Consider the following 63,186-nt stretch of genomic DNA (forward strand, 5'->3'; position numbering starts at 1 on the left):
GGAAACAAGCTTAATTTCTGTATCTATTAATGACATATTTAGAAAGAATGCATTGGTCAAATGAGCCAGTTTAGTGTTTTAACTGGCGGTTTTCAAACACTTTCTCTAAGCAAAAATAAAATCGCTGTTAGATAGATAGATAGATAGATAGATAGATAGATAGATAGATAGATAGATAGATAGATAGATAGAACATAAACTAATGTCCAATGTAATTCATTGAAAGGAAGACGCATGCGCACGCTCGAGCGCTTGCTGCTCCAAGACACCCAAACCTCCATAAACCTCAATATAGCATATTGTGCATATAACGTGCAAGTAATAAACAGTCGGGATCTGCTTGAGAAAAACCTTCTTATGCACATACATACAGGGCCGTGCAGAGACCTTTAAAGGGGCAGGTGCTCAAAGTATAAAAAGGGCATCTGAAAGAAGGCATTAAAGAGCCCCTCGGGTCCATCACCTAGGCATCCAGTTACTTATGTAACAAGTAACAATGTCATTAATAAGACAAATTATGCATTATTTGAAGTTTTAATTGCGTTTCAGGACTCAAACAACAGAATCAGTACTATTTTTTTCACTATAAAAGGGGCTCCATAAATAGGGCTGTGCTCAAAACATCAGTACTGCAATACTGTACTGTATATTGTGACACATTCCTTGCTGATATGTGACCATAGACCACAAAACCAGTCATAAGTGTATTTTTTTCAAAATTGAGTAAATAAGCTTTTCATTGATGTATGGTTTGTTATAGGACAATGTTTGTCTGTGATACAACTATTTGAAAACCTGGAAGCTGAGGGTGCAAAACAATCTAAATATTGAGAAAATCGCCTTAAAAGTTGTCCAAATGAAGTTCTCAGCAATACATATTACTAGTTTATGGTATATTTATGGTAGGAAATTTAAAAAAAATATATCTTCATGGAACATGATCTTTACTTAATATCCTAATGATTTTTTGGCATAAAAGAAAAATATATAATTTTGACCCATACAATGTATTTTTGGCTATTGCTACAAATATTCCTGTGCTACTTAAGACTGGTTTTGTGGACCAGGGTCACATAAATGTATTATTACAGTGGCCTCTAGCAGCCAATGCTGTGAAGCAGTTTTGAGAAAAAAACGGAACATAAAAGACCATTTTAATGTTTAAAAGATAAAAAATATTTTCCTTGTACCTATTCATTTTGATTAGAAATTGTTGTGTATTAAATTGTCAAATCTAAAGATTTTCTTCTCTCTGTTAAACACAATAATAAATATATTATATTAAACTCTGAGTGGTCACTATTTAAACTATATGTGGCCCCTGATGTATTGTATTGTAAGATTGTAGACAACAGGCTTTACTGCAGAGTATAGAAATAAAACAAACATATTAAGGAAGGAAATTTATTTCATTATTTTAAATATTTTAAATATCAATTTAAGGCAATTTGTGACCCTTTTTAAGAGCCGCAGAAGTAAAATGAACAGTATGAGTAGGATTTGACAATGTACGGTAGAATATTAAAATGGCATGATTTATAATTCAGATACAGCTTCACACAAAACAAAACAAAATATCTTATACAATGGAATTTCAGCCTTTATACCATTACAAGGGATAAATCGAGTATATCATTTATTATATTTATTTAAAACATAAATATTACTGTCTTATTTGTTTAGATTTTTAGAAGGCACATTAACTTCTTTCACACAACTCTGTGTTTGTTGCATAACAAAGTAGGTCGATAATTGCAATAATTATTTTTTGACCATAAAGAGCTGAAAAAATGTGGAAAAGAAAAAGTCATTCTCTGTCACAAGGGGGCGCTTTAAGAGCGCTGAAGTATTAAGGTTTCCCTAGTAATGGCTGTATACAAATCAGCATTAATGCTGTTTTATCAGGCAATAAATGAAAATGACAACGACATGTTTCTGAGGACAGTCGGTTCCCTTCAGAAACATTCATATAAAGACATCAGTTGTTTATTCATTTGTATGGAACATCATTAAGCAATAGAAAGTGAAACACCAAACTCGCGACACGGGTTCAAATCCAGTTTTGCCGAGCTATTAATAATCATTTAGCTACACATTAATCCATCTTGTTAACGTTGGCTACTGAAATGGTTTCCATCAATATGGGCGCCCGCACTGCACGGCAGCGCAATCATATGGCTGAAAGCAGCATCAGATGGTATAATAACGTTTTAACTGATTATTATAGGCTATACTATGACATAGTTGAGAAAAAGTAAGAAAAGAATAAGATTGAATAAAGTTGTGTGGGGCTATAGGTGGTGCTTGCTTATATTCGGTTTTTATTGGCAGTTTTCAACACTTTCTCTAAGCAACAATATAAACGCCAAATATAGCGTGAACACAAAAAGAATGTAACAATTCCACAGGAACGAACACAAGTCCTTCCTTGGAACGAGGACGCGCGCGCGCTCTAAGCGCACGGCAGCGGTGTCGAGACCTTTGTCATTTTATAATTTTAGACACGCTAACCTCCATAAACCTCAACTATAAACGAATATATAATAAGAACGAAGCCATAGCCGTTGCTAACGTTTAGCTAATGGGGCTCATCTGCTTTACTGTATATGCAATACATTTTATTAATTTATTATAAAATTAATTTATTAATTAATACAATTTATGTTATTGTTTAATTCAATAATAATCTAATGAATTTACTTTGATTTCTGCGTCTATTCTGCTTGTCTGTAGAGTGTGCGTACGCACCGCAAACGTACTGTAGTCGGCTTAAGTCCCCCCCTCAACCGGCAATAATGGTACAGCCCACAGCGCAAAGCGCAAGAAAAAGAAGAAAGTATATAAATCGCTTGGAATTCATTTATTCATTTATCATTTAAAAAGTCACAGTTTAGCAAAAGTAAAGTTGAAAAAAAGAAGAGAAAATTTGAATAATCGATCCTTCATGTAACTGCAAAAATTGAAAAATGGGCGTTTGGTTTCATTTTTCTGTTTTTCCATTTTTTTATTGAAAATTGAAAATTGAATTGTGAAGCGTTACACGGACCATTTTGTGTAGCAATTGGCTGGTTCCACAGTTACATCAGGATTCACTTTTAACCTTTCCTTTTACATTTACATTTACTTCTTTTTTGTTTACAAGTTACTGAAAATTTAACATTTCATTTCATTTCATTTCAGAGTTAAGTGAAGAAAACCAGGACAATGAAAAACTGAATGAAGAGGAGGAGAAACACCAAAAATCATATCAAATATTCTAAATTGTAACAAAAATTGTGAGCGTGACTAGTGCCGGAACAGAACAGACCTTACCATTACAACATTACAATTAATCTGTAAATTTGTTCTGTTTCATTTATATTTAAGGTTTGAACTTCTTTAATATAGTCTAGTCGTTTTTGCAAGTGGGTCATCTTCTGATCCATCATTTTTTGAAGTCTGACGCCGCATCCTCTTTAATAAAATAATACATCCACCAATAAAATATATATTGTGTATTAATCGGTCATAATCAGCCAAAACATGGGGCAGAACAAAAAAAAAAAAAACATATAAAAAAACAAACTGTCTATATAGATCAGTTTTACCCTTGTTTCTTGTGTTTTATAGATGCTTTGTCGCTATTTTGATAATCCGCTGTTGAGCTCGCGGTAATGACGTCACCCCTCGCGCGCGCTCCCTTCTGTCCCAAGTTTTCTGAGGTGAGTTTATTTAGAGAATTGTACCCTTTTATACATTGTTTTTGTCATCGAGTTTCATTAATAACTTGCCCTTCTCTTTTAATTGCCATGGGAACTCTTTTTTTATCTAAAGGTGCACTTTTACACTGTTCTTGTTTTACTAACAAATAGCACTTGCAGTTTGCTGACGTAGACGTTATGTTGCTTGTCAAAAAATCCTTTAGGAACGGTTCCAAAATATGATATGAATTCTAATTGGAATCTTGTAGAGGATTCCTATTGGAATCCTTTAGGATTTTCTTGACAAGGGATAAATGTCTTCAAAGTTTTGATTCATGCCACTTATCTTTTTAAATGCATTATTACATTATTTTGCATTATTTTGTTTTACGCTTATTATTTTGCGATCTGTGACCATTGTTTGCTATTCTAAAATCTTTGCTTTCGTTTAAAAATTTTGTGAAATATATTTTTACTTTTATGCAATATATTTCTTTTACTTTTGTGCAATATATTTTTTTTATTTTTGCTTTTCCAAAGATACCGTTCTGTGCGTTTTTACTTAGAGCCTATTATTCACCATTAGAGCTCTTCCTTCTGGCTGAATTACTCAAAGACACAAAACTTCTGCCAGTAGCGCGTCTGCATTGAATAAGCAATTATGAATACGACATTTACTAAGGTTAAGGTTAATCACAAGCTACGACCCAGGAAATTAATGGCCAGGAGCTACTACTGCATTTATATATTTCAAAAAAAATAATATCTATGAGGTTTTTATCTGCTTATTCTATTCATCAGAACAATTACAGAAGAAACCGAGTCTTCCTTATTTCATTTCTGGATAAAAAAAAAAAAAAAGTTTAATAAATGGACGCAGAAGGTTTCATTTCAATACACATAATACCACTTTTTTTCAGTCTGAGTAGGCGGGGCGCAGGAGCTCTCGTCTGTCAGTGCTTTGTTTTGGATTTCGATGTCTGTGTTTAAATGGCGTCAGGTAAGAGTAAAATTGGATATATGTGTTTCCACGTTTCCTCAATGAGTTTTTTAAAGCATTCATGAAGTATTAGCCAACAGAAGACAGTTGTTTACTTCGTTTGGTTCATTAAACGATATTTCACTGTGCTCTTACATTTATGTTCACTCGTGCCATTAAACACCAGGAATAAACTAAACTTCTGCGTTAAGGTTTTGTTATTAGTCTGCGATTCTTTACTTATTCTTGTTGATTTGTGGCAGTAGGCTGTTTATTAATATGTATATATGCTATACGCCATTGCTGCAAGTATGCATTTTGACACAGTAGATTAAAAAAAAAATCTCTCTCATTCTCTCTGTGTTTGTGTGATTTCTTTCTCTAGCAACAGCAGGGAGACATAGTCCAAACTTTGTTCGTCCTGACAGTAAGTACATTAAAGCACTTCCAGTGATATGATGTCAAACATTTATGTGTTGTAATATTACATTGTAACAGTTGTCACTCAAAAATTAAAATAAAAATTAGTCCCAATATTTTGAGGTTTAAATTTTAATTTATGTTGGGCAGTAACTAGTTACAGTAATATTACTTTTTGCAGTAACTAGTAGTGTAATTAATTACTAATAAGATTTCAGCAATAATATTACTGATTTCTAAGTTTTGGCATTACATGGCTTGCCAACCCACATACCTCTGATCTCGGTAGAAATTGTATAAAATGTTTTTAGAGAATAAAACATTTTCTTTTGAACTTGTATGATTTCTTTTGATAAAATACATCATGGAATATAATCACTTTAAGCTACACATGACATATGCAATTACAACTTATGTGGGGTTTGAACAAAATAAATTTGACCATGAAAATGATTACAGAACAGATTATTTAAAGCTATTTTGTGTTACATGACAAAGTATTTTTGTAGCTTTGGAAAGAAATGTTATTTGATATAACACAACATTGAGAGATTTGGAGGAAGACATCAGTTTATTGACCTGAACACACAAGTGTCTGTGTTGATGGAGAAACTGGAGCAGATGGTGGAGGAAAATATGCTTGTGATGAAGATAAGCTCACCAGCTCACCGTTGATATATATATATATATATATATATACTGGCATTAAACGGGTATCCACAGAATACAAAGGGGTTTGGGGTTTGCTTGAGGCAATGCAGTAGCACTCTTGCATTGACTTAGTAAACAAGTAATGTCTTTGGGTATGGCCTCGGCTTACATAGGCTTTCTGGACCATACCCTTCATAGGAAAGTATAACATTTAACATACACACAAGTTGTCTGCAACCAACTTCTGCAGCATGTTCTTGAGAGATTGGTTAAATCTCTCCACCAGATTGTCCGTCTGTCCATCTGGTAGGGAGTTGTTCAGGTGGCTGTGATGCCCAGTTGCTTGTTCAGCTGCCCCATTAGCCATGACGTGAAGTTCTCTGGTCTGTGAGTATCTCCTCGGGTATGCCTAATCTGCAGAAGTGATGAACCAGGGCATGGATAATCTTGAGAGTTGTGATAGAATGGAGAGGGAAAGCCTCAGGATACCTTGTGGCCTAGTCACTGACTACCAGGATGTAGCGATGTCCAGCACTGCTCTTTTCCAACGGCGCCACAATGTCCATGGTGATTCACCTAAAAGGTTCAGAGATAACAGAGAGAGGATGCAGGGGTGCCCTGCCCCACTGGGACCCAGCATTTGTCTTGATGGCAGATGGCACATGTGTTGCAGTGTGTTTGTACATCAGTGTAGAGTGTGGGCCAGTAAAATTGTGAGCTAATGCATACATATGTTTTCAGTTGGCCCAGTTGGCCAACCCATGGAACAGTGTGTGCAAGGTGCAGGACAAGAGGACGACAACATGATGGAACAATTAAACGCATAACATTATTAGTTTGGGGAGTCTCTGGGAGGACTCATGGCTCCCTCTGTCGTCTCAACAGAATTCCAGGCTGCCTCCTCCTCAGACACTGCCTGAAATTGGGATTGTGCTTGGGACCTTTCAGCGCTGTCTTGCTAAAGAGAAAATAAACCAGAAAATAATCCACCAACAATATATACTGGCAATAAACAGGTAGTTACAGTGTACAAAGGGGTTATGGGTTTGCTTGAGGCACTGCAGAAGCACTCTTGTGTCGACTTGGTAAACAAGTAATGTCTTTGGGTTTGTCTTTGGCATATATAGGCCAAACCCCACCTCTTTCTGAACCATAAGCTTCATCATAGGTAAGTATAACATTTAACATACACAGAGGTAACATCTGTTATAATTATCACAGAAACAAAATGACACAACAAGTGCAGTGTATGTGTATGAAGTAACCCGGAAATGGATTTGGACAGGGGAGAGTGCTGAAACGGGAGAATGTCCATGTGCCTTCATCAAACCCAGAACTAATCAAACCATTTGTGCCAGCCTGGATGGCAAAAACCAGGCTGGCACAAAACAAAATAAAGACTTTGTAAAAGAGCATAATAGGACCCCTTTAAAAATAATATTACAGGTTTGACAGAACTGGCTGGAAGACCTGCCAAAAGAGCAATGAACAATGAGGTGTGAAGCATATTCAGAAAGAAAGGGCCTGATCTTCCTGATGTTGAATAAAGCAAATCTGCAGGACTGGGAAGTTTCAGCAACGTGGTCTGAGAAAGTCAGCTGATCATCAATCACAACTCCAAGGTTTCTGGCTGTTTTAAAGGAGTTATGGTTGATGTGCCTAACTGGATGGTGACGAAGTGATGGGTTTGCTGAAATCACAAGCAGTTCTGTCTTGGCAAGGTTGAGTTGAAGATGATGGTCCTTCATCCAACAAGAAATGTTTGTTAGACAAGCTGAGATGCGAGCAGATATTGTCGGATCATCAGGATGGAATGAGAGGTAGAGTGTCATCAGCATAGCAGTGATATGAAAAGCCATGTGTCTGAATGACCGAACCTAGTGATGCCATATAGACAGAGAAGAGGTCCAAGAACTGAGCCCTGAGGTACTCCAGTAGCTAGATGTTGTGTCTTCGATACCTCACCTCTCTAAGATACCTTGAAGGACCTAAGAGGTAAGACTCAAACCACTGGAGTCCGGTTCCTTAGAAAACCTTTGCCAAAAGGGTTAACAGGAGGATCTGGTGGTTAAACCGGTCTGTAGTTAAGGGTGGGTTTCTTTAGTAGTGGGGTTATACAAGCTTGTTTAAATGTAGAGGGTAAAACACCTGTGTGCAGGTATAACTGCAGTAGAAATAGCTTGAAGGAGGTGAGATGAAAGAGAATCAAGTGGACTAGTAGTAGGATGATTAGAAAGGAGATTATAGACTTCTGTTTCAGAGAGTGAAGAAAAGAATGTGAACGAGTGTATGTTTGCAGGTAACATGTGCTTGGTAGATTGTGGTATGGAAAATTGTATGCTGATGGTTTTGTTTTAGTTATTGAAGAACGTGGCAAAGTCGTCAGCTGTTACAATATTTGTCAGAGTTAAGCCGAGTTCAGACTGCACGATTTTCAAAGCAATCGCGTCACAGATGTTTTCACACTGCATGACTATCTGGGGTAGCATTCTGTCGCTGCTGTGTTCACACTGCACAATGGATCGGCGACAGGGTGTTTCACACTGCATGACTTTACAATAGGAAGAATCGCCGACAACTTTGTCCAGGTCAGCAAACTACGTCTCACAACCAATCACACGCGAGAAGTGACATGGAAACAACGCGAGGTCAGGATGTGCAAGTTCTCACATGAGACTGGTATTATTATAAAACAGAAGCTTGTCATACAAATAGCATGTGCACTCATTTGCAGCGAAAAGAAAAGAAGCCGAAGCTATTCTTGTTGATACTGTGGTCTATACCTTCGTAACTCCTCCCCTAACTTCCCGCTGGCCTGGATGTTGCTGTCTCATTGGCTGTAGGTAATCGCCGATGTGATTTTCAGTCAGATCACCTTTCACACGGCATGATTTTGAATCGCCGACAGGTCCAGATATTTAGCATGCCAAATATCTCACGGGTGTCGGCGACACGTCGGCGATTCTCTCAGATCGCGTCTTTGATAGTTCACACTGTGTGATTGTCACTCACGTGAACGAGCACCGATTTGCCTGTGATTTCGGGCATTTGTCGGCGATTTCTCAAAACCTGTCGGCGAGTCAAAATCGGGGCTAAAATCATGCAGTCTGAACTAGGCTTTACATATTTGTATTTTTGGCACCCTCAGATTCCAGATTTTCAAATAGTTGTATCCCACCCAAATATCCTAACAAACCACACATCAATGGAAAGCTTATTTATTCGGCTTTCAGTTGATGTACAAATCTCAATTTCAGAAAATTTACCCTTATGACTGGTTTTGTCGTCCAGGGTTATACACACACACACACACACACTTATTAATATATATTAAATTTTTCTGCCTAGAAATCGTGCTTCATTAATTTACTGTATCAACGAATTTGATGGCATGATGCCAGACTGTGTCTAAGGCTATATTTCTGCAAAGCTTTGACATAATGACACCAAACTTTGTGTATGCCATTGTCACCTCACCCTGACTGCACCACCATCAATTTGGTACCAGCGCCACTGTCACACACTTGCAGGGGCGAGGATCCAGAGAGACACAAAGACAGGAGTACACAAAATAACATGGATTTATTAAATAAACAAAGAACAGAAATCCAGGGACGTAGAGACATTAATACCAGACAATGGGAAATGGGAACAATGGACTATTTAAACATACTCAAAGCGGAGTGGTCAATAAACAAGACAGGTGTACACAATCTAGGATAACGAGGGGGAAATCAAAATAAGGGCAAGGCTAAATCAAATAAACACTGAACCAAAGGCGGAGACAAAGGAACAAACCAAATCAATGGGAACACAGGGGGGAAAACACTAGGAAAACACTACAAAACAGACCACAATACTGACAGCCACTTATTGGTCAAATTTGATTCAGGTTCTGTTTCAAGTTCAGGTTACTTTTATTGATACCCTTAAGTAAATTAGGTTGCTGTGAACAAGTTCAGAACTGAATCTTCTAGTGTATGATTTTCCATAATCTTACCAGTCTTTCAATGATTTTCATGAAATCATATGTAAAAGCAACCGGTCTGAAGTCATTTAAAGTTTTGGGGCAGCTAGGTTTCAGAACAGGTACAATCGGGGACTCTTCGGTACATGCTGTACCTGTAGAGAAAAAAATTATATGAAAATATAATGAATTACATGACTCAATTGTTTTGCAGTTCTTTAAGTAAATGTCCACGGATGTTGTCAAGTCATTAAATTCAGATTTAAGATTCAAATTATGTCATTGAATTGATGGAACAATAAATAATGATTAGTAACTGATTATAATCATTCAAAAGAATAATTCAACTCCTTTACAGGGAAGACATTTATCCCTTTTTTGGGGGAAAGCAAGAGACCCGGATAATGAATGGGGGCTCTGGCCAAAAAAAGGTTGAGAAATGCATATTAACAGATTATAGTTACCTGCACAATTTACATTTGACATGAATAAAAGACTTGTCTTCACATTATGTTTGAAATGTTTATCTCTGCAAATTACAAGTGTATTTTTTTTATTTTTTTTTTTTGCTAGTACTAGTGTATATTTAAGATCATAATTATGAGCCATCTTGGTAAATATTAACAAAAAAGTATATTGTAAATGCTGTATAATGAATGGGAGTTTTATATCAGGTTTGAGTTGAACACTTGATGCTCAGTGTCAAATTTAATCAATTATTGCTAATCTGTTAACTCCATTATTTGTCATTTTCAGGTGATGAAGATTCCTTATCAGATTCAGGATGTTTGAGAATCTTGCTGTTTGGAAGGACAGGAAGTGGAAAGTCTGCCACAGGAAACACTATTTTTGGAAACTATGAGTTTCACAGTGAAGACAGTTCACGTTTGGTGACCACTGTTTGTCAGAAGGGAGTTGGTGAAGTTGATGGTAAATCAGTAGCTGTTATTGATACTCCAGGACTCTTTGACCCGACACTAACAACTGAACAAATACAGGAAGAAATAATGAACTGTATTTCACTGTCGGCACCTGGACCACATGCAATCATCATTGTGCTGAGTGTGGGAAAAATCACCAAAGAGGACACCTTAGACACCATAACGAAGATCTTTGGTTCAAAAGCAGCCGATTTCTGCATTGTTCTATTCACTAGAGGAGATGAACTGAAAGGACAAACAATAGAACAATATGTAGAGAGATGTGATGAACTCAAGAAACTGATCAGTGACTGTGGAAACAGATTCCTGACTTTTAACAACACAGAAACACGATATCAAACACAAGTTACTCAGCTGTTCAATATGATAGACGAGATGAATCAATCTAATCAGAGCAGATATTTCACTAATGAGCTTTTTAAGGAGGCAGCAATCCCCATTGAACAGAGAATGGACATGATAGAAGAGAATGAAAGACAAAATCTCACTCAAATTAAAGAATTACAAGCAAAATATGACACTGTAATCAACAGCATGAGAAAGAGACTGGAGAAGAAGAAACAAAAGATAGATGAGGAAGGAGAGAAACTGAAAAACAAGTTTAGAGAACAAGAGGAAACACTCAGGAGAGAGTTTGAGGAGAAAGAAAAATCAGAGCAGAAGAAACGAGAGACAGAGGATCAGAAACGATCAGAAGAGGAGAAACAACAAAGAGCTGAATATGATCAGATAATAGAGGAGAAGAAGAGAGAGATTGAAGATCAGAGAATACAGTATGAAAAACAGCTAAAAGAAATAGAAGAAAATATTAAAAAGAGAGAAGAAGCATATAAACAAGATCAAGAAACAATGAAAAATTATCATGAACACATCATGGCAGAATTAAGAAAAAAACAGGAAGAGGAAATAGAAAAAAATTATTTAAAGGAACAAATGAGGAAGAAACAAGAAGAGAAAAAGAGAGAAGAATGGAAGAGAAAAATAAAAGAGGCTGAAAATGACAAAGAGACTCAAGAGGAATTTAAACGACAGCAGAGAGAATGGGAGGAAGAGAAGAAACGACAGATGAGAGAACGAGAGGAAGAGGAAAGGGAGAGAAAAGAGAAACATGAAGAACAGCTAAGAGGAAAACAAGAAGAACTGGAGAACAAGAGAAAGACATATGAAAGAGAAAGGGAAGAAGAACAACAGATGACGGAGGAGGAGAGAGAGAAACAGAAGAGAGAGAGAGAACAGAAGACGAGAGAAAATGAAGAAAAGATAAATGAAATGAAAATACATTATGATCAGCTGGAGAGAGAGAGAAAAGAGGAGTGGAGAAGAAGAAAGCAAGAGGATGAAGAGAAACGAATGGAGAAGAGAAAGAGATGGTTGAAAATGATGGAAGATCTGAAACAAGAGCTGGATGAGATCAGGAGAACAGAAGGAGTGGAGAGACAAAGAATAGACAGAGAAGAAAGAGAGTGTGAGGAAATGAAACAGAAACGTAAAGATGAAATAGAGAAGATGAAGAAAAAACATGAAGATGAAGCCAGAAAACAAAGAGAAGAACTGAATGATTTCAGAGAGAGAGTAGATCAGCAAGTTCAGGATCTCATAGAGAGACTTGAAGAACTAAATGAAAAGAAAAAGGAGCTAGGAGATAGTCAGTCATGTCATGTCATGTGAAACAATTCAACATTGTTGATCTGAATAACTGACAATTAACTGGTCTTTTGTATTACATGTGAAGGGTATTTCTGTATTTCTCTTTCTCTCTATGGAAGGTAATTGTGAGTTTTTACCAAACAATTCGATTTTTTTCTTAAAAAAGCAAGTTTGTATTTGGAAAAGAATAACATGTTCTACGGAGCCACTAAAGGGACAAGGTTAGCCGCTTGCTAGCGTAGCCTGTTTTTGACAGCACATTCAATTTCACTAACCACATAAACAGTAAGGAGAGATGACTGATAGATCGTTGCCGATTGATTTGCAGATCCTGAGCACCACTGACAAACTCCTAATCTTGCAAAATGTGGCATAAGTACCGCCGCTCAGTAGTAAACACAGTATACGATTGTGAATCGAAACTGAAAGTAAAGCACGAGCACAGGCTCAAAAGTGTTTTTAATGATCTACATATTAATCCGCTTGTTAAGTAATGCGTGTCCAACGAATTCTGTTTCTGGGTCCAAGCCTCAACTTCTTTCCCTTGAGAATACTATCTCAACTGGCGTTTATGAGCACTGTTTATTCATATTAAACATTTATGGTAAACGTTTTCAAACCTACTGTGTACACGACAGTCACCGTGCTTACAGTTTTTATATTTTTATATTTATATTTTCATTTGCTGGCAATCTGGGGTTTTGGTATGGAGTTAAAGTGGAGGATTTTTTGGTAGTATTATATCACATTGTATGTGTATATTAGCACCGTTTGTTGTTTTCTCGTGGCATCTGATAGAGCGTTTGGACACGGAAGCAGTGACACGTGACGTCAGACTTAACAACCGAATGGGGCACGTCGCATCGTAGCTTCTCTATGTGTATCTTGAATGCATCGAGATATCTCATTGGACTCAGTTATGAAGATGCACATCCCTAATAGGGGGTAAAATATGCATTTTTAGGTTGGGTTCCCCTGTTAAATTCCAGAGGCCAAATATCACGTTATTGGGGTCGCTTAAGGGTGTACTCCCACTAGGCAGTTTGAACTGTGCCCGAGTGCGTTTCGTTTGACCACCAAAGCGCGGTTCGTTTGACTAGTGTGAGTGCTCCGAACCGGGCGCGGCTCGTTTAGCCGTCCCTGGCCCGCTTGGAAGAGGTGGGCCAGAGCACGGTTCAGTTGGACTCGGGCGCGGTTCGCATGCAGTGTGAGCGCTAACCGTGCTGAAGCATGGAACAGGACGCGTGATGTCACGCTTTTGCGAGGTAATCGTCGTTTTTGTAGTCCGTAATCAAAGCTGCAAAGTCATTGCTGCACTTCAGCTGGTAATTGAAAACCTCCTCATACAAGCAGCACGATTGCGTGAAAATTGTCGTGCCACAAAGGCGATAGACCTGTTTAACTATACGCTATGAGAGGGCTGTGGACCACCGAGGACCAAACGATTTAAAATAATTATCCACAAAGTAAGCTATTTTGCGTTCAGCTTGAGCGTTGCTCTTCCTGTTTATCCTGACACCATCGCAACATAAAGACATAAGCGTGTTCCAGCACGAATGCTGAAACCCTATGTGAGTGCAGGCCAGAGGGGGAGTGGGGAGGGGGGACAATCGTACTCGGGCCCGGTTCAGGGCAACCGTGCCTAGTGTGAGTACACCCTAAATCTGCGGACGTGAAAAACAACCCGCTGCAACAGAGTTTAAGTAGCCCAATTCTGTGGGAAAACCACAGACTTGGCAACACCCTTGGAATACCCAATAAGCTCCCCTAGAGGACACTCTATCCTATACCATTGCCACAAATTTCATTTCCCATAACCCCTGCCTAGGAACTAATATTTAAACTCCACCTGTTTCCAATCAGGAGAACCGTTTAAGTAGAACATTCTCACCCACACATTGCTGAGTATTGTTAGTATGTTTGCATCTTTATTCCTAGCCATCCGTTGTTCCCCCTGCTTTCCCATGTATCTTGGACTATTAACCTGTTTTTTTCATGATCGTTTACTGCCTGCCCTGACTATGACATGTTATATGGATTACTCTTTTGTCTCACCCTGAATATTGTTGTTTTGCTGGTGATTGACCCTGCCTGTCTGGCTGCGTTTTTAAATAGCCTGCACATGGATCCAACTCTGTTGTCATGCTTCCTACGTTACAGAATACTTGGATCCATCGGCTTTGTGTCTTTCCAGGTTAGCCATGGACCCAGTTGACCAGCTACTATGTCTTCAGCAATGAGACTCTTACGTTCATCAGTTCTGTGAGTTGTCCCTTCAAGTGCCATATGATGAAATCATATTAAGAGACATTCTCCGTTATGGACTCAGTGAGCCAACAAAATCATGGTTACCTGGAGGGGAATTTAACTGTAGTTTGAGGGACTTGATAGACTATGTGCTGTTGTTTTGTAGTTCTCCTTTCACTGTGGGAGAAGCAGAGGACTGTGTTAAAAACCCATGGTCTCATTTTAAAGAAAATGTATTGTTACTATTGTTGAAGTTAAAAAAAGTACCAAATAAGTTATAGAGGTTTGAGTGTGTAAAAATGATTTATGAAATATATATGTCTCAGCCTTTTGTTTAGGCAGCAGAAGCATGCTAGTGGGTTTGATGTTGATACTTTATTCAGACATCAGAATACAAATTTGGCTTCTTTGTTTTATTTGCCTTTGATAATGCTCAACAAAACATAGATTAAAGGTACCATAAGAATGGAAAACTGTATTTACCTTGGCATAGTTAAATAATAACAGTTCAGTACATGGACATGACAGACCGTGAGTCTTAAACACCATAGTTTCCTCCTTCTATAAATCTGGTGTTTGCAAAAGACCACTGAAGAATAGGTCAATTCCAACATAACACCGACTATTAAGCAATAGTCGTGATCGTTAATAGTTACGCCCCCAACATTTGCATAGTCCAATCATCAGACGTTCTGCAGATAGGCTATTATGAAAAAACAAAGCCAGGACAATAGCGAAAATGGCAGATTACGGGAATAAATGTTATGTTCCTGGTTGTGCAGGGGATGTTAAGCGCAGGGATGCGTCAGTGTCTGTACAGAAAGGCAAGGAAAACAAATAAAGCGATCTAATAAAAGAAGGCGAGACACTAAAGGGACATGGTTAGTTAGCTTCTTGTTAGTGCTAGCCTGTTACATTGCAGTACATAAAATTTCACTTACCACATAAACATCACTGATGACAGTATCTAAACTTGTCAAATGTGGTAAGTACTCCCGCTGTAGTATAACGTTACACAGAGCATGTGTGATCGCCGATCTCAAAAGTGAAACTAAAAAGTTACTGTGCATTCAAAACGTCAGTTTCAATGCCACGCATATTAATAGTGGCTTGAGCTCCATGATTAAATATATATTTTCCTCCATGTGTTTCCTTACTGGTGTGTGAGAGTGATCCGCTCTGTGAGACAGCCAATCAGAGCAGAGCTCATCATTATTATTCGCGAACCTTCCAAATAAGGTAATAACAGACCATTTCATTCTAGGGACAAATCCTAGGGTTGTAAATGGACCTGTAAAACCGTTTCTGGAGAATTTTTGCCCTTACGCAAGCCATATACCTTCTGTGTAGATATCAGAGAACAATTTAAAATATTGTACAAATGCATTCTATGGCACCTTTAAGGTCAAGATATAAATGATACAAAACTAAATTTGTTCTAAACAAAATAATTAATGTATGAAGTGGTCAAAAATTATGTCTGACCTGTCCCCCTATCTTCCGGAATCTTGCCGTCCAATTCCCACACCCTTTATGACGTTTACAATTCTCTTTAGCAATGAACAGAAAACTCAAACAATATAATATAATATTTAAACATATTGGCAACAAATGGCTACAATATGCTGGCCCCTAATTGTTGTTTTCCAGTCAATTACCATAACATATCTGAAGTAGCCATGATCAAACATTCATAATTAATGTACCTTATTTACAGCTCATAACCACAGCCAGTACATATAGCACATAGAGTTCATTACAGTTTCATTATTTTGTTCCAAAAGTTATTTCATTATTATAATGTCCATATGGTTTTCCTTTGGTTTAAAAGTACTGTAGAAAGTTGTATGTGCATTCTTCAGCAGAACAGTGTAAGTTTTGAGCAGGTGGGGTGCATTGTCAGTAGTGTGAAAGTTAAAACTAAAGTTTTCTACTCAGTAGAATCAGAGTTAAACTTCTATCAGTAGGCTTAGCTTGTTAACTGGACGTTCCAGTTCACTTGTACATGTCTTAATGCACACACTTCGTACGAATCCTGTGGAGCCTGACATTTCTTTTGTTACACGTCCCAAAGGTGTCACGGTTCAAACAAGGAGGTCTGGGTCCAAATGCAGGTGAGAATGATTTAATGATAATATAACAAAATAAACAAACAAAAAGGCCAACACGGCACAAACTAAGAACTCGAACACAAAATAAACAAAGAAAACCCCCAGCCCCGATCATGACAAAAGGCCACAAACTTCTGGAAGTATTTTCGTCCATTGCAAGCACTAAATCCCCAACCTTCAAGTTTTGACATGTTTTACTCCACTTTTGTTGCTTCTGCATTAAGACAAGATACTCCCTTGTCCATCTTTTCTAAAACAGGTCCACCATGTATTGGACCTGCCTCCAACGTCTACGAATATAGAGATCCTCCTTTTTTGAATAGTCCTGGAGGTAAAACTGGATTGGATCTTAGTTGAAGAATGTGGTTTGGGGTAAGTGCTTCAAGATCATTTGGGTCATCTGAAGATGGTTTAATTTGATGATCCTTTAATATTGCCTCCACCTCACAGAACACGGTAAGCAAAGATTCCTCATCCAATACGTGCTGTCTTACCACTGAACAGAGCACTCTTTTGACCTCCTGCACCAAACATTCCCAGACTCCACCTTGATGTGCTCCATGAGGCAGGTTAAAAGTCCACTTTATTCCTTCCTGTGCAAGAGAGCTTTAGATTTTATTTTGATTCAGTTCTTTTGAAGCTTGATTTAATTCACGGTTACTACTAACAAAGTTAGTTCTATTTCTCCGACCTGAATTCTTTGACTTGCCCTCTGCAACATATGAATCTTCAAATTGGATTTATGCAAGAATTAGTGTCAAGAGCAGTGATGGGCAAGCTACTTGGAAAATGTAGTGAGCTAAGCTAACAGTTACTCTTCATTAAATGAAGCTTAACTACACTAAAGCTACAGCCTTGGGTAATGTAGCAAGCTAAGCTACAGCATCATGGCAAAAGTAGTTCACTACATCTAAGCTATTTTTAAAAATTTCATTTTTCTATTGAACCAACATCATACAAAGTCAGTGCTCTCTCAGTGATCAATTAAATTGTCAGTCATACAGGCATACAAGTTCAGTTTAATTGTTTATTCAACCACTCTTCCAAACCAATTTGGCAACAAAAATCTGTATCATGTACAGGCCTGGATTTATCTCATATTCTGGGGGGTTGAATTCTTTCTTGAAAAAAATAAAAACAAAAAAGCAATGGCACCAGTTTCACAATATTAAAAGAATAAAACAGGGAAAACACAAAATTTGTAAATAAAATAATTTTATACATATTATTGAATAACATAGTCTATATATGAATGGGTGTTCGTCAACTGATTGCATGTCGTCAGAGTTTACAGTGTTGACAGCTTCGTAAAAAATAGCCTAATGGAAGCGCTGTAGATTTGTTGTATATAGCTATTAAAATATGACAGACCGCACAAAAACAGCACTTTAATTTACTGCCGTGTTTGAACAAAGATAGTGATTGATTTCATGAATACAGGAGCCTGATTTTTTTAATTGTCAGAATCTATAGTACATAACAAATACAAAAATAAAAACAAATCACAAACTTTTGCAGTCAAGACTGTGAATAAAAGACAAGTGTGGAATGTAAGCCAGATTTGGCCCAGACCCTGTTACTATCTGGAAAGCAAAGCTAAATTCTATTGTAAATTTGTTAACTGACAGTAAGAATATACAACCGAATCAAGCGGCTATTTTCGTTTGCAGAAGGTAAAACGCATTAACGTAAATTGTAAGTCTTTGAGAGGAAAAATTAAACCGACAGGTCACAGCGGCTAGGCCTATAAGTCACATTTTATTATATTCTGAAATAAACAGGCCTACATCGTAATGTTATGACATTATTTCCCTCACTCCACAACAAATCCTTTAACTTTAATCTTATTAAGAACAGAACAATGATGAAATAAATAAATAAATAAATTTGCCTAAACAATCCAAAACAAATTAAATGTGAAAGTAAAGTTGGGCTGATGTAGACTACCTCTCTTGCCACAAATACAAATGATCCATATCTGCAATGTATTTGAAGCAAAATTATTATGCATTGGGTAAGCTTTGTAGGCTACTTCATGCACGTCGACGGAAAATATCATGATGAGCAAAAATGTGCCAGGGGACCGGTGGTCATGCTGAACTGCATGTAATACACACTATTTAAATTGACTAGTGTAGCTTTTGGGTGACTGTGTTTTATTTTTCAAATGAACATAGTGTGCGCGTAAGACACGTAAAACACCAGCGCGACCAAACAGCTGAATATCATATTCTGTCATGTTGGTCATAGTAAAGGCATAATTTGCTACTGCAAAATCCAAAGCAGTTTGAAGTATTCGGAATATTAGCAAAGATTATTATAATTCGTTTAGACTAGAACACGGTTTCATTCTTATTTTGCTATGGAACCTGGTCGTTTTTTGTTTGTTTGTTTTTACTAACGAACCGAAATATTTTGCCTTTCGCCATGAATTTGACACCCACTCTCTGCCCATCTCGTACTTCTGAGTTTGAGATCTTCCCAGAGCACTAGCCTGCTTCAAATACTAAAATCAAGGCGCCCATCACTAGTTCTAATACTACGTTTTGCATTGCAGATTATAGTTTTCTGTTGCTATGTGGGCGCTCAGTTTTTTTCTGACATTTAGCTAAAATATCGACAACAAGTGTTAGACTAAGACACACTTTTCTCATCTCTTCGAATGCAAAAAAAAAAACATTAGCCTTTATAAATACAGTGCTGTGTTATAAATACAGAAAACATGTACTTTCAATCAACACTTCTTTATTTACCTCAAGTCTGCAAACACGCTGACATGCTTCAAACTGCGTGCCGCACTTCATTGACGAGAGAGGCGGGAGGAATAATACGGTTTGACTGACAGTTTAACGAGCCAATGGCATCACGAGGTTTAGTGGTGGTGGCGTTGCTTACTGACCCAGGATCAGTGATCCGTAGCAGTTATATTTCCGATTTGAGCTTAAAATATAGAACAATATATAGCTTGTAGCTTTTGTTGACGCTACCGCGTTACTTGATCAAAATAATAGCTTAGCTACTGAAAAGCTATTTGATTCAGAAAACAGCGACGCTACCACCACGCTACTGAGAAATGTAGTTAAGCTAGTAGCGTCACTACTTGTAGCGACGCTACTGCCCAACACTGGTCAAGAGTATGGCTCACCTCTAGATGGACTGCTCTACATGTTAAACAGGTAAAATGACACCATACCTGTTCCGCCCTCTTTTAACTTCGATTGGCCCAAAGTAGTCCGCTCCAGTATAGGTGAAAGGAGGAAGGTCGTCTGAGATTCTGTGACAGGAAGGTCGGACATTTTTTGCTCACCTGGCCTTCGAAATAGTCGCTTGCAAACTATACACTCTTTGATGATCTTTCTGCATGTGGTATCCAGTATTGCCGGCGTAGGGTAGACAACATGTGATTCCTTCCTCTGTGACCAACCTTTTTGTGTACATGCCGCAAAATGAGATTCGTCACAATATAAGTGTTCAACAGAATCAAATCATCCAGCCATCTCTGCCATGATTGGCTCATGTGCAGTGGAATGATCTCATCCCATCCTAACTTCTGTTTGCATAGCTGCTGCAGAATTAGCTTGGTGGGAAGGATGACTGGGGCCACAAAGCCTAAGGGATCATAAAGAGAACTAACAATGGATAGTATGCCACGTCTTGTCACTGAAACACAAAAAATGGTAATTACCTATTCTCTTCTCTAAATCTTCGGATTATGGTGGACACAGTGAATCTACTGATGTTTGGTTGTACCCTTTGTCCAGCCTCCCTCATGCTCATACCATGGACAAGAACATGGTCAATCACAGTAGCTCTGATTTCATCAGATATTACTGTTCTTTTTCTTCGCTGACCACCTCGACCACCTCGACCTCCTCTCACACGAACTCTTCCCATCTATGTTGTTGCCTGGCCAGACAAAATGTGGCCTGTGATGTGGATGAAGTCCTGTGGCCTGACCCAGTACGGAGACATGATGCTGAGGCTGAGTATTGCTATTTGTATATTTTTGTACTTTATTTTTACATGGGCTTACTGTTCACAAGTGGCAAACGCATAAGATTTCTGTTTGTTTTTACAAGTGCTACGTGTAAATGCACAAGATTTCTGTTTTGTCTTTTTGTACAAGTGCTAAATGCACAGGTTTTCTTTGTTTTGCAACATGCATTTGGCCTACAGTGAACAATAAACATTTATTTCTCCAGCTTCATTGTCCTGAGCATTGTGTTTTCTATTTTTCTACGTAGTGTTTAATGGCTGTTCAGTAGTGTTTTTAATTTTGATTGACTCGGGGCACGACTTGACAACATAGTTCAGTTTTGAGCACAGATTGAACTGTTTTGAGGTGAAAGTTTGGTTTTTCAAGAAGAGTCGAGATTTTGTGAATGTAGCTTGAAAATTGGGTTTTGTGTTCACAGTTTAGAGAAAAGGAGAGCTTTCAAGAAATGTCTCTTAGCAATTGAGAAAAACTGTAAAAATGACCTAACAGATAACCCAGTGGTGGGTTGATGTAAAACTGTAAATGTAAAAATGTTGCTTTAACCATTCTGGTAGTATGTGAATAATGATGTACCGTGTACAAATCTATTGAAAATGCTTTATTTCCATTAAAATTTCCATTAAAATTAAAAGTTGCTATATATAAGTTATTGGTTGCAATTGTGTTATTACTTACTTATTGCAGTAGGTTACTTCGGTTTATGTTTCTTGTTTGTCAATGCAATTGTACTTTGTAAATTGGTGACATTAAGTTGATGGAGCTGAAGTATTGAGTGCTGTAAAGACAGCAGGCTTGGGATATGCAACGGCTAAAATGTATAGTAATTAAAAGCATGTATCAACTGTTTCTAAATGACCGTCTTGCTTCACTGTCATTTCTCCCACAATAATGGAGGCTTGATTTTGTCCCAAAGCTGCAGGACATAAGGGAACTCCTCCTCCAAATACTCAATGATATTTGTTACAACCTTAAAAAGTTACTTTTAAAATGGCAAAACTGCAAACATACATCCAATAATAGCCAAACATGTATTGTCATATATGTATTACCATATTTATTCATATCCAAACAAGAATGTAAAAATATTGTTTGATGTCTGTTATATTTCAGTTGTGTCAAGTGTTGCAATAGTGATGGTGTTTGCATCATTATAGACAGATGTGGGGTGTTAATGTGAGTGAATCAATGATTTGTGAATTTCGAAAATAAAATCGTCTTTCGTGTTCAGCAGAAGAGAGAAACTCATGCAGGTTTGGAACAACATGAGGGTGAGTAAATGATGACAGAACTTTCATTTTTTGGGTGAACTATCCCTTTAAGTGTGCGTGTGGCGCTTGTCAGTACATAATGTAAAATATAATCATTTGACATGAAATTGCCTTCACAGACTGTAAACAACACATTCGTGTACTTCGGTCCTATTATGAAACATTATAGCGACACCCTCTGGATGAATTACGCAAGGACACAAAACCTCCGCCAAAAGTGCGTCTGCGTTGGTTCAGCAATTATTGTCAAAACATACTGAGGTTAATCGTAAGATAGAGCTGCGACCTAAAAATTCCATCTAAATCATTTGTATATTTAAAAACAAAATTATTTCTATGAGTTTGTATCTGCTTATTCAATTCATGGGAACCATTACAGAAACAGCATCTTCCGTATTTTACTTCTGGTTTAAAGAAGTATATGGCCAAGTTTCATTTCAATTTAAAAAAAAGAAGTCAGGCCGCAAGTCAGCTCTCGTCTATCAGTGTTTTTCTTTCTATTTCGATTAGTTTTGCTGTTAAAATGGCGTCAGGTAAGAATCAAATTAAATAAATATATATACAGCAACGTTTCCTCGATTTATTATTTATTTATGAAATATTAGCCAACAAAAGACAGTTGTTTAGTTGTTTATTTTGTTGAATGATATTTCACTGGGCTCTTACATTTATCTTTAATCGTATAATTGAACACCAGGAAGAAACTACACTTCTGCATGAGGTTATAAATCCTTTATAATGGCTAACACTTCTGTTGTCTTTCTCTGTATGTGTGTGTTTTTCTTCTCTAGCAGCAGCAGGTAGACATAGTCCAGATCTTGTTCGTCCTAACAGTAAGTAAATTAAATCATTGGCAGTAATATTAAGATGTCAAAAATGTATGTGTTGTAATATTGTGATGTAACAGTGAAAGTATAGTTTACCCAAAAATGAAAATAATTGTGTCCCAGTACGTTGAGATTTGATTTTATAATTTATAATAGAATTTATAATGTTAAAAAAACTGTGAATGTAAATTACTTGCATATGTGTGGCTTTCCTAAAACTGTATACTTACTAAATACTTATGTTGTGTGAGAATTTTTTTTTTTTTTTTTGGCTATTTTATTTTAATTGGCTATTCTATCGTCTCTGTAAAGCCAAAGCCTAAAATATAATGAAAAAAAAGTGTAATTCATACTTAAGTTATAGTCATGTCATGTGCATGTTTCTGTTTTGGTTCCTGTTTTCTCTTTATTTGGTTTATTTCCTGTTCTGCTTTCCCGCTCTCTTTCTGTTGTCATGATTACACATTAGCTTTCACAGGTGTTTATCATTATTTCCCTTTGCTTAGTACTTAAGCTGCTATCTTTCAAGTTCAGGTTGTCCATTCTCGTTAATGCATCAGTTATATGTTTCCTAATACTTTGTTGGGTCTATTGTTGAATATCATTTAAAAGAGACTTTTTTTTTAGACCTTCATTGCCGTCTTCATCTGTGGACACTATGCGTGACACATATAGAAAAATAATGCAGTAAACTGAATTTCATAAAATAAAGGTGGATAATGCTTTTCACCTTCATTCTCCAAAAAAGAGAAAAGCCACCATAAGGCCACGTGTCCACCAAAGTGATTTTAGCCCAGCTGAAGATGCCTTTATCACCTTTATTTATATAGCGCTTTATACAATGCTGATTGTGTCAAAACGGCAGGGCTTTGTCAAGCTAGTATAAAAAAAGAACACGCTTCCATTGAAAACAGCTGAAAAAATATGCCCAGCCTAAAAGTACCATAAAACGTATCATAGCTGAGATCTCATTTGTGCTTATTCATACATCACATTAGTGACACCAGACAGTACAGTACTCTTGATACAGTAGCCTAGAGCATGAAGAAAAAAAAAATCTCTGCAGATAACGTTATAGTATTAAAAAATGTCCATCTTTTATAATGTTCCTAAAGTTTCTTACATGTGTTACTCGATGCTTTATCATTACTTGTGTGAAATCTGGTAATTCTGTGGGATTTTTAATATGAGATTCTTCAGTGATGATTGTCCAGTGCTGTTTTATTGCATTGTTTGTGTTTGTGCTCTATTTCAGTGAGTGATCTGAGGATTGTTCTGCTAGGAAAGAGTGGATCAGAAAACAGACGAGTGGGAAACGCTATACTGGGTACAGCAGTGTTTGACAGAAAAACTTCATCTTTACAGCATCTTAGTGTGAGAATCAGTGGAGAGGTGGAGGGAAGACACATCTCAGTCATCAACACTCTCCTGCTCCAGACACATCTCTCAAATGATCAGATCACACAGGGAGTGAGAGAGTGTGTGTCTCGGTCTGCTCCAGGACCTCATGTGTTCATACTTGTACTGCAGTATAAGGACTTCAATGATAATGACAGACACAGAGTAAAATATGTGCTGAACCTCTTCAGCTATCAGGCCATGAAACACACTATAGTGCTGACTACTGATGAAGAGACACGCGGAGACATATTCACTTCAAAGAATAACAATATTAATGATTTAATAAAGGAGTGTGGAGGACATCTTCAGTTTGATATAGTAAACCCAGGATGGCACTCTGAGTTGTTTAGAAGGACAAAAGAGATACTCAAAGAAGGTGACGAATTTCTCATCTGTAACATGTATAAAGATGGAGGTGAAGGATCATCAGCTGATGAAGATCTGAGCAGATCTGGAGGTTCAGTCAGAGGAGACGACAAAGAGAAGAAGGAATCTGATCTCAAAAAGAGCACAAAAACAGCAAGTGACAGAGGTTTGTCAAAGTCTTTTTCTCAGGATAATACCTCTAAGAATATAAGCAAGAAATGCTTTTGAGTCCTTTAATAGTAGAGACAGGAAATGCCAGGGAGAGAATGGGAAACACTACTGTGTGACTTGCACTAGGATTCCTTTTGTTTGCCTGTTTTGTTTTGGTTCAAAGGCTTGAAAATCTAGATATTTTTAAATGAGGTATTAAGAGATAGACATTGTCTATTTTGTAACTGGATAGTAAAATCATCATTCCACTTTTGCTGTGCAAAAAGACAGCCTGGACATTCTGCTAAAAAGCCACTTTTGTATTCAGCAGAACAAAACATTCACATGTGTAAATGATTATATAATTTTCAGTTTTGGGTGAATTGTAAAATGCCGTGGTGTCAGTACAGACAGTCTGTATGTTGCCATTGATCCATACATAGAGATCAAATGCACCCAAACAGTAAGTTAGTCAACTACTGCAAGGTAACCTTCAGTTGATAGAGTAATCTAATCATATTTTACAATATGTGATATTTACCTGCACTAGCAAAATGAGCAAATTTTCAAAAATGATTTATCATTATTTTACATTCTCCATTAAAAGATCTTCAAAGTTATATATGATTTGTTGGATTCGGACAGAAATTGACAGAGTTACACCTGTTTTGAAGTCGAAAAAGTCAGCAAAGCCGGTTCTGAGACAAATCAAGTTGAAATTTTCTAAAGGTTCAAAAGCAAATCACCTAGCAACATTGCATTGTTCCCTCTCAGTCATTCACTCTGACGTAGAGACCTGCCCGCTCCTGCAAGGTTGTGTCCCACGCCCGCCCGCTCCCGCAGAAATATATGTTATCTCCTCCTGCTCCCCCCCGCGACATTCATGTTTGTCCCGTTCCCGCCCGCTAAAGCCAGCATAAAAGTAACCTATATCGATTTTTTCAGTACATCGATTGAATTTACATGAAACAGTTCTGTAACATCTCGTAAGTTTCACAAGACCTCAGCATAAACGTTCCCGATAAAATATTTGTTATATAGGCGAAGCATCAACTTTCACAAAACACTGTTATTCTTAACAGAAAAGCAAGCATGAGCTACTGCATGCGTGCATACATGGCAGAATGCAACACAAGCTCCTTTAAAGCTGACATCTCAGTACATACGCGATCTCATAAAGCTCTTATAACACAATGGAGATTATGCACAATTAATCTTTCACAATGTCTACACTTTGCATAGAATCATTTTATTTTCCCGCATCCCGCACACACACGAGTCTCTACTCGCCCGCACCCGCACTCGCCCATCAAGTTTTAGATAGGGATTTCTACAGCCCCTATTTCATCGTACCCAAGAAGAGCGGCAGGTTAAGACCTATCTCTATCCTGGACCTTCAAATTTTGAATCGGTCCCTATACAGGCTACCATTTAAAATGCTTACCTCAAAGCGTATTTTTTCATGCGTATGTCACAAGATCTGTTGTGCGAGCACAGAGACATGGTGCAATCTGGGTCTTTGGGTCGACTGGGAGAAGAGCAAGCCCTCCCCTGTGCAGAGCATCACTTTTCTAGTTATGGAGCTGAATTCGGTCAACATGATGGCATGCCTCATGAATGAGCACATAAAGGCAGTGTCTGAACTGCCTAAAATTCTTCAGGCAAAAGACAGAAGTCCCTCTCAAAATCTTCCAGAGGCTCCTGGGGCAGCCACAGCCATGGTCATGCTGCTCTGCTTGCTTCATATGAGACCGCTTTAGCACTGGCTACACAACCGAATCCTGAGATGGGCATGGCACCGTGGTACACTCTTGGTCGGTGTTACTACGAAGTGTCGCCGCCTCTCACATGAATCTGGTTTGCCGACCTCATGCTTCTCTCTACAGCCCCTCCCTGGTAGAACCCCCTGAGGAGGGACCTTGTTTTTCAGGGGATGGGCGTACTCAACATAACGTCTCTGTTCCCTCCTTCAGGGAATGGGGGTTACAGATGTAACCTAGATGTTTCATCCACTTCCTTCCTCAATATTAATTATTATTATTAATAATCACAATGTAGCCTTTTTATTTTATCTTATTACAATGAAATAGAAAAGTATATTGTTAAAAAAAATAAGAACAGATGAAAAAAACCCATCAACAACAGTAGAACAAATATACCAAAAAAAAAAAAATAGTGCAAATACTCAACGGTCAAACTTCACTTCACTGTGTTCATTACAAAAAAGATTATTAAGATTACAAAAGCAGTTCAATCAGGAGCAGCAATCTTTTCTTTTTTTGTTAGATTAACTTTAATGAAACAGACAGCCTATATACAGTAGTAATCCCTACTGTACTGCACAGATCTAACATATTACTACACATCAGATGTTTTTCCCCACCAGTTCCCTATTTAAGATATAACATATTATGTTTGTGTGAATAGCCTACTTAAATACTGTAAATCTGTGTATATGTATTTGTCAGGATTGTGCATTGGTGGATTCATATATCCGTCAGTGACAGTGCAAGCAGTGATCAGAGAACAATGTACTCCTCTCAGAAAATGTACAAATAAAGATAATTTGACAATTTTGAGCATTGGGATTGCTAGGCAAGGCTTTAAGGAACAAATTTTTGTGAAAACCTCAAATACGACCAAAATCTAAATTTTTCACTTTTTGGGCTGTAGCTCAAAATTAACCCATACACATTCTGACTCATTTTTGCACAAATAATAATTTTGCTGTTAAGAAAGTGAGCATTTGGTACCATAATTGAATATACTGTCTCTAAATATTGTTTCTGGGAATGTTAGAAAAATAAAATGTTCCACAAACCAAAAATTAGTGTTCTGTTTCCGATAAGATACATTTACAGACAATGTAACCCCCCCCCCCCCCATTGTCATCTAAGATGTTTGTTTTTATTTATTTTTTAGTCGTTATAAATTGTTTTTAAGAAAAACATTTTTTAGAAATGATATAATGGACTTCAAAGGTGCCAGCAAGTTTGAACATCCAAAATGCAGCATAGCTCTGCCAAGTGCATGCATACTCTGTGCAATCCTGGTCAAGACAGTTAGGGTATGTCAAAAAACTCCCATCTCATTTTCTCCTTAATCTTCTAAATCATTTTACGTTGCTGCAGAAGTACTGACCCAGTGTTTACAAAGTGAACATGAAAAAAAGGACAAACGGCCTTTACAAAAAAGGTAAAACAGCGATGTAGGGCAATTTTGAAGGAGTTCACACAGAGCATTTGAGGTTGAAAAGTATATACTTTTTTATAAATTGTTTTAGAAAATGACCGATCATTTTGTTATAAGACCCTTATTCCTCAGCTGGGATCGTTTAGAGCCCTTTGAAGCTGCTTTAATACTGCATTTAGGAAGTTATACATAATCTTTGATGATCTGGATAATTGAACATTTTAACTTGAATTTTAATGTTGTTTTTAGATTCAAGAGAAGATGATCTGAGGATTGTGCTGCTGGGAAAAACTGGAGCTGGGAAGAGTTCAACTGGAAACACCATCTTAGGAAGAGAAGTGTTCATATCAGATATTTCTCAAACATCTGTTGCTAAAGTGTGTCAGAAAGAGACAGATGAAATCAACGGCAGACACATTACTGTGATCAACACTCCAGGACTGTTTGATACTGATCTGACTAATGAGGAGATCCAGAGAGAAATCAGAAACTGCATCCCAATGATCCTGCCTGGACCACATGTGTTTCTCTTACTGATTCCTCTGGGACGATTCACTCAAGAAGAACAAAGAGCAGTGAAGATCATTCAAGATACATTTGGTGAGAAATCATTAATATACACTATAGTGCTCTTCACCCGAGGAGATGATCTGAAGAACAAAACCATTGAACAGTTTCTGGGAAAGCCTGGATCTGCTCTGAATCAACTGATTGAAGTGTGTGGAAACAGATTCCATGTGTTCAATAATAAAGAGACTGAAGACCGAACACAGGTGACTGATCTACTGCAGAAGATAGACAACATGGTGAAAGCAAACGGAGACAGTTACTACTCATGTAAGATGTTCAGAGAGATGGAGAGAGAGAAACAAGAAAAACAGATGAAGATACTGATGGAGAAAGTGGAGCAAGTGAAGAGAGAAAAAGAAGAACTGATGAATAAACATGAAGAAGAGAAAAAGATGATGGAGGAAGAAAGACAAAATTATAAGAAAGAGAGAAAGATATTAGAACAAGAATTTAGAGAAAGACAAGAACAATATAAAAGTGACATTAAAGAAAGAGAGGAACAAGAGAGAAAGATACGAGAGGAGCTGAAGAGAGAACGAGAGGAATGGGAGAAACAGAAACAACAGGAAAGACAAAGAAGAGAAGAAGAGGAGGAGAAATGGAGAAAGAAAGAACAGGCGATTTGGGATGAACATAATAAGAGACTTAAGCAAGAGAGAGAGAGAATGAAGACGATGATAGAGGAAGAAAGACAAAATCATGATAAAGAGAGAAAGAGAAGAGAAGAGGAATTTAGGGAGAGAGAAGAAGAATATAAGACAGAAATACAGAGAGAACGAGACGAATGGGAGAAACAAAAACAAGAAGCAAGACAAAAAAGAGATGAAGAGGAGAGAAGGAGAAAAGTAGAGCAGGAAACATGGGATGAGTATTATGAGAAACTTAAACGAGAGAGAGAAAGAAGACAGAGAGAGAAAGAAGATCTTCAGTTTAAACTCGAAGAAGAGAGAGAAAGAATGAAGACGATGATGGAGGAAGAAAGACAGAATCATACTGAAAGAGAAGAACAATATAAAAAAGACATCAAAGACATAGAGGATCAAGAGAGAAAGATACGAGAGGAGCTGAAGAGAGAACGAGAGGAATGGGAGAAACAGAAACTAGAGGAAAGACAACGAAAAGAAGAAGAGGAGGATAGAAGAACAAAGAAAGAACAGGCGATGTGGGATGAATATAATCAGAGACTTAAACAAGAGAGAGAGAGAATGAAGATGATGATTGAGGAAGAAAGACAGACTCGTGATCAAGAGAGAAAGAGAAGAGAAGAGGAATATAGAGAGAGAGAAGAACGGTATAAAACTGAGATACAAACAGAACGAGAGGAATGGGAAAGACAGAAACAACAGGAAAGACAAAGAAGAGATGAAGAGGAGGAGAGAAGAAAAAAGATAGAAAAGGAAACATGGGATGAATATTGAGAAACATAAACAAGAGAGAGAAAGCAGACCGCGAGAGAGGGAAGAACTTCAGATCAAACAAAAGACATTACAAAAATGAATTCCTTTGCCGTAAATAATTTCTGACCTCCCCAAAATCAAAATTTTCCAGTGACTGGTTACATATAAAATTTTTATTGGCCTAATGAAATTTCTGTGAAATTTTAGCAGTTGTATCAACAGTCTGTTAATTCTGGCCAAATCAGAAATATTATGTTAAGCCAATGTAAAAATTTGGTTTACCAAATAGTGTTGTTATTAAATAATTTACATTTGAATAGAAAATGTTTATTTTCCTGAAAGAAAAAAAAAAGTATTAAAAATACAATATAGCTGTAGCCTGGAAAAAATCCAGACCCTAATCTATTAAGATTTAGGGTCTGGCATCGAGCAATGAAAACTGCCGAACTATTATATGTAAGCCTGAACTCGTGAACTGATAGATTAAACTCTTGCCGTATCCAGTCGGCAAAACAGCAAAAACGTCCTTCTTGCAAAGGAACGATTCGAGTTTTCGGTTTTCTGTTCCTCTTTTATATGAAAAGCCAAGTCTAACTCGTTCATTGTAGCGGCCAAAGCCGTTTCAAACAACTGGTGTTCTTATCTTCTTATCTCTAATCTTAATCTAAAGCATCTAAACTTTTCAAACTTTTAAACAAAAATATAACTTTTGAGCAGCTTGATGAAACTACTCAGGTGCCTTCAGTTCATGCTTGTTATAACATTCACCAAGGTTGGATATAATCTGCTAAATCATTGCAGAGATACTGCCTCATGTCCATTTTTTGTGTAAACTCTATCAAATTCATTAACACACTTTACAAGAACTGTTTGGTCTATTGTTAATCTTTGTTGAACTTTTGCCAGCAATATCTGGTCTGAACCAATTTTGTTGAAAATCGAACAAACCATTTAGGACGACTTTGAAAAAGTAGATTCTTTTCCATTCAAAATTGTGGTATGCATTCGACTCAGCATTAATGACCGTGAATTTAACGGTAAAAAAAACCTGTAAAAATGCTACGGTAAAAACTGTGAAATGGTTAACGGTTAGTTCCCCTTCTATATATGGTGAAACACTGTTTTGGACATTGCATGTAATTTTACGGTAGTATAGCATTTTTTTTGGAAGTGAAAAAGAACATAAAATTTACGGTGAATAACCATAAATTGACATTCCCAGAATTCCCTGTGTTTAATTTTTTTTTGTTGTTGTTGAAATAACTTCTTTTTATTTTTTTCTTGGCAGTTTTGTACATTAGGCTTGTATGTTACATCTGATGTTATTAAATTAATGTTTTTCACATTATTTCAGTTTTATTTGTTACCATGATGGTATTTAGTGTTTGTGTGAATGACACAGTTTCTATATACTGTATGTTATTATTAAAAACCTCCTTGTGATGGGCTTTGGTTCATCATGTGATGTTGTCATCACCACCTGCATTTGGTGGTTATCAGTGTATTACAAAGGTACTAAACAGATTTCAGTACTTCAAAAGGTTGGTACATTACCATTATATCAGTTAATGAAATTATAGTATTTACCTGTAAATTTAAGTGAAATCCATAAAACATTGCTACTGTATTTTTTTTACAGAAAAAAATTGGCAACCACAGCTGCCAGTTATTCACTGTAAATTTTACAGGTTTTTTTTTTTTTTTTTTTTACTACAGTGTGAGAAATCAGAGGGAAATTTTATTTTGCTTCTAGACCCGGGCTTCTAGGCCAAATTTGGCCCATTGGTGGCACTTAACTTTGAGTTAGAGACTCCAAATTTGCTGTGGTTAATAATGAGATTGTCCTTTATCGCTGTGCCAAATTTCAAAACATTCCTACAAGCAGTTCTATGAGCTATATTAGATTTTGGAAGATTAAGAGGAGGAAGAAGAAAACAGATTTAATTTTTCTATTAAGTAGAGCATGATCTCATAAATTGTGTATATATTTTTTAATGTGTGATGAGAACCTTTTTAATATTTGTAAAAATGCATGTGGTGGTGGAAATGAGAAGAAATTAATGTAAATGTAGGGAAGCTTCGTCCCAATTCTGGAACTTGACTGTTTCTGGATTGAAATATTTGCAGTCATGCAAATCTACTCTCGCAAGACATATCAATTGTACTTTGTAACCATAAATGTCATTTCACCACAGAGGGCAGTGTGGTGGAAATGACTGTGGTGGAAATGTCATTTTTGACATTCACTGATTGGTTTTGAATTATGTGTATGTAAAATAGTCTTATTTAACTTAAAATTTTAGCTTTTTAATAATTTTTTTCTCCTTGAAGGTACAGCATGTGGTGGAAATGACGTGGAATAAATATATTAACTGATCAAGCAATATTTTCTTTGATTTTTCTTCATTTGTTGTTGATGAAAATTTAAATTCCATCCATGTCCAACATGTGCTCTGATGTTTTTGTTGTTGTTGTGGTTCTCTCTCTCTTTCTCTACTAGCGACGCTTGTTAGAGCGTGTACAGGTGCACAGAGTTACGGTGACGTCAGAGGTGGCATGGTGGCGTTTCGGGGGGAGTTGATTTACATGTTTGTAAGTTTCCTCTACTAGCTCTTCTCTCTCCTGTCTTCGTGGTTTGCTTTAAGTTTTCAAGCCATGTACCTTCGACGCTATTCGAAACCTTGCTTGTTTTAAAGGGATAGTTCACCCAAAAATGAAAATTTGATGTTTATTTGCTTACCCCCAGTGCATCCAAGATGTAGGTGACTTTGTTTCCTCAGCAGAACACAAACAAAGATTTTTAACGAAAACTGGTGCAGTCTGTCAGACCATTGCTGAGAAATCCGTTGTTTTGCCAGACACGCTCCTTGAAGCATGGGCGCGGCTTTTCAAACGCGCTCAAAACCGCTCAAACAGGTGTGTGTGTGTTCACGGCTGCGTTCAGAGCTCTTCAGTAGATCAGATTACACTCTCCGGCCGCCTGCAGTGCTGAATAGAGGTGTGAACGATGACAGCTCTGCCTCTCCAGACGCGCAGAAGAAGCAGAGCCATGGAGAGGTTCCGGGTCACAAAAGATGCTTCGACGGTGCAGGGGCTTTTGGGATATGTAGTTTTTGGACTCTCACACCGTAGATATGTGTCTTAGACGAATAAAGCGGTCGCCATTAGCCAAAATAGACGCTAAAGGAATAGATAACGGTCCGTTTCCATGGAGAGCAGAGGATCCGCGGCTCATAAGCGCGTCTATAAGTATTACAGTGCTTCTATTCAGGTTTGTTTTATTCGTATAATTAGTTTGAAACGTAAAGGACACCAAAACAACACAGGCAAACATAAAAATGAAACATAATTCAGTCAATAATCATGAAAAGTGCTATGGTACATAGTAAAATAGTATTCTAAGGGGTAATGTGCTTTATAAAACCTGTTTTTGCAAAGAAACAGAAGGACACTTTTAGGGGGAAAAGGGGGGAAAAAGGGGCAATGCGACTCCCTTCGGTTATAATTCAATAACTTCCAATTAGAAACTGTTTTATGAAAAAAAAAATTTTTCTGGTATATCCTGAGACCTAGTGGAATCAAACAAAACAATTTGCAAATAGCTGAGACACCCAAATCCTGAATAACAGACTTTAAAAAAAAAAACTTCTGAAAAAAAAAATCAAAAAGCGCCTATGTTTTTTTAGTTTTTATTGTAATATTTGAAACCTATATAATATTATTTTTTATTTATAAAGAATTACACTGATATGTAGTTTAAATGGTTTTCTATACAATGAAACCATTTTTTTTAATTCCCTCCATTGTATGTGTATAGGGGAACCATTTGAATTTATGTAGGCCAAATGCAGGCAGAAATCCCCCAAATAGCTGCAGAGCTTAAGGGGTTAAAGTCCGTCTCCCTTGAATGGGAAAGTGATTTATTGGTTGTGTTAAAATTAAAAGAGAGCAAGAGCATAAAAATTGTTTACTGCATTTAAGAGAGCTTGAGTTGCTCCATGTTACGAAGCAGGAAGAGCGTGATGAGGGTGCTCGTAATGGTCAATCTGTTGGTGCTGTTAACTCTAATCAATTTGATCCAAGTCAATATATTCAATTAGTCTCGCCGTTTAGGGAAATGGAGGTCCACACTTATTTCACAGCTTTTGAGCATGTAGCTAGAAAATTAAGCTGGCCGAGAGATATGTGGGCACGTATGTTGCAGAGTAATCTAGTCGGTAAGGCTCAAGAAGTGAGTGATGGATGTGCAGCGATGGATTCTCTGAACTATGACCTAGTAAAAACTGCGGTATACTCCGGGCTTATGAACTTGTGCCTGAGGCCTAGGCAGAAATTTCGAGGTTATAGTAAATCTGATAAACAGACTTCTCGAATTTGCCAGAGACAAGAGAACCATGTTAGAAAAACGGTGTGCTGCGTCTGCAGGAATTAATTCTGCTTGAAGAATAAAAGTAAAAGTTTAGTAGTGCATCTGAACGAGCAGAAGGTTACATCTTTGGCGGACGCAGTAGTTATGGCTGATGAGTATGTGCTAACTCATAAAAATATTTTTGTAACATGTTCGTATTCAAATGTGAAAGCGGTGCCAAATAAATCTCTAGTAAAATCGGAGACGCGGACAAAAAGTGTTCCAAAAGTCCAGAGAAAATTACGGATAGAAAGTGTTCTTGCTTCTATTGTTTTGAATCTGACCATCTTATAGCTGATTGTAAGGCGTGAAAAAAAAAAAAAGTAGTTCTCCCGAGGGAAGAAAAAGTTAGAAACTAAGTTGGAGTTTCTTCGGGATACTGACTTGGGGCAGTCCCTCATTAGGAAGGGAGTTTTGCCACTCTCGGCTGAGACGTACACTGGAATGGACATTCTTGTTTGTGGTATTGAATTGGGTTGTGTTAAACTACCAATTCATTCTGTGTATTTGAACACGGACTTGGTTACGAGTATGGTGAATGTGGGGGTTTGTGAAAAACTTCCGGTGGATGATGTTGATGTCATCCTCGGCAATGATCTAGAGAAGGGGTCATCAAACTTGATCCTGGAGGGCTGGTGTCCTGCAGAGTTTAGCTCCAACTTGCCTCAACACACCTGCCTGGAAGTTTCAAGTATACCTATTAAGACCTTGATTAGCTGGTTCAGGTGTGTTTGATTAGGGTTGGAGTTAAACTCTGTAGGACACCGGCCCTCCAGGACCGAGTGTGGTGATCCCTGATCTAGAGGGAGGCAAAGTTTTTCCTTCCCCAATTGTTACTACGATTCCAATGTCTGATTCGAAAATGGCTCTGCAGTATCCAGACATGTTTCCCGTCTGTGTTGTGACACGTTCTCAGACACGTAAATATGAAGATCTGGTAGATTTGTCCAACTCATTTCTTGTATGTTCAAGTCCTACCGAATTTACGTTATCTGTGGACACTGCGGTTAAGCTGGATAATGATGCTGGTGCTGAAGTTCCGATAGTTAGGTTAGGTCAGGCAGAACTTGCGACTGCTCAGAAAACTGACTCCTTGTTATCAACCAGTGTAGATGTAGCAGTATCTGACAAAAGTAAGTTAGATGGAGTCAGGGTCGGTTATTATTGGGACAACATCGTTTTAATGCACAAGTGGAATTCGGTGGCAAATGAAAAAGCTAATTTGGCCCCTAGGTATCAGATTGTATTACCTTCTGTAGTGCAAACGGCGGTTTTAAAGTTAGCTCATGATCATATAATGGGTGGTCATTTAGGAGTTAAGAATACTTTCCAAAGTGTGTCTCAATATTTTTACTGGTCTGGCTTGCGAACAAGTGTTGCAAATTATTGTCGTTTGTGCTGTGAATGTCAGCTGGTAGGCAAGCCTAATCAGGTCATTCGACCGGTTCCCTTGTGCCCTATACCAGTAATGGGGAAACCGTTCTGTAGTGCTTTCTGATTCACTATATCGTGAAATATTATAGGATTAAATACAACTCCGGAACACCATGCAGTACATGTATTTCCTGACGATCTTTATTATCCTATATCCGTCACTTCCTCTGACCATCAGCTTTATGGGTAATGCAGTTTCACATATAACGATGATACCATTCATTACATCTCCCTTTTTTTTTTATAACACATGAATACTATAAAAAAAAAATCCAACACAGCCAACCAAATTTGAAATAACAATTAAAATTATAATATTCGGCTCATTAACACAACAAACTTAACTCTATGAAGTCTTTTGAAGTGTATAGCTTATACTGATGAGTACTCGATACTCTTCTTACTATAGTAACTATTAGAACAAAATGCCAGAAGTTACTAATCTTGTAAAACAACAAATATAATAATTGTACAGTGTGTATGCATTTGAGTCTGTTGTGATGCTGTTTTGATCAGTTTCTTGGGAATTCACGGCAAGGTCAGGAACAGGCGTTGTGGCTCAGTTATCTTTTGCCCCTTAATATCCATTAGGTGTTTGCGGTTCCGGCGATATTCCTCACCTTCAGTGTTTCGGATGTGTCCGATATATCTGACTACAGGTACGCAGATGGTGCATTTTTCAGGGTTCAGGCGGACACCTCTTTCTCTCATTCTTTGAAGCATTGCACGTAGGTTTTTGTCATGGTCCTCCTTTGTATCTCCATACACTAATATGTCATCTACTATAGCTGCTACTCTGGACAGTCCCTCAAATGTCTCGTCTATTTTCCTTTGGAACTCGTCTTGCGCAGAGACTATTCCAAACAGCAGATGAAGGAACCGGTACCGTCCGAAAATCGTGTTGAATGTTGTAAGCTTAGATGAATATACAAGATGAAAGTACAATATAAGTACTTATATATAAGTACACTCCTGAACAAAATCTTAAGACCGGGGGAAACATTGCAAGTATTCGCATTTCGCGCTGGTGGATCATAACCGGGTAGTAAGTACTGCTTCAGAATGCCAAAAGAAGAAACAGGAGCAAGAGACAAAAAATAGAAAGTAGGCAATTTATTGAAAATGGCATTTAAACTCAAACAGGCTGTTCATCAGTTGATCAAAAGTTTAAGACCATGGCCCAAAAATAAACCCACAAAGAACTAAAAGTGTCAAAAAGGACTCAGTAGTGAGTAGCCCCACCGTTCTTGTTGATCACTTCAAACACTCGCTTCGGCATGCTTGATCTTACTGTTTTCTGGAGGCTGCTGGGAACGTTGATCCATGTGGTGAAGATGGCTTCACGAAGGACATCCACGTCATTACCCCACAGACGGGGACCCTCAGGCAAGAGGGATGCCCTCTGCAACAGATCCACATAGCCAGCTGCCGTTTGACGCCCCTGCACAACCTGAAGCTCCATTTTCCCATTGAAGGAAAAGCATCCCAGATCATGATGGAGCATCCTCCACTGTGCCGCGTAGAAAACATCTCCGATGGGATCTCCTTGTCATGCCAGTAATGTTGGAAGCCTTCAGGACCATCCAGATAAAAATTTTTCTCATCAGAGAATAAAACTTTCTTCAATCTTTCAATGTCCCATGTTTGGTGATCCCTTGCAAATTCCAAACGGGCAAGTTTGTGGCGTTGGAGGAGAAGTGGCCTTTGAAGACGTTTTTGTTCTTGAAGCCCTTCTCTCGCAGATGACGTCTTATGGTTATTGGGCTGCAGTCAGCATCAGTAAGGGCCTTAATTTGGGTCAAGGATCGACCTGTGTCTTCACGGACAACCCGTCGGATCCTGCGGCTCTGTGCAGGTGAATTTTTTTGGGTCTACCACTTGACTTTTTTGTCCCATAACTCTCAGGATCTTTTAAGAAGTGTAAAATGACTGTCTTACTGCGTCCAACCTCGGAAGAGATGGCAAGCTGCGAGAGGCCTTGCTTGTGCAGCTCAACAATTCTGCCACGTTCAAAGAGAGAAAACCTTTTTGCCTTTGCCATCAGGAGATCATGACAGTGTGACTGCCTGAAGAACAATGACATGAAAGCCATATTTTTGTGCAGATTTTACCTTTTTATGGCTATGGTCTTAAACTTTTGATCAGCTGATGAACAGCCTTTTTGAGTTTAAATGCCGTTTTTAATAAATTGCCTACTTTCTATTTTTTGTCTCTTGCTCCTGTTTCTTCTTTTGGCATTCTGAAGCAGTACTTACAACCCTGTTATGATCCACCAGCGCGAAATGCGTAAAATTTGCAATGCTTCCCCCGGTCTTAAGATTTTGTTCAGGAGTGTATATATATAAGTACTATATATAAGTACAAGTTGGTAGATCTCACACTTTGTGTGAAACTGTTCTTAAGCACTTATTACACACACAAGTGCATACACGCTGTTGATAAATGTGGTCCCTGGATTGGAGCGGATTCTGGAGTGAACTCTGAGGGCTCATGGATTGGAGGGGCCTCTGGAGTAAAATCTGAGAGCTCCAGGACTGGAGCAGGTTCCAGAGAGGACTCATGGAACGGAACAGGCTCTGTGACAACCAGTGCTGAGACCTTATAGATACCAGCTGCTCTGGACAAAGTCAGCAGTAGATCCACCAAACTAGCGATCAGCCCCAAGTGCCTTTTTGGAATGCCTAAGTGTCTTCAAGTGCAACGTTCACGATGTTCAGAAACACAGAAATACAGAATCCTCTCAAGGCAGTGATGCCTTGGTTCCTACTACTAACTCTCTCTACCACATGGGTTTACTTAAAGGGGTCATCCGGTGCCACATGCACTTTTACAAGCTGTTTGAACTGAAATATGGTTGGGGGAGTGTGTACACAACCACCCTAGAATGACAAAGATCCGCCCAGTAGTTTTCTTTTAATTTAGTAAAATAATTTGCCTCTTCTCATATCGAGCCGTTCTCAGATACCTGTCGTTATGGCGTAACAAGAGGCAGAGGCCGCTCCTGCGATAGCTGATAGACAGCAGTGTTTTAGCATAGACCCGCCCCGAGTGAAAACTGACAGCACTGAGGGAATGGGACCGCTGGTCTATCTAAATGGGTTCATGTTTACACGAATCATTTCTCACCATACTGCTTTATAAACGAGGGTCAGTATAAAGCTTAGCTTTGTAACGCTAGATTGTTTAAAAACGGTGTCTGACTGTTAATGATTAAGATGTAACCTTAACGCAATACCTGCAAACGTGTTTACAGCCCGCAACTGCACATGAGTAAAGACTATAACACTCACATTTATGTATTTCAATATAAGGACGGAGTAAGTTATGTTAACGATGACTTTTTTGCTCTTGTTCAATCAGCTATGCCTCAGTAAACACACCGCGTTCTTCTCTTTACCACAGTAAACACAGTAAACACACCGCGTTCGTCTATTTACCACAGTAAGCACACTGCGTTCGTCTATTTACCACAGTAATCACACTGCGTTCAGCTCTTTACCACAGTAAACATAGTAAACACATCGCGTTCGTATCTCTCTCAGTACTCTATCTTGACGCACACACGTCGTACAAATCCTTTGGAGTCTGTCATTGCTTTTGTTACACGTCACAAACTTCTGGGAGTATTTTCGTCCACTACAAGCACTAAATCCCCAACCTTCAAGTTTTGACATGTTTTACTCCACTTTTGTCGCTTCTGCATTAAGACAAGATACTTTCTTGTCCATCTTTTCCAAAACAGGTCCACCATGTATTGGACCTGCCTCCAACGTCCACGAATATAGAGATCCTCCTTTTTATAGTCCTGGAGATAAAACTGGATTGGATCTTAGTTAAAAAAAGTGGTTTGGGGTAAGTGCTTCAAGATCATTTGGGTCATCTGAAGATGGTTTAATTGGAAGATCATTTAAGATTGCCTCCACCTCAGAACATGGTAAGCAAAGAGTCTCCGTCCAATACGTGCTGTCTTACCACTGAACAGAGCACCCTTTTGACCTCCTGCACCAAACATTCCCAGACTCCACCTTGATGTGCTCCGTGAGGCAGGTTAAAAGTCCACTTTATTCCTTCCTGTGCAAGACAGCTTTGGATTTTATTTTGATTCAGTTCTTTTAAAGCTTGATTCAATTCACGGTTACTACTAACAAAGTTAGTTTCATTATTCAATCTGAATACTTTGACTTGCCCTCTGCGACATATGAATCTTCAAATTGCATTTATGCAAGAATTAGTGTCAAGAGTATGGCTCACCTCTAGATGGACTGCTCTACATGATCAACAGGTAAAATGACACCATACCTCTTCACAATGTTCTGCCCTCTTTTAACTTCGATTGGCCCAAAGTAGTCCGCTTCAGTATAGGTGAAAGAAGGAAGGTTGTCAGAGATTCTGCTGACAGGAAGGTCGGACATTTTTTGCTCACCTGGCCTTCGAAATAGTCGCTTGCAAACTATACACTCTTTGATGATCTTTCTGCATTTGGTATCCAGTATTGCCGGCGTAGGGTAGACAACATGTGATTCCTTCCTCTGTGACCAACCTTTTCATGTACATGCCGCAAACTGAGATTTGTCACACTATAAGAGTTCAACAGAATCAAATCATCCAGCCATCTCTGCCAAGTTTGGCTCATGTGCAGTGGAATGGTCTCATCCCATCCTAACTTCCATTTGCATAGCTACTGCAGAATTAGCTTGGTGGGAAGGATGACTGGGGCCACAAAGCCTAAGGGATCATAAAGAGAACTAACAATGGATAGTATGCCACGTCTTGTCACTGAATGGGGTTTGATTTCAATGCTGAGGCTAAATATGTTACTTTACATGTTCCACTAAACACCAAGGGCCCTTTTCATGGGCAGCTGGTCTCTACTGAGATCAAGTTGACTCACGCCTTTAGCTCTGTTCTCTTCAGGGATCGCAGATAAGAGTGTGCGGTTATTGCTTATGCATTTATTGATTAAAAAAAAAAACCCTTTGGCACATATTTCTGTTAGTTGTCGATATAGAGCCATTGCTTGTTCTTCTGTGTCAACAGATTTTAAGCTGTCTTCAACATAGAAATTTTGCCTGATTGTGGTTATAGCATTGGCTGGATAATCTCTTTGGTTATCATCAGTAATTTTTTTTTAAAAGAGCAAATGTGGCACAGTTTGGGGATGACATCCCTCCGAAGATGTGTACAAGCATTCTGTACACTGTGAGCTCTACGTTGATATTTCCATTAGGCCACCATAGTAATCGAAGAAAGTTGACATCCTCTTTGGCCACTCTTACCTGATGGAACATACTTTATCTGACATGAAAGCAACTTGGCCATGACGGAATCGAAGTTACATTCCTATGAGTGTGTTAGTCAGATCTGGGCCATTCCACAAAAGACATTCCACCAAATGTGGCTGCACAATCAAATGCCACACGTAACTTCCCTTTACGAGGGTGATAGACTCCATGGTGTGGTAGATACCACACCATCCCAAGTTCTGCTTCTAGCTCATTTTAGGTACGATCTCTGCATGTCCTTTTTCGAGCACCTCATCCATAAAGCCTTTGTATTCTTTGTAAAATGATGAGTTCTTTCAAACCTTTTGGAAGGTGTTGTGCTCTTTGCTGAGCTATGTGCTTGTTATTGGGCATGCTCACTTTGGCATCACTAAAAACAATTTCAAATAGTAATGGTCATCTTTAAGTGTGGCAGAAGAAGACACTATATCCATAAACTGCTTTTTTATTTTTTTACAGACATTTCACTTTCTTCATTCTTTACAGTTTCAATTAACAGTTCTTCCAAGTTACCAATGGATATTTGATTAACTTGAACCGTTGGTGAATCCCATAAATCGCCATCCACATTGAAACTCAGTGGACCATTAATAATCCAACCAAGGAGCATCTTTACAGCTTATGGTCCACTACCCTCACTAATTACTCTCCATGGCTCCAAGGCTTTTGGAGCATTTACCCCAATAAGTAACCCAATGTCAGCATCTATTTGGGTTAAATCCACATCTTTCAAATAAGACCACCTTGTATGCATCAGTAAGTGTCTTCCTTTAATGCAGCTATTTCGAGTCCAGAGATTTTGTACGTAGAAACAGTTTTTTCTTGACCCATTGTTTTCAAAAGTGTGTCCATCTTTCTCCCAGAAGCATTCAAGTCTCACATCAGTTTCTCTGTGCAAAATGTTGCTGAGATGCTGAACTATACTAAATGAACTCAAAGAAAATGTTTAAACTTTGGCCTTTGTTGGCCATCATCTTGCATATTGCAGGCAACAGATCTCCCTTTTTCACGTAATTTAAGTAAGATATAGTTGATAAGATATAGTTATATGCCAAACTTGAAAGAAATGGCACCATCTAGTAAAAAAAGTAGTCAAAATGTTAGCCTTGCTAACAGAATAAAAGTCTATTAAAATTATGCATCATTTTATAGTTAAATGGCCCTAGCATTAAAAATCACAGTTTTATTGGATTTCATTGAGCACATTTTTGTCCAAAAGGTCCTGAGAGGAACAATTTTTTTGTACCTAGTGTAAAATAGATTTATTAAAGGCAATGAGGGTGAAATATTAAAATTTAATAAATAATACACACCTGAGGCAAAATGTTTGCAGTAAGCTTTAACACAAAACTAAATTAAACAAAACAAAAATGGCCATAAGGTTGCACAAGGGTTAAAACAGTTGGGTTAAAAATGACCCAACAGATAACCCAGTGGTGGGTTCATGTAAAATAAACTGTAAATGTAAAAATGTTGCTTTAACCTTTCTGGTAGTATTATAATTATGTGAATAATGATGTACCGTGTACAAATATATTGAAAATGCTTTATTTCCATTAAAATTAAAGTTGCTTAAAATAAGTTATTAGTTGTAATTGTGTTATTTTTTTCCTTATCGCATTAGGTTACTTCGATTTATGTTTCTTGTTTGTCAATGCAATTGTAAACTTTGTAAATTGGTGACATTAAATTAATGGAGCTGAAGTAGTATTGAAAGACAGCAGGCTTGGTATTCCCAATGGCTAAAATGTATAGTAATTGAAAGCATGTATCAATTGTTTCTAAACAACCGTTTTGCTTCAGTGTAATTTCTCCCACAATAATGAAGGCTTGATTTTGTCCCAAAGCTGCAGGACATAAGGGAACTCCTCCAAATACTCTATGATATTTGTTACAACCTGAATTTTTAAAATGGCTAATATGCAAACATACATCAAAAAATAGCCAAAAAATGTATTGTCTTATTTATTACCATATTTATTCATACCCAAACAAGAATGTAAAAATATTGTTTGATGTCTGTTACATTTCAGTTATGCCAAGTGTTGCAATGGTGATGGTGTTTGCATCATTATAGACAGGTGTGTGTAAATCAGTGATTTGTGAATGAAATTTAAGTTTGAAATTACAAAAGTCTTTTGTGTTCAGCAGAAGAGAGAAACTAATACAGGTTTGAAACAACATGAGGGTGAGTAAATGATGACCAAAACTTTAATTATTGGGTGAACTATCCCTTTAAGTGTGTCGGTGCTTGTCAAAACATAATGTAAAATATAATTATTTGACATGGAAATGCTTTCACAGATTGTATACAAAACGTTCGTGTACTTCGATCCTATTATGCAACATTATAGCGCCACCCTCTGGATGAATTAAGCGAAGACACAAAACCTTATTTTGACACAAAAACTTATTATTCATGGGAACCATTACAGAAACCGCATCTTCCGTATTAAAGAGGTAAATGGCCGCAGCAAGTTTCATTTCAGTAAAGTCCGCAAGTCAGCTCTCGTCTATCAGTGTTTTTCTTTCTATTTTGACTAGTTTTGCTGTTAAAATGGCGTCAGGTAAGAATCAAATTAAATAAAAATATAAACAGCCACGTTTCCTCGATTTAGGATTTATGAAATATTAGCCAACAGAAGACAGTTGTTTACTCGTTTAGTTTATTGAATGATATTTCACTGGGCTCTTACATTTATCTTTAATCGTGTAATTGAACACCAGGAAGAAATTACACTTCTGCCTGAGGTTTCTTTTATTAATCTGCGATTCTTTCCATTTATTCTTGTTGATTTGGGACAATAGCCTGTTAATTCATATTTAGGCTATAGATAATTGCAGTAAGTATGAATTAAAGTGTCATTTTGATACAGTAGATAAGAACCAATTAATGCTGATGTGTGTATCATCAGCACACTGCTCTTTACACAGTTAAATTAGTAATTGCAAACATTGTGAAGTGACTTCACTGAAGTCATCTCTTTCTCTGTATGTGTGCGATTTCTTTCTCCAGGAGCAGCAGGTAGACATAGTCCAGATCTTGTTCGTCCTGACAGTAAGTAAATTAAATCATTGGCAGTAATATTAAGATGTCAAAAATGTATGTGTTGTAATATTGTGTTGTAACCCTAAAGTATAGTGTACCCAAAAATGATAATAATTGTGTCCCAATACGTTGAGATTTGATTTTATAATTTATAATAGAATTCATAATGTTAAAAAAACTGTGCATGTAAATTACTTGCATATGTGTGGCTTTCCCAAAACTGTTGTATTGATAAGTCTTTTAGGTCTTTTTTTTTTTGATAAACTAAATAAAGCTAGTTTTAAAATGTCTCATTGTCTGTGAGAGAGATACAGAACATGTTGTAGATCAGTGGTTTTTCAAACTGTTTGATGACAAAAAAATAATACGCTTACAGGAGAAATAATTCCCTTTCTAAATAGTAAAATCAGCTCTATTTTTATGTAACAGAAAGTCCACATTATCCTTATGTTTTGTGAGAAAATTTTAGGCATCATATAATAAGTATAAATTCCCTTATTCATTCATTTTTATTTTTTTTTCTCTGTAAGCCAAAGCCTAAAAAAAATAAAAAAAAAATAAATAAATAAAAATTATTAATTCCAAAAGAACATACTGAAGTTATATTCATATTGTCATGTGCATGTTTCTGTTTTGGTTCCTGTTTTCCCTTGGTTTAAATTTGGTTTATTTCCTGTTCTGCTTTCCCGCTCTCTTTCTGTTGTCATGATTACACATTAGCTTTCACAGGTGTTTATCATTATTTCCCTTAGCTTAGTACTTAAGCTGCTATCTTTCAAGTTCAGGTTGTCCATTCTCGTTAATGCATCAGTTATATGTTTCCTAATACTTTGTTGGGTCTATTGTTGAATATCATTTAAAAGAGACTTTTTTTTTAGACCTTCATTGTCGTCTTCATCTGTGGACACTATGCGTGACACATATAGAAAAATAATGCAGTAAACTGAATTTATTTGTTTTTAATAAAGGATGATCTTTTTTCATAAAATGAAGGTGGACAATGCTTTTCACACTCATTCTCCAAAAATGACGATAGCCATCTTAAGGCCACGTGTCCACCAAAGTGATTTTAGCCCAGCTGAAGATGCATAGCTGTGAGCGCTTGAGAGCACTTTTGCGGTGCAGCTTTTTCTTTAGTTGAGATGCTGTGGTTGCTATCATATGGAGTATCCATTGAAGCAATAGTCAAGTCACCTTTATTTATATAGCGCTTTATACAATGCTGATTGTGTCAAAATGGCAGGGCCTTGTCAAGCTAGTCTAAAAAAAAAAAATAACACGCTTCCATTGAAAACAGCTGAAAAAATATGCCCAGCCTAAAAGTACCATAAAACTTGTCATAGCTGAAATCTCATTTGTGCTTGTTCATACGTCACTGTTACGAGGTCCGACAAAAGCTGCACCACCACAACTAATCTTCGACCCCGCACAATTTAACTAAACACCCGGGGATTTATTGCAATCATAGAGCACCTTAACCCCGCATTTAGTAAGGTGCCCGGAGTCTCATCTCCCGCTTCATTAATTTAAATTATAGAATAAGCCATCGAAACCAAGAGATATAATAAGAAGAGTATTTATTAGTTACAGAAACTTAGGAGACAAAAAAAACAAACAAAATAAGCTGAAAACTTCAGGAGGGGGAAAAGCCAAAATAATAAACAAAACTCAAGCTATCTACCGCATTACACCTCTTTCCTTCTCAAATTAAAAGATTAAATAAACAACATAGTCTTACCTCCCTACTAACCTCAAAACAGGAGAAAACGGAGGAGAAAACAAAAAGGCACCCACCTCCCTACATCCTACGTCTCCTTTTGTTACACAGGTGATTCAATTGGTTTCACATTATTAACACAAGTAAGGTTTCGAATAGCGTCGATGATACAACAAGGCTTTAGGAGAAACTTAAAGTAAACCCCGAAGTCGGGAGAGAGGAGAGCTCGTAGAGGAAACATCCAAACAGGCTTAAATCAACGCCGCCATGCCACCTCTGACGTCATCGTAATTCCGTGCACCTGTACGCGCTCTAACAAGCGCCGCTAAGAGAGAGAGAGAGAGAGAGAGGAGGAAAAAAGAACCACAACAACAACAAAACCACATGCACAATCACAACGGAAATAACATCATTCATTTAAATCATTAAATTAAACATAACGTAACATTTCTCCCCACCAAAGAAAGAGACAAATTTATTTCGTCTCGTCTATTTACAACTTTTCAGGACCAACTGCTCTAGACAGCGCATCAGAGAGTACCATCTCCGAGCCACGTTTGTGAACGATCTCAAGATTATATTCTTGAATGACTAGGGACCAGCGCATTAAACGTTGATTCAGATTTTGCATACGGGACAAGAATACCAACGGGTTATGGTCTGTATATACTTTTACAGGAAAAGGGTTAGCACTTAAATAAACATCAAAGTGTCGCAAGGCTAACAATAAAGCTAGAGCCTCTTTTTCCACTGTACTGTATCGACGTTGAGCATCACTGAATTTTTTTGAAAAGTAACAGACTGGTAACTCAAGATTAGTTTCTGATCTCTGTAATAATACAGCTCCTGCAGCGACTCCGCTTGCATCCACCTCAAGCAAAAAGGCTTTAGAAAAGTCTGGCGCGGCCAAAATCGGAGCTTTGCACAGAAGATCTTTTGCCCCGTTAAAAGCATGTTCACATTCTGGTGACCAGACAAACTTTCGACCTGATTTTAAAAGATCTGTCAATGGCGCCACCAGTGTTGCCAAGTTACGACAGAATCCACGATAATAGCCCGTCATTCCTAAGAAGCTGCGTAATTCACGGCGATTAGAGGGTCGGAGCAACTCTGTGATGGCAATTATCTTTGCGTTAACTGGTTTCACTTTCCCTTGACCTACTTGTTTTCCAAGATATGTGACTGTGGCTTTAGCAAATTCACATTTTGCCAAATTCAGTGTCAACAATGCATTGGCCAAACGAGCAAACACGGTCTCTAAGGACTTCATATGTTCCTCCCATGTAGGGGAATAGATAACAATGTCATCTAAATATGCTTCACAATCAGGTACATCCTGCAACACTAAACGCATTAGGCGTTGAAAAGTTGAGGGGGCGTTCCGCATGCCGAACGCCATAACTGAATATTGACCAAAAAAGTCAGGTGTTACAAAGGCAGATATTTCAGCAGCTCGCGGCGTTAATGGCACCTGCCAATATCCTTTTAATAGATCGAGTTTTGTTACAAACTTCGCCGGGCCAACCTTATCGATGCAATCGTCAATCCTTGGAAGTGGAAACGAGTCAGGTTTTGTAACAGCATTGATCTTTCTATAATCTGTACAAAAACGAAATGAACCGTCCGGTTTAGGTACCAACACACACGGCGAACTCCAAGCACTCTGGCTCGATACCGCCAACCCATTCTGTAACATGTACTTGATTTCAGATTTCATGATCTCTCTTTTTACAGGATTTACTCGATACGGGTGCTGCATAATCGGACTTGTGTTCCCTACATCAATATCGTGAAATAAAACATTAGTTTGTGATGGAACATCAGAGAAAATAGTAGGAAATTTCTCAATCAAAGCTATAACATCGGCACGTTGTAACTCGGACATGTAACTTAGATATGAACTCAAATTCTGCAAAATATTATAATTTTGCAAATTTCCCGTTGGAACGGAGACAGTTTCCACATTATCCTCCTCACTTTCCTTTAGTGCTGAAACTACAGCTACGGGAACTGACACGCTTTCAGTTTCAACCGCCGATTTATTTCCCTTTTCTCTTTCATGATATTGTTTTAACATATTAATGTGGCATGTACGCAGATCTCTTCTGCGCTCAGGTGTACGAATCACATAAGTGGTATCGTTCAACTTTCTCTCCACAACGTACGGTCCGGTGAATCTATTTTGCAGTGCTGAACCAGGGACAGGTAATAAAGCCAACACCAACTCTCCAGGCTTAAAAGAGCGTTGAACAGCTCGTTGATCATACTGAGCTTTCATTACTGCCTGAGCTGAAGTCATGTTTGCTTTGGCTAAATTACGCACATGTTTCAAGCGCTTGCGAAAAGTATCGACATACTCGGAAACAGACCTTGCCAAAGGTTTAGTTGCTAGCAGTTGCTCACTTAAAAGCTTTAAGGGTCCACGGACAGCATGTCCAAAGACCAGCTCCGCGGGACTAAACCCAAGAGAATCTTGCACGGACTCTCTAACAGCGAACATAAGCAAGGGAAGGCTTTCTGCCCAATCTCGACCAGAATCCAAGCAATGAGTTTTTAACATCGTTTTGAGCGTTTGATGAAACCTCTCCAAGGCTCCTTGCGATTGAGGATGGAAAGCGCTCGAAGTCACATGCGTAACGGCAAGATCGTCCATTACCTGGTTGAACAATTTTGACGTGAAATTAGTTCCACGATCTGTTTGTATCACACGTGGCAATCCAAAATAAGAACAGAACTTTATAAGTTCTTTAACTACCGTTTTGGCTTTTAGATTGCGTAAGGGCACAGCCTCCGGGAAACGCGTCGCTGAACACATGAAGGAAAGAATATATTGATACCCCTCCCGTGATTTAGGCAACGGACCCACACAATCCAAAATTAACCTTTCGAACGGTTCCCCCATTACTGGTATAGGGCACAAGGGAACCGGTCGAACGACCTGGTTAGGCTTGCCTACCAGCTGACATTCACGACACGACCGACAATAATTCGCCACAGTGGTTCGCAATCCAGGCCAGTAAAAATACTGAGACACACGTTGGAAAGTTTTATTAACTCCTAAATGACCACCCATTATATGATCATGAGCTAACTTTAGAACCGTCGTTCGAACTACAGAAGGTAATACAATCTGATACCTAGGGGCCAAACTTGCTTTTTCATTTGCCACCGAATTCCACTTGCGCATTAAAACGCCGTTGTCCCAATAATAACCGGTCCTGATTCCATCTAACTTACTTTTGTCAGATACTGCTACATCTACACAGATTGATAAAGATGAGTCAGTTTTCTGAGCAGCCGCAAGTTCAGCTCGACCTAACCGAACTATCGGAACTTCAGCACCAGCATCACTATCCAGCGTAACCGCACTATCCACGGATAACGCAAATTCGGTAGGATTCGAACGTACCAGAAATGAGTCAGACAAATCTACCAGATCTTCATATTCACGCGTTTGAGAACGTGTCACAGCACAGACGGGAAACACGTCCGGATACTGCAGAGATATTTTCGAATCACACACCGGAATCGTAGTCACAATTGGGGAAGGAAAAACTTTACCTCCCGCTAGATCATTGCCGAGGATGACATCGACATCATCCACCGGAAGTTTTTCACAAACTCCCACATTCACCATACCCGTAACCAAGTCCGTTTTCAAATAAACAGAATGCATTGGAAGTTTAACACAACCTAACTCTATACCACGAACAAGAACGTCCATTCCAGTGTATGTGTCAGCCGAAAGTGGCAAAATTCCCTTCCTAATGAGGGATTGCCCCGAGCCAGTATCCCGAAGAACGGAAACATGCTGGTAAATTCCGTTATCCGAGAGAGATATTGTCCCTCTCGTCAAAAACGGATTAAAGTTGAGACACTCCAACTTAGTTTCTAACTTTTCTTCTCTCGGGACAACTACCATATGCGCTATTTTTTTTTACTCTAGACGCATTCTTTTGTTTCCACGACTTACAGTCAGCTATAAGATGGTCAGATTCAAGACAATAGAAACAAGAACGCGTTCTATCCGTACCTTTCTCTGGATTTTTTGGAACACTTTTTGTCCGCGTCTCTGATTTTTGCATATTTGAGAACACTAGAGTTTTATTTGGCACCGCTTTTACATTTGAATACGAACGTGTTACAAAAATGTTTTTATGAGTTAGCACATACTCATCAGCCATAACGGCTGCGTCCGCCAAAGATGTCACCTTTTGTTCGTTCAGATGCACTACTAAACTCTCGGGAAGACAGTTCTTAAAATCTTCCAGCAGAATTAATTCCTGCAGACCCTCGAAAGTCTTCACTTTTGACGCAGCACACCATTTTTCTAACATGTTTCTCTTGTCTCTGGCAAATTCGAGAAAAGTGTGTTTATCAGATTTACTATAACCTCGAAATTTCTGCCTATAGGCTTCAGGCACAAGTTCATAAGCCCTCAGTACCGCAGTCTTTACTAGGTCATAATTCAGAGAATCCTCGATAGGCATCGCTGCACAGACTTCTTGAGCCTTACCGACTAGATTACTCTGCAACATAAGTGCCCACATATCCCTCGGCCATCTTAATTTCCCAGCTACACGCTCAAAAGCTGTGAAATAAGCGTCGACCTCCGTTTCCCTAAACGGTGGGACTAATCGAATACAGTATATCGACTTGGATCAAATTGATCAGAGTTAACAGCACCAACAGGTTGAACATTATGAGCACCCTCATCGCGCTCTTCCTGCTTCGTAACACGGTGCAACTCCATCTCTCTTAAATGCAGTAAACGATTTTTATGCTCTTGCTGCTTAATTTGGAGTTCTACAGTAACTCTTTCAATTTTAACGCAACCATCGGGTCACTTTCCCGTTCAGGGGAGACAGACCTTAACCTTTCACTCGGTTCTTCCATCTCCTCCGCAACTTCACTCGCGCTCGGGGGTTCCTCTGGCAAAATGCCAAGAGCTATCATTTCAGAAAGAAGATCAGATTTAATCACTTGTTTTTTTACATTCGGCACAACTTCGATTTTTAAAGCTTCTGCCAACTGTAAAAGATCTTTCTTTCTAAATTTATCTAGCTGTTCAGCAGTTGGATTATCAAGAAAAGCCTGAACATTCATTTCCATACTAAAAAAAATTAGGCTACTTCCCCAACTACCCCCGTACACAAAAAGGACAGTTTATAAAAAAAAAACTGTACTTAATAATCTTCCAAAATTAGAGAGAAAATAAAAGTACAAATTATACAAACACAATAGTGTATTTATTTTCTCTCTCAACTTCCATACACATCACTTTGGCTCGCTTAAAAAAACGAGTAAGGGTCAAAAAAAGAAAGGACGAGCCCCCATTTGTTACGAGGTCCGACAAAAGCTGCACCACCACAACTAATCTTCGACCCCGCACAATTTAACTAAACACCCGGGGATTTATTGCAATCATAGAGCACCTTAACCCCGCATTTAGTAAGGTGCCCGGAGTCTCATCTCCCGCTTCATTAATTTAAATTATAGAATAAGCCATCGAAACCAAGAGATATAATAAGAAGAGTATTTATTAGTTACAGAAACTTAGGAGACAAAAAAAACAAACAAAATAAGCTGAAAACTTCAGGAGGGGGAAAAGCCAAAATAATAAACAAAACTCAAGCTATCTACCGCATTACACCTCTTTCCTTCTCAAATTAAAAGATTAAATAAACAACATAGTCTTACCTCCCTACTAACCTCAAAACAGGAGAAAACGGAGGAGAAAACAAAAAGGCACCCACCTCCCTACATCCTACGTCTCCTTTTGTTACACAGGTGATTCAATTGGTTTCACATTATTAACACAAGTAAGGTTTCGAATAGCGTCGATGATACAACAAGGCTTTAGGAGAAACTTAAAGTAAACCCCGAAGTCGGGAGAGAGGAGAGCTCGTAGAGGAAACATCCAAACAGGCTTAAATCAACGCCGCCATGCCACCTCTGACGTCATCGTAATTCCGTGCACCTGTACGCGCTCTAACAAGCGCCGCTAAGAGAGAGAGAGAGAGAGAGAGAGGAGGAAAAAAGAACCACAACAACAACAAAACCACATGCACAATCACAACGGAAATAACATCATTCATTTAAATCATTAAATTAAACATAACGTAACAGTCACATTAGTGACACCAGACAGTACAGTACTCTTGATACAGTAGCCTAGATAAAAGTGAAAAATATCTCTGCAGATAACGTTATAGTATTAAAAAATGTCCATCTTTTATAATGTTCCTAAAGTTTCTTATATGTGTTACTTGATGCTTTATCATTACTTGTGTAAAATCTGGTAATTCTGTGGGATTTTTAATATGAGATTCTTCAGTGATGATTGTGCAGTGCTGTTTCTTTGCATTGTTTGTGTTTGTGCTCTATTTCAGTGAGTGATCTGAGAATTATTCTGCTAGGAAAGAGTGGATCAGAAAACAGACGAGTGGGAAACGCTATACTGGGTACAGCAGTGTTTGACAGAAAAACTTCATCTTTACAGCATCTTAGTGTGAGAATCAGTGGAGAGGTGGAGGGAAGACACATCTCAGTCATCAACACTCTCCTGCTCCAGACACATCTCTCAAATGATCAGATCACACAGGGAGTGAGAGAGTGTGTGTCTCGGTCTGCTCCAGGACCTCATGTGTTCATACTTGTACTGCAGTATAAGGACTTCAATGATAATGACAGACACAGAGTAAAATATGTGCTGAACCTCTTCAGCTATCAGGCCATGAAACACACTATAGTGCTGACTACTGATGAAGAGACACGCGGAGACATATTCACTTCAAAGAATAACAATATTAATGATTTAATAAAGGAGTGTGGAGGAGGACATCTTCAGTTTGATATAGTAAACCCAGGATGGCACTCTGAGTTGTTTAGAAGGACAAAAGAGATACTCAAAGAAGGTGACGAATTTCTCATCTGTAACATGTATAAAGATGGAGGTGAAGGATCATCAGCTGATGAAGATCTGAGCAGATCTGGAGGTTCAGTCAGAGGAGACGACAAAGAGAAGAAGGAATCTGATCTCAAAAAGAGCACAAAAACAGCAAGTGATGGAGGAGGTTTGTCAAAGTCTTTTTCTCAGGATAATACCTCTAAGAATATAAGCAAGAAATGCTTTTGAGTCCTTTAATAGTAGAGACAGGAAATGCCAGGGAGAGAATGGGAAACACTACTGTGTGACTTGCACTAGGATTCCTTTTGTTTGCCTGTTTTGTTTTGGTTCAAAGGCTTGAAAATCTAGATATTTTTAAATGAGGTATTAAGAGATAGACATTGTCTATTTTGTAACTGGATAGTAAAATCATCATTCCACTTTTGCTGTGCAAAAAGACAGCCTGGACATTCTGCTAAAAAGCCACTTTTGTATTCAGCAGAACAAAACATTCACATGTGTAAATGATTATATGATTTTCAGTTTTGGGTGAATTGTAAAATGCTGTGGTGTCAGTACAGACAGTCTGTATGTTGCCATTGATCCATACATAGAGATCAAATGCACCCAAACAGTAAGTTAGTCAACTACTGCAAGGTAACCTTCAGTTGATAGAGTAATCTAATCATATTTTACAATATGTGATATTTACCTGCACTAGCAAAATGAGCAAATTTTCAAGAATGATTTATTATTATTTCACATTAAAAAACTTTCAAAGTGATATATAATTTGTCCTCTGATATCTACGTAGAAGGTATATGGCAAGGGCAAAAATTCTCCAGAAATGGTTTTACAGGTCCATTTACAACCCTAGGATTTGTCCCTAGAATTAAATGGTCTGTTATTACCTTATTTGACTGAGCTACACTCGTTTTGAATTAGACAAAGTCAGCAAAGCCAGTATTGAGAAAAAATCAAGTTTAAAATTTCTAAAGGTTCAAAAGCAAAATCACCTAGCAACATTGCACTGTTCCCTCTCAGTCATTCACTCTGACGTTACATTGAATGACATTTGGGATCCCAATTGAGAGCCATATCACCTCTGAGCTACAGAGAAATGGCCACCCCACGGCGGCTGTTACCCAGTCGGAGTCCGATGTTAAACTGGTGGCATGCTCCTCTGGGCAGCCAGGGGTATTGGGTTGGAGGTGTCTAAGGCACCTTCTCCCTAGCACTCGAGGTGTGATGATTGGTTTCTGGGTGCGAGCATCGAGCACCTCGCTTGGCCCCAGTACCTTTCTTCCCAAGGTTCATGAGGAGCTTCCCAAAACATGGACGGCTTGCTCACGCCTGGGCTCCTCCCTCCTCGCTACCCTTGACGGTGGGGCAGCCAGGGGGTACGTGGACATTCCCCATTCAAAGCCTGTAAGCTATTGTCGGCTAAGGCTTACGGTGCTGTGGTCTAGGCTGCCTCCACCCTGCATGCTATGGCCATCCTGCAGATACATCAGGTGAAGTTACTTAAAAAGCTGCACAAAGGTAGTTCTGACTGTAGGTTGATGCAAGAGCTGTGCATGGCGACCGACTTCGCCCTCCAGGTGACAAAGATCACGGTCCCTTGGTCAGGTGATGTCCACTATGGTGGTCTAAGAGCACCATCTCTGGCTGGTCCTGCCGTGGATGGTTGATGTTGCTTTCTAGACGCAGCAGTCTCCTAGGCCGGCCTCCTCGGCGACACTGTGGAGGACTTTGCCTACCAGTTCTCGTTAGTACAGAAGCAGACGGAGCCGATAAAGCACATCTTGCCCCTCCAGTTGTGGCATCATGTCTCAACATTTTTCCACGGTTACTCACTGTGTAATCCCCTTCATATATCTATGCCTTAAGTATATTATTTTTCTTTAATAATCACAATATAGGCATGTTTATTTTATCTTATTAAAATAAAATAGAAAAGTATATTGTTAAAAAATAAGAACAGATGGAAAAACCCATCAACAACAGTAGAACAAATATAAGAAAGAAACAAATGGTGCATAACTTTTTTTTATTTTACATCTAAACAAAAACATTCAAGTAAGAAAAACAAATATTCAAAGGTCAAACTTTACTTCACTGTGTTCATTACAAAAAAAAAGATTATTAAGACTAAAAAAGAAGTTCAATCAGGAGCAGCAATCTTTTCCTTTTGGTTAGATTAACTTTAATGAGACAGACAGCCTATATAGTAATTACTACTGTACTGCACGGATCTAATATAGTGATACACATCAGGGCCCGTATTCACAACAAATCTTAAGGCTCATAACTTGCTAATTTAGGAGAAAATCTTAAAAATAGTGGGTGTGCAGTCCTAAATTTAGGACTCCTAAATTTTTGCTCTTAGAGTATTTCCCAAAGCGTTTTAGCACTAAAACTAGCTCCTAAATCTGTGAAATGTTAGGAGTAGTGAAGAGGACTCCTAAGTCACTAAGACCAAATCCCAACTATCCTAAAATGGCTTTTGCTGGCAATCAATGTTTTCCTCAAAAATCATAATTTCTTTTCATCTTGGATGAAAAGGGGGTGAGTAAATGATCTGTAAATGTTTGCTCTTGAAGTTAACTACTCCTTTAATGGAGCACCTTTGGCAAGTATCACAGCTTGTAAATGATTTTTCTGCCAGATTGTCATTATGCGGATATGATGTGAGTGCAGCATTAATCTAACTTTTGAATTAAAACCACATTATTAAACTAGGTTATTCCTTTAATACAGAGGGTGTGAAACTGAATCTGGTTGTGTGTGGGAGTAACAGAGAATTAAAATCCTTCATCTCAAACCTGATCCTGAAGCAGAGCGAGAGAAGATCAGAGCTGAGCTCAGAGTGTGTGAGGAGAGACGTGGAGCTTGATGGACGTCTGATCAGTCTGGTGGAGCTTCCTGCTCTGTTCAACACTCAGCTCTCAGAGGAGGAAGTGATGCGTCAGACTCACCGCTGTGTGTCTCTCTGTCATCCTGGAGTTCATGTTTTCATCCTCATCATTCCTGATGCTCCACTTAATAATGAAGACAGAGCAGAAATAGAGGAGATCCAGAGGATATTCAGCTCAAGAATCAACAAACACATCATGATCCTCATAACGCAGAATTCAGAGCATCAGACAGCAGAACTAAATGAAGAAACACAGTCTGTCATTCAGAGATTTGGAGGACGACATCAGTTCATTGACCTGAACACACAAGTGTCTGTGTTGATGGAGAAACTGGAGCAGATGGTGGAGGAAAATAGTGGTGATTGTTTCTCCACAGAGACATTGTTGGAGACGCAGATGGAGAAACTTATACAATTAGAAGAAATTAAGAGAAAAACCTGTTCATTAGAGACATGGTTTCAGTCACAAGGTAATGATCAGAAAAGCTGCATGGAATAAACACTTTTTATGATTTTTAAGGTACCATAGATCGGAAAACTGTATTTACCTTGGCATAGTTTAATAATAACAGTTGTGTACATGGACATGATATACGGTGAGTCTGAAACACCATAGTTTCCTCCTCCTTCTATAAATCTGGTGTTTGCAGAAGACCACAGAAAAATAGGCTAATCCTAACATAACAATGACTTTGACGTAATAGTCTCTGGATCATTAATAGTTACGCCCCCAACATTTGCATAGCCGAATCATCAGAAGTTCTGCAGGTAGGCTACTGTGAAAAAAAAAAAAAAAAAATGAGGACAACAGCGAAAATGGCAGATTACGGGAATAAATGTTATGTTCCAGCTTGTGCAGGGGATGTTAAGTGCAGGGATGGGTCAGTGTCTGTACTCAGATAGGCAAGGAAAACAAATAATGTGATCTAATAAAATAAGGCAAGCCACTGAAGGGACATGGTTGGCTTATTGCTAGCGCTAGTCTGTTACATTGCAGTACATAAGATTTCACTTACCACACTTACTACGTGGACAATGGCGAATGATTTACAGATCCTGAACATTACTATCAAGCATCTAAACTTGTGAAATATGTCTTAAGTCCTGCCTCTGTAGTATGATGTTACATAGAGCACATGCTATCACAAAAGTGAAAGTAAAATGATTGTGCATTCAAAACAGCAGTTTCAATGACGTGCATATTAATAGCAGCTCGAGCTCCATGATTAAATATATATTTTCCTACATGTGTGAGCTACTGAAATGAGCCGCTCTGTGAAACAGAGAAGACCTTCCAAATAAGGCAATAACAGACCATTTAATTCCAGGGACAAAACCTAGTGTTGTAAATCGAGCTGTAAAACCATTTCTGGAGAATTTTTGCCCTTTCCTATGCCATATACCTTCTATGTAGATATCAGAGGACAATTTAAAATAGTGTTTCAGTGCATTCTATGGCACCTTTAAAGTCTACACAGATTTGTAAAACTGAAAAAAATAATATGATATAAATGTTGTTTCAGTGTAAATTACACACAGTATTCTCTGGTGGCCTGGACAACTGACAATCCTCACTTGAACATAAATACATTTTCAATAGTTTTTTCCTCCCTTTTGATCTGTCTTTAGATTCAAGTGACAGAGAAGATGATCTGAGGATTGTGCTGCTGGGAGAAACTGGAGCTGGGAAGAGTTCAACTGGAAACACCATCTTAGGAAGAGAAGTGTTTATATCAGACATTTCTGAAAAGTCTGTTACTAAAGAGTGTCAGAAAGAGACAGCTGAAATCAACAGCAGGCACATTACTGTGATCGACACTCCAGGACTGTTTGATACTGAACTCAGTAATGAAGAAATACAGAGAGAAATCAGAAACTGCATCTCCATGATCCTGCCTGGACCACATGTGTTTCTCTTACTGATTCCTCTGGGACGATTCACTCAAGAAGAACAAACATCTGGGAAGATCATTAAAGAGACATTTGGTGAAAACTCTTTAATGTACACCATAGTGCTCTTCACCAGAGGAGATGAGCTGATGAACAAAACCATTGAACAGTATCTGGAAGAACCTGGATCTGCCCTTAAAAATCTTGTTGAATCATGCGGAAACAGATTCCATGTGTTCAATAATAAAGAGACTGAAGACCGAACACAGGTGACTGATCTACTGCAGAAGATAGACAACATGGTGAAAGCAAACGGAGACAGTTACTACTCATGTAAGATGTTCAGAGAGATGGAGAGAGGAAAACAAGAACAACAGATGAAGATACTGATGGAGAAAGTAGAGCAACTGAACAGAGAAAAAGAAGAACTGATGAACAAACATAAAGAAGAGAAAAAAAGGATGAGGATTATGATGAAGAAAATACAAAATTATGACAAAGAGAGAGAGAGAAGAGAAGAAGAATGTTGAGAGAGAGAAAAACAATATATATAAAGAAAGAGAGGAACAAGAGAGAAAGATACAAGAGGAGATGAAGAGAGAATGAGAGGAATGGGAGAAACAGAAAAAAAAACAGGAAAGACAAAGAAGAGATGAGAAATGGAGAAAGAAAGAACAAGCAACGTGGAATGAATATAATCAAAGGCTTAAACGAGATAAAGGAAGGAAGAAAGAGAAGAGAAGAAGAGGATGAGAGGAGAAAGATAGAAAAGAAAAAATGGCATGAATATGATCAGAAACTTGAACAAGAGATAGAGAGAATGAACATGAAAATGGAGGAAGAAAGAGAGAATCATGATAAAGAGAGACAGAGAAGAATGATATAAAAGAGACATTAAAGAAAGAGAGGACAGAAAGAAGACAGAAAGATATGAAAAGAGCTAGATTGAGAAAAACAGAAATATCAGGAAAGACAAAGAAGAGAAGGAGAAAGAAAAAATGTTTGACAATTTATTTCAAACATGAAGAATATAAAATTAAGTTGTGCTTTTTATGCACTTGCCATATTTTTATTTTAATTGTACTCTACCAAGTGCATATTACATTTATGATTTTGGAACAATTTAAGTATGTTAAGTGTTTTAAATAAAAGTGGATATTGATGCAAGCATAACTCAGAGAATGAGTAAATATTGTTAATTTACAGATATTAACAGATATGAACTGATTAAACTGACCCTTAAAGGAATTGAAGAATAATATTTGTTAGTTTTGTATGTCCATTTATAGTTGACATAATCTGAAGTTTTCACAAGTGAGGCTGGATCCAATTTGGACTGGCATAATCTCTAGTAACATTGGGAAAGGGATCCCAGAATAGAAACAGGAAAGGAAAGGTTCATATTATTTCAGATGGAAGATGATTATGAGTTTATGCAAGGTTATGAGGTGTGTTATGTAAATACTTGGCTAAAAATATGTTTTTGAATCTAATTTAAACTTAAAGAGTATGTCTGAGTCCCAAACATTTTAGGAAGGCTATTTCAAGTGAAAGGGGTAGTTCATTCTACTGGGACTCTGATTATCATACTAACTTTAAATTCAGTACCTCTGTTGTAGAGATTCTATGCTTCTTATTTTTTATGCTTCTCCACAGACAATAGACAAGACAGAATACAGTAAGATTACATTCTGTGCCTGTGTATTTATAGTCTGTTATTTAACATTAGAGCGCCACCCTCTGGCTGAATTATGCAAAGATACCCAACCTCTTCCAGAAGTGCGTCTGTATGTTCAGCAATCACAATGCGAAACTTATTAAGATCAAGATCCATTGTCAGGAGTTGCCACTGCATTTATATATTTTCAATAAAGTAAGGATTTTAAATGCAAAAGAAAATGTTTGTATTTGCTTAGCAGGGGACCACAAGGCACAGCCTAATACTTTTTGAGTTTCTCAGTTTACGTAAATCCATGTGGGTTCAGATTATAACTTTTGATCCAAATTAATTTCACACTTGTCTAGTGCAAATATGTTGCTTCATTTCATAATGGCAGTGTATACGGTTCTATTTATTTACGCTTAAATGGTGGAAGTGAAATGTGACAACATGCCCCGTAGGTGGTGTACACTGTAACATAACCATATGATAGCTAATAACGTTGTGTGAACTAATGAAAAAATGCACAAGATTAACTAAAATGTTTTCTCAATAAAATGAAACGATTATTATTTTTTTTTTTCAGATAAAACAATGGATTTTTTTAATAATTAAAAATTATCAAATTCTGGAGTTGGATAATCAACACTTTGCATATAGTTCAAAACAACGTGGGCAAATAATTGAAGAAACACATAAACCAGCCAAAAAATGCTTCACATTTCTCTAATGAATTATTTCTGAACATTAGCATGTGTGAAAATATTTAAGTTGCCCCCAAATATTTTCCGCTTTTGCAGGCAGAGGCGCAGGGCAACTCCCGTCTTTCTGTGGTTTTCCTTTCGATTTCAAGCGTGGAAGTGGGGTAAGAAAGCCACACCTATGTTTGTTATAAGTTCGAAATGACAAAGAGGCGTTAATCAGTTTATGGCGCGAGTCGCTGTCTCTATATTGCGTGTGTGTCTCCACTTCCTAATGACGAACTGTTTAAATAATCACACTTAAAGATGATTGGGTATGAAAGGGATGGACGGGTTTTTCCTATTGGCTGGCTGTTTCTCTGCGCTGTGTGTGCCGTCACGCTAAAAACAGTTAAACACGTGTGGAAAACGCGCGGTAAGTACTGTGTGATTGTTATCTCCGTTAAACTTTTTGATTATAATTCTTGGTCAAATGTGTGGTAGGTATATAATGAGCATCAGCATTGTTGTGTTTTTAGCAGAAGCGATAGTAGGCTACAGGAGGCTTACTGTATTGATCTGCCATTCATTTCAACTTTTGATTTGTGGTAGTTGCCTATTTAATTTTAACACACTGTAGATGTTCTGAAGATAAGGGAAAGTCACAGCATTTACGTTTGTGTTGATCTGTGTGTCATCAGCACATGGTCCTGTGCTCAATTTGTTCAACTATTAGTGATGTGTAGTTCATGAACGATTCTTATTTAATTTTTAATATGAACATCTAGTGGTCTCAGCGAGGCATGGGCTAGTTGCATATCTCTGACATCTTGGATTTCCGGTGTTCTGACCTGTTTAGAATTGTGCTATCTGTCTATGGGTAGCACAAGTTAATACAGGGTTTCCGCGAGGCATTAAAAAGCATTAAAAGTCATTAAATTGATTTTGCGAAAATTAAGGCCTTAAATGGCATTAAAAAGCATTAAATTGTTTTATACAGGCATTAAAACTAGGGATGCACCGAATATTCGGCCACCGAAAATGGCCCAAAAGGGCATTTTCGGTGTTCGGCCGAAAGACTTTTATCACCGAAACAACACGGCCGAAACAGTGTGTTGACGCAAACAGAAACCGCAACCTGCACGTGCTTGTCTGAAGCAACACATCTGCGTTGTGGACGTATATCAGTATATCCGAGCAAGACCCACGGATAGCGATTTGCAAAACAATGCCGAAGTTTCAAGAGGGGTGTGTCTGCAGTCTGCGGGCAGCCAGTGATGAGAACAGAGATAGAGACGGATGTAGCTTTCAGTGAGTGAAAAACAATGGCTTTACGTTGGTGTTACGTCACAATATTTTAAAGATTTGTCCTTTCTATATACTGTATTTTTATAAATATTTATGTTTTAAACCATGGAGGTGAGCCAATGGATATCACACAAGCAACGTGAAAACTGCGCTCTATGTGAAAGTGAAAGTGAAAACTGTGCTTTCAGCATCTGACGTGCATTCTCTCAGAGACAATAAGAGGCGATTATACCCTATATGCTGATATTAATTTAGTCCCCTTAATATTTTTCTTGTGCCCTGAACATGGTGGGAAAAAAATAAAAAGAAACGTATTTTGTGTAAGGTTTGTTTTTTGAAAGACTTAAATAAAGCTCTTAATTTTCATTGATGACTGCAGTTTTATTTAGGGGCTAAGAAAGTCATAATTATGATTTCAGGTGGTCTTAAATGTGGGGACTGAAAGACAAGAATTGGAATGAAACTTCAAAAGGCTATCCATTGAATAAATATGAGCGCTGCACGTTTCTACGGTGACGCATTGCTGCCGCACACTTAATTTTTTTCCCACTCAGCTATGTCGTTATAACGACATCTTTTCTCGTAAAAACGACATCTTTTCTCGTTAAAACGACATCTTTTCTCGTTAAAACGACATCTTTTCTCGTTAAAACGACATCTTTTCTCGTTATAACGACATCTTTTCTCGTAAAAACGACATCTTTTCTCGTTAAAACGACATCTTTTCTCGTTAAAACGACATTTTTTCTCGTAAAAACCAGATCTTTTCTCGTTAAAACGAGATCTTTTCTCGTTAAAACGACATAATTTTCTCGTTAAAACGACATAATTTTCTTGTTAAAACGACATATTTTTCTCGTAATAACGACATATTATGTCATACCATCTGATGTTCCTGTTATAGACATGTGAGGGAGCTAAGCGTTTGTCCGCGCTGCCTTCGCCAGTCCTGACCTAAAGGAGGATGCACGCTGCTGGAGTTATATAGAAATACACTGTTTAAATAACTTTAATGTAATTGTTTAAATTGTAGCAGCATGTTCATTAGGATTAATCTCCATTCTAATCTGCCCTCAGACCCAGAGGATTTAAGATGATCAGATCAAAACTGTTATTTCTGACTCTGAGCTTGGAATATTATTTGGATGAAAGTTTGATTTTACAGAAAATTTAAATAGTATCAGAAATAAATAAAAGAAAAATGACACACGGTTTGATCGTGTTATGGTGATGATGATTTCGTTCTGTTTAAAAAAATGAAAATAAATAAATAAAGCCAGATTTTATTTAATGAAAAGAGTGCTTATGCTTTAATATTTGTGCGTGAGCGGCCCGGAAAAGTCACTTTTCAACTCAGCCTGTCTTTATGGTCTGTCCCATCATGCAGAATAAATGTTCGTCTGATGTACCGCTCTGCAAATTAGTCACAACAACGTTTCTTTGCAAGTCTCATTTATAAAGCGCAACAACGGCACTTCTCGGGTCGGCGTCAGCGCGATCCCTTACTTTGTGATTACAGAGGAAAGAAATATAAATGTCTGCTTTATTTTATGAACTTCCACGATAACAACAAAACGTTACAAATTGCCTTTGTAAAAATACAGGTGCGCTCTCGCAATTTATGACTCTCTATGCAGCTTGAAAGGTCTACTTCAATAAAAGAATCGGAAACAAAATTGTGTTTACTTAATTCGTAATAAATCCAACAAGAGGTAATGTACAGTCTTTCCCGTGTGAGTTCATTATCTGTAACCTACCATTGTGCTTACACTCAGAGACTGCGCAGCATATTTCCACAGTAAAATAATAAAAATAAATAAAATTTAATAATACATAATAAATAATGTGTAATTTGTATATAATCATACTAAGTATCAAGGCCGCACAGGCATGTTAAATTAATATTCAAGCAATAAGCTCATGTGTTTTACCCACGAACAAAAATACAAAATGAAATAATAATAACAATAGGCTACTCAAATTGTTATTATGCTTATTATTATTATTATTACAAAATCTTATTTAAGATAATCAAAACTATTAATTCTGAATAATTGACTTTTCGATTGATTTAACAGCAAATCGAAATACGAGCAGAAATAAATAAATAAATAGAATTAATAATAATAATAATAGTAATA

General features: G+C 37.9%; 2 protein-coding genes across 2 annotated transcripts; both read left to right on the top strand.

Moving 5' to 3' along the window:
* The first annotated feature begins 10,349 nt into the window (after positions 1–10,349).
* On the top strand, positions 10,350–12,953 carry LOC141337929 (uncharacterized). The gene is made up of 2 exons (XM_073843505.1): positions 10,350–10,371; positions 10,454–12,953. The coding sequence occupies exons 1-2, from the start codon at positions 10,350–10,352 to the stop codon at positions 12,304–12,306; spliced, it is 1,875 nt and encodes a 624-aa protein (XP_073699606.1). The 3' UTR covers positions 12,307–12,953.
* A 9,478-nt stretch (positions 12,954–22,431) lies between these two features.
* LOC141337930 (GTPase IMAP family member 8-like) lies at positions 22,432–29,832 on the top strand. The gene is made up of 3 exons (XM_073843506.1): positions 22,432–22,441; positions 23,991–24,668; positions 28,094–29,832. The coding sequence occupies exons 1-3, from the start codon at positions 22,432–22,434 to the stop codon at positions 29,830–29,832; spliced, it is 2,427 nt and encodes an 808-aa protein (XP_073699607.1).
* Positions 29,833–63,186: the final 33,354 nt, after the last annotated feature.

The sequence above is a fragment of the Garra rufa genome, chromosome 7, assembly GCF_049309525.1.
Source record: "Garra rufa chromosome 7, GarRuf1.0, whole genome shotgun sequence".
NCBI classification, from domain to species: Eukaryota; Metazoa; Chordata; class Actinopteri; order Cypriniformes; family Cyprinidae; genus Garra; species Garra rufa.

What these genes read in the sequence shown, in the direction of transcription:
- LOC141337929 (XM_073843505.1), top strand. Translation starts at nt 10,350, where the DNA reads ATGAATGGGAGTTTTATATCAG. An exon ending in GAATGGGAGTTTTATATCAG is followed by an intron (nt 10,372 to 10,453) that starts GTTTGAGTTGAA and finishes TGTCATTTTCAG; the next exon opens with GTGATGAAGATTCCTTATCA.
- LOC141337930 (XM_073843506.1), top strand. An exon ending in AAAAACAGCAAGTGACAGAG is followed by an intron (nt 24,669 to 28,093) that starts GTTTGTCAAAGT and finishes TGTTGTTTTTAG; the next exon opens with ATTCAAGAGAAGATGATCTG.